Source organism: Magnolia sinica, chromosome 6, assembly GCF_029962835.1.
Source record: "Magnolia sinica isolate HGM2019 chromosome 6, MsV1, whole genome shotgun sequence".
Taxonomy (NCBI): domain Eukaryota; kingdom Viridiplantae; phylum Streptophyta; class Magnoliopsida; order Magnoliales; family Magnoliaceae; genus Magnolia; species Magnolia sinica.
This window is the reverse complement of record NC_080578.1, coordinates 15,828,390-15,900,478: the sequence shown is the minus strand read 5'-3', so window position 1 is coordinate 15,900,478 and position 72,089 is coordinate 15,828,390. Positions and strand designations below refer to the sequence as shown.

The 72,089-nt window shown below is 40.5% G+C and overlaps 5 protein-coding genes across 9 annotated transcripts; 3 read left to right on the top strand and 2 right to left on the bottom strand.

Moving 5' to 3' along the window:
- Positions 1 to 12,665: 12,665 nt before the first annotated feature.
- Positions 12,666 to 15,388, top strand: LOC131248384 (uncharacterized). The gene is made up of 2 exons (XM_058248652.1): positions 12,666 to 14,083; positions 14,179 to 15,388. The coding sequence occupies exons 1-2, from the start codon at positions 14,030 to 14,032 to the stop codon at positions 14,764 to 14,766; spliced, it is 642 nt and encodes a 213-aa protein (XP_058104635.1). The 5' UTR covers positions 12,666 to 14,029; the 3' UTR covers positions 14,767 to 15,388.
- A 2,825-nt stretch (positions 15,389 to 18,213) lies between these two features.
- On the top strand, positions 18,214 to 28,102 carry LOC131248383 (uncharacterized). Its single transcript, XM_058248651.1, has 8 exons — positions 18,214 to 18,581; positions 23,541 to 23,600; positions 24,746 to 24,828; positions 25,016 to 25,080; positions 25,166 to 25,199; positions 25,415 to 25,485; positions 27,400 to 27,497; positions 27,813 to 28,102. Exons 1-7 carry the CDS (start codon positions 18,305 to 18,307, stop codon positions 27,488 to 27,490), a joined length of 681 nt encoding a protein of 226 aa, XP_058104634.1. The 5' UTR covers positions 18,214 to 18,304; the 3' UTR covers positions 27,491 to 27,497; positions 27,813 to 28,102.
- A 1,466-nt stretch (positions 28,103 to 29,568) lies between these two features.
- Positions 29,569 to 30,210, bottom strand: LOC131249518 (uncharacterized). Its single transcript, XM_058250324.1, has one exon. The coding sequence runs from the start codon at positions 30,208 to 30,210 to the stop codon at positions 29,569 to 29,571; it is 642 nt and encodes a 213-aa protein (XP_058106307.1).
- A 23,067-nt stretch (positions 30,211 to 53,277) lies between these two features.
- On the top strand, positions 53,278 to 60,076 carry LOC131248381 (pentatricopeptide repeat-containing protein At2g45350, chloroplastic). 5 transcript variants are annotated; one of them, XR_009172212.1, is made up of 4 exons: positions 53,278 to 55,325; positions 58,383 to 58,495; positions 59,138 to 59,239; positions 59,880 to 60,076. XR_009172212.1 is itself a non-coding variant. In XM_058248650.1 (2 exons), exon 1 carries the CDS (start codon positions 53,457 to 53,459, stop codon positions 55,320 to 55,322), a length of 1,866 nt encoding a protein of 621 aa, XP_058104633.1. In that variant the 5' UTR covers positions 53,278 to 53,456; the 3' UTR covers positions 55,323 to 55,325; positions 59,138 to 59,505. The 5 variants fall into 5 exon arrangements, 1 of the variants encoding a protein (XP_058104633.1); XR_009172211.1 differs by lacking the exon at positions 59,880 to 60,076 and adding an exon at positions 59,371 to 59,505; XR_009172213.1 differs by lacking the exons at positions 58,383 to 58,495; positions 59,880 to 60,076 and adding an exon at positions 59,371 to 59,505.
- Positions 60,077 to 64,866: 4,790 nt separating this feature from the next.
- Positions 64,867 to 68,076, bottom strand: LOC131248380 (LRR receptor-like serine/threonine-protein kinase GSO1). Its single transcript, XM_058248649.1, has 4 exons — positions 67,591 to 68,076; positions 67,115 to 67,375; positions 66,058 to 66,933; positions 64,867 to 65,403 (listed from the first exon to the last, which is right to left on the bottom strand). Exons 1-4 carry the CDS (start codon positions 68,009 to 68,011, stop codon positions 64,922 to 64,924), a joined length of 2,040 nt encoding a protein of 679 aa, XP_058104632.1. The 5' UTR covers positions 68,012 to 68,076; the 3' UTR covers positions 64,867 to 64,921.
- Between the last annotated feature and the right edge of the window lie 4,013 nt (positions 68,077 to 72,089).

Sequence of the window (72,089 nt, the reverse complement as noted above, 5' to 3'; positions counted from 1 at the left end):
ATCCTTGGCATTCAATCAATTACTATGAAATAGAAAGCCTGTATTATTAGCAGGAGAAAGGTCCAACCATTAACCTAGACCATTTATCATGTGGGTCCCCCCATGGGCCCACTTGAGTCACTGGTCAATTTGACTAGAGATGATAACATTGTTTAGAATCTCAAGAAAGGCATTGTGTTAGAGGTACTCAAATTGATTCAATGGTCAAGTCGCCTACACCAAAAGGAAATTTCAAGGTATCTTTTAAATCATGTTATATCACCAACCAAACGTTCCAAACTTTGTAAACTTTTTAAAAATTAAAAACATATATAATTTTAGAAAATTATTTTAGAAAAAAATAAAAATTTATAGAAAAGTTCTACCTTGATAACCTACATTGAGTTGCAGATTAGACCAAGACGGTGCAGTCCTTTCTGCGGGTCCCACCTTGATGTATGTATTCTATATCTATACCATTTATCCGTTTTGCTAAATTATTTTAGGAAACAAGCCCAAAAATAAAGCAGATCCAAAATCTCAGGTAGACCATTCTATAGGAAATAATGGTAATTGGACCCTCTGTCATTTAAAACTTCCTAAGGCCCATGGTAATATTTCCCTAATGTTTATTTACCATCCAACCTGTTCATGAGATCACAAAAATCTGGATCCGGATAAAGGGAAAACACAAATACCAGCTTGATCCAAACCTTTTGTGCCTAATAATAAATTTTTAATGATCAATAAATATTGTTTCCTATGGTATGGCATGCCTGAGATTTCTATCTGCTTCATTTTTGGGCCTATGCATTATTTTTATCTGGAAAAATAGATAGACGGCATGATAGAAAATAAATGCATCATGGTGGGCCTCACAGTAAGGGCCACACCATCTCGACTCTTGAGTGAGGCTAGACGGTCTTTAGGACAAGAAAATAAATAAATAAAAGAAGAAAAAGAAAGAAAGAAAAAGACTAGGATTCCAGTCAAGCCGAGTCGCAGGCAATTGACTCGGGCTGACTTGCACTGACTCACCCAAGTCAGCTCCAAGTCCGAGTCAGCTCCGAGTCTACCAAACTGCAAGACTCATTGCACTGGCTCGATCCTAGTCCTAGTTGACTTGAGTCCTAAAACTACAATGGCAGACCAGTCCTGGACTGACCAAATCCGTTTGGTTCAATTCAGACCAAACTATTGAACCGGATGGATTAATCAATCTGGTTTAGTACAAAAACTCGGTTTGGTCCAATTCGGACCAAACCATTGAACCGGATGGATTAACCAATCAAGTTCAGTACAAAAAACCCAGTTTGGTCCAATATGGACCAAACCATTGAACCGGATGGATTAACCAATCCGGTACGGTACAAAAAACCTGGTTTGGTCCAACCATTGAACCGGATAGATTAACTAATCCAGTTCAGTCCAAAAAACCCGGTTTGGTCCAATTTAGACCAAACCATTGAACCAGGATGGATTAGCCAATCTGGTTCATTCTGAAAAACCGGCTCTATTGGAATTATTTATTTAATAAAATAGAAAAAAAGAAAAAAAAGAAAACCGGTTGGGACGTGTTGCTGCCCAGACGAACATGGGGCTTGTTGGGTGGGCACAAGAAAATGTCAGGATATTTTTATTCAACTGGTTAGGTCCTGTCCATGACATTACAGCTAATGCAAGAATATCTTGGGAATTGTATTATATAAATATTACTAGATTAGCGGGCACCAACTTGAAATTTAAAAAAAAATAAAATTATTATTATAATTAGAGTAAGATCTTGGAAGGTCACCTAAACGTATATATATGGCTCCCTCTGCTTAGCTCGGAGCCGTTGATTTTCTAAGCTCAGAATGGGGATGGTTCCTACAACCGTTGTAGAATAAGCCTATTCTACGTTTCTTTTTTTATTTTTGTGCGGTAGGCCTCACCCTAATGTAGGGCCCATATCCACAGTTCATAAGGTGCACTCTTTTTAAGTAGAGCTGTACTCGATTTGAGTTAGCTTGGTTAACTAGCTGGGCATGACTGGAAAAAGCATGATTTGACTCGACTGGAAACTAGGTTCGAGCTAAGCCGAGCTGAGCTTGAAATTTTTTTGAGCAAAGTCTAAACTTGAGTCAACTGAGCTCGGAACTTGACTCGAACATGACTTAGTTTGAATCGATTCCACTTGAATTGTGTTGGGGAAAAAACACCAAGTCTGAAGACCCTGTTATGGAATGGACCAACTCTATCGGCACTGCCCGAGAGTCCGAGGCAACGCAGGAAACTAAGCCTAGAGGAGAGACTTAGCTCGGATTCTTGGGAAACGAATCCCGACCGAGACCTTAAGAGTCAGGAGCCATAGGCAAAGTAAGACACATAAAGTTGGCTCGGTTAACGAGGCAGCAATGTCTAAAGGGGCCGATTGATCCCCTGAAGCTAAAAGCAACCCGACCGACCATAAAACCGACCCATACAAGGCCAGTTAAGAGTCAGTTATCGGATTGAGGAAGAACGCCGGCCGTAAGCCGATCCTCCGATAGGAGGCAAAAAGCTTTATCCTTGTAGCCAGCCGAGACTCGTCTGTTACTTGAGTCGGTCAAGGCCGAGCCGAGCGAGGAAGAGACGGTGTAAGCTTAAATACCGTTCCGAAAATCATGGGAAAGGATTCTCGATCCCGAAGATCTCGGGATCGGGAAGCGTCCGTAAGTAGATTATGGCTAAATCAAATCTCCTAGAAATCGAGGAGAGAATCCCCGTACAGCGGGATCCTCCCTCTCCTATAAATGAGAAACACTTCAAGGGTGAAAGGTACACAAAAACTCTCTCCCAAACCCCCTCAATACTATAAGACCCAGATTCCTAGTCTGACTTTGGCATCGGAGGGTCCCCTGCTCTAGCCAGGGTCTCTTTTGTCTTCTTCCTATGCAGGTACTCGAAGGTCTAAAGAGGGTAGACCAGATTTTTGCATCAACATTTTAGCGCCGTCTGAGGGAACCGATACAAAGAGTCGTGTTCCAGGCTCTATCCATAAGTGTCAAGCGAGCGCTAATGGTGAGAACTAGAAAAACTGGTCCTAACGAACCAAATGAGGTTGATGACGCTAGACCGTCAGGCCTAGATGGGGTCCAAGGAGATCAGAATCAACCTGACAATCAACAATGTTCCACGGCTCGCCCTACAGCATCTGCCGCAACTAGAAATATCCAGCGGAATACAGGAAATGGACGGTTAGATCGGGAGGTCCAGGAGCTCAGAGCCGACATAAACGTTATGAAACAAATGTTGGAGCATATGCATAGTCAACAGACTCAGCAGCCTTGGCCCCAATAAGAACATACAATGAATGTTCCACAACAAGTTGCCGACCTTCATCCCACTACTCCACGGTTACTGGCGCAGCCTAGTTAGCCTCATGGGCCGTTCAAGCCAGCGCTCACTCATTCCGTAACTGTCGTGCTACCTTCCACTGATCTCCGATACGAGATAGATTAGAGGAGGCGGGGCCGGCCTCCGGTTGAAGGGATGACAGAAAGTAACGAGCCTTGGAAGGCTGACCTTCAGGACTTTAAAAAAGAAGTGTTAGAGGAGATGGCGGATATGAAGCATAGTCGGGATGCATATTCAACCAGGACAGAAATAAAAGCGTCCCCATTTGTCGATGAATTGATGTAAGCCCGGCTATCGGAAAGATTTCGCCTCCCTCAGATTACACCTTTCACAGGCAAATCCGACCCAACGGAACACATCAAATGCTTCTGAACATACATGGAACTGCATGATGCCTCGGATGCCATTATGTGTTGTGCTTTCTCCCTCACCTTAGCCGATATAACCCGACTTTGGTTTAAGCAGCTGAAACCAAAGTCCGTCAGCACGTTCGCGGAACTCAGCGATGCCTTTCTCACCAATTTCATTGGCGGGAAGAAGAAGTTGAAGCCCCCTGCGCATCTGAACAACATAGTTCAGAAGGAGGGAGAGCTACTGAAAGACTACATCAAACGTTTCAACTTTGAATCACTCCAAGTTCGGAAACATTCAGAGGAGACGACACTCAATTCCATCATTCAGGGCGTTAGGGATAAGCCGTTTCTGGCATCCCTGGACAAGAATCCGCCTGAGACTTTGGCTGAATTCATGACTCGGTCAGATAAATACGCGGACGCCGAGGAAACAAGAAACTTGCGTGAGGCCGCCCAGAACGCGAAAACCCGAGCCAAAGAGTCAGCCAAAAAGGAAGTTGACTCGATCGGAGGAAAGAAGCGTAAGGACGACCGAACACGCGATGAACGCAAGTCGGGCAAGCGACCCGACTAAAGGTTTTCTACATACACCCCACTTAATAAACCTCAAGAACAGGTGCTGATGGAAATCAAAAGTGAAGGATTTATCAGTTGGCTGAATAAGCTTTGGAGTAATCCGAACCGGCAGAATAAGGATAAATATTGCCACTACCGTCGCGATCATGGCCACAGTACGAGTGATTGTTATCACTTGAAGAAAGAGATTAAAAGACTTATCTGAGAAGGCCGGCTCAGAGAACACGTCGAGAGAACCGAGACAGTGGAAGAATGCTCGGGGGATAACTGACCCACGGAGGAAGTCCGGACTATCGTCGGTGGTCCCCGCGGTGAAGGCGACTCAAATAATGCTCGAAAAAGTCACGCCAGGAGCATCAGTCGACCCGAGTCTGAGATTCTGATCATAGCTTGGCCTTCGAAGGAAAAGAAGAGAAAAATATTGCATCTCATTCACTAATGAAGATGCTCGAGGCATTCATCATCCTCATGATGACGTATTAGTTATCACTCTAACCATCGTAAACCGAAGGGTGTTTCACATACTCGTCGACACAGGATCATCTGCTGACGTACTGTTCACTCAGGCATTCGACAAAATGGGTATTGAATGATCGACCTTGCGGCCGGTACGTACCCCATTGATCGGATTCTCTGGAGGACAAATACTCCTAGAAGGTATCATCTCGCTGCCACTTACTACTGGAAACCCTCTGCATCAGGCAATAGTAATGGTTGACTTTTTGATAGTTGACCAGTCGTCCGTTTATAATGCAATACTTGGTTGACCCTCTCTGAGTCTCTTTCAAGCCGTGGTATCTACGTACCATCTCTCTATGAAATTTTCGACTGAGTTGGGAGTGGGAGTTGTAAAAGGAGATCAGCAAGATGCAAGACGCTGCTACGCAACAGCCATAAAAGTCCCGATCGAGGTATCAGTGATCGAGTTACTAGATCCCCAAGCCGAAACTCATAAGCGAGGGCAACCGGTGGAAGACCTTATTTCGGTACCATTAGTTGAGACCGACGGATCTAAAATGGTACAAATTGGCTCGTCTCTGCGATCGCCACTGAAAAAGAATCTGATAGCCCTGCTCCGACGATACGCTGACGTATTTACATGGAACCATAAAGACATGCTAGGAATCGACTCATCCGTTATCACACATCGACTTAACATCAATCCGACCTACCGGCCGATCTGACAGAAGCGATGTCCGCTCGGTCCTAAAAGGTACGCAATCATTGAAGAAAAGGTTAGCAAGCTCTTCAAGGCCAAATTCATAGAAGAGATATACTACCTGAAATGGGTAGCCAACGTCATACTTGTGAAAAAAGTCAATGGGAAGTGGTGCGTCTGTATTGACTATACCGACCTGAATAAAGCCTACCCAAAAGATAGTTTTCCTCTTTCGAGGATCGATCAGTTGGTGGATAGCACTGCGGGGCACGAACTTCTTAGTTTTATGGATACTTATTCAGGATACAATCAAATTGTAATGCATCAGTCTGATAAATCTAAGACCACCTTTGTCACCAACAAAGTTCTTTATTGTTACCGAGTGATGCCGTTTGGTTTGAAAAATGTTGGAGCGACTTATCAAATATTAGTGAACAAAATATTTGCTCGGTTGATCGGTCGAACCATGAAAGTGTACATTGACGACATGCTCGTCAAAAGTGTACGTGCAGCCGACCATATAGCCGACTTAGAAGAAATGTTCCTGATCTTACGCAAGTTTCAAATGAAGTTGAACCCGAGCAAGTGTGCCTTTAATGTGAGTTCTGAAAAGTTCCTCAGATTCCTAGTCAGCCAACGAGAAATCGAGGTAAATCCGGAGAAAATTAAGGCATTATTCGACATGGAGTCTCTGAAAACTATAAAAGACATACAAAGATTGACCGGACGAGTAGCGGCACTCAACCGTTTCCTCTCTCGAACCACTGATAAATGTCTCCTGTTTTTTAAATAATTTAAGGGACGATAATAGGTGGATTGGACGGAAGAGTGTGAAGCAGCGTTCCAACAATTAAAGTCTTATCTCGGGTCTCCGTCCCTCTTATCGAAACCCAAGCGAGGAGAAGCCCTACTGTCTGTTGTATTTTGCGATGTCCGAGGCAGCGGTTAGCTCAGCACTGATACGGAGCATGAAGGGAAACAACTGCTAGTTTATTACATCAACAAAGCATTATTACCGGCAGAGACGAGATACCCACTCCTAGAAAAAGTGGCCCTAGTGTTAGTTGTCTCCTCGCAACGACTTCGGCCATATTTTCAAGCTCATACAATAATCGTCATGACTGATCTCCCATTACGTCAAGTCCTACAGAAACCAGAAGCTTCAGGTCACCTCACGAAGTGGGCGATTGAACTTAGCGAATTCGATATCCAATTCAAGCCGAGAATAGCAGTTAAGGGGCAAGCAGTGGTCGACTTCATTACTGAAGTAACACCACGAGTAGATTCAATGGCTTGGAATACCGAGCCTGCTGAAGAATTGACCACCGCTTCTCCCGAGTCAATGCCCGACCCAATCCCTTGGAAGCTGTATGTCGATGGCTCCTCCAACTCTAAGGTAAGTGGGGCAGGAGTAGTGCTGGAAACTCCTGATCGAACCTACATGCAGTATGCCTTAAGATTTAGATTTCAAGCCTCGAACAACACCACAGAATATGAAGCTTTATTGCTCGGCCTTCGACTCGCGGCCAGTTTGGGTGTTACACATCTCATTGTTTTCAGCGATTCACAATTGGTCGTCAATCAAGTCGCTGGTGTGTATCAAACACGTAAAGAGCAATTGAAAACATATGTGGAGAAAGCCAAAGAGTTAATCGACGGATTCCAACAGTGCGTGGTTACTCGGATCCTTTGGACAGAGAACGCCAAAGCCGATCTGTTAGCATGACTCGCCTCAACCGACGAGGACGACATATCGAGGTCCATTCCAATTAAGCACGTCGCCGAACCAAGTATCGGTGAACTAGTTAGCTCGACCGTACATACAATCGATTTGGAGCCCACTTGGGTCGACCCGATTATCCGATATCTCGACAACGGAGAGTTGCCTGAAGATCACACCAAGGCACGACGATTGAAAATTCGAGCTTCTTGCTACACCTTACTCAACGAGGTACTGTACAAGAAAGGTTATTATGCTCCGTTACTACGATGCCTAAACCTCAGTGAAGCCAACTATGTACTACGAGAAATACATGAAAGAATATGTGGAAACCATTCAGGAGGACGATCACTCGCGTATAAGGTTCTACGTCAGGGGTACTATTGACCGACCATCGAGCACGACGCTCGTAAACTCGTTCAAAGATACGACAAATGTCAACGGTTTGCAGCTATTCCGAGGCAACTCCCGGAGGAGCTGACTCCAATGATCGGTCCTTGGCCCTTCACGCAGTGGGGAATCGATATTATCGGACCACTACCCATGGGAAAAGGACAGACCAAATTCACTATCGTAGTAGTGGACTACTTCACAAAGTAGCCCAAGGCTGAGCCACTGGTAAGAATAATCGAGCAGAAGATCACAGACTTCGTATGGAAGAACATTGTCTGTCGTTTCGGGGTACCCCGAACCATTGTTACCGACAATGGAAAGTAGTTTGACAATAAGGGCTTTCGTGAAATGTGTGATAATCTCGGAATCAGAAATATATACACATCACTCCATCATCCTCAGATGAACGGACATTGAGGCAGTTAATAAGATCATCAAACGGCATCTCCGAACTAAGCTTGACTGAGCCAAAGGAGCGTGGGCCGAAGAACTCCCGAACATACTGTGGGCATACCGAACTACGGTTCGAACCACTACAGGAGAGACCCCTTTCTCCCTCGCTTTTGGCTTGGAAGCCGTTACCCTGATCGAGATCGGGATGCCCTTAGCCCGAATTAATTCGTTTAACAAAGAGGATAATGAAGAACTCTTGGCCCTCAGACTTGATCTTGTGGACAAACAAAGAGAAAGAGCTTGGTTACAAACTATGGCTCGACAACAACAAGTAGCTCGGTTTTATAATGCCCGAGTTAAAGTCAGGCGATTTCGAGTCGGGGACATGGTTCTCTGAAAAACGTTCATCAACACTAAAGAAGTTGGTGCGGGCACACTAGGACCCTATGTCATCTTAAGCACCATCCAACCAGGAACGTATCGATTGGAAGACTTAACTGGACAGTTGCTACCCCATCCATGGAATGCCGAGCATCTAAAAATCTACTATTCCTAGGTCAGCCCAGCGAAGCGTTCAGAAAGATTCAAAACTAACAAGCATGTAAACTGAATCAAGATGAATAAAAGAAAACTGAGTATATTCATTTATCAGTATGTTTATTACATTGAGCTACATTTTGTTGCGGTATTACATTGATAAAGTAAAAGGCTTAAAAGCAAAAGAAAAGGTCGGTTGTGACACATAAGCGTCTTCCTTGGCCGTGGATACTCTCAAGCCTGCCCTGGAGCTCGGTCTGTTTGAAGAGCTAGTGTGAGTGTCAAAAATGGAGCCGATGATGGTACCAAAAGAAGTGGTTCAGACTCGGCTACCACCACTGGGAGCAACCTCAGCAACTTCAGGAGCTGCCTCGGCCTCGACCTTGACACCAGCCGCAGCATCAGCAGACTCGGTGGCCTCGGCCTCCACGCCTTCGGGACCAGAGACATCATCATCGAATCCTGATAGATCAAGGTTAGAAAAAGATTCCTTCATCACCTTGATACAAGTCGTGTATCCGCTCTGATACAAGCGATCCCTCTCCTCCTCAAATTCTTGGGATTCGAGAAAAGTCTGCATAGCTCGATCCTTTGCCTCCTTGGCCTCCGTAGCCTCGTCGATGGCCTTCTGAATGGCTGCCTCAGCCTCACCCTTGGTCCGGGCCAACTTATCCGTGCAAGAGGCGTGAGCTTGACGGATTTGCCGACTCTCTTCTTGAGCCTCCGTCAGTAGCAAAGCCAAGCAAGCGCACTCGACTTTGGCGTCGGCAGTGGCCTTCTGAGCAAGTCCCAACTCGCCCGATAGAATTCCAGCACGAGCCAAGGAAGCCTCGACTTTTGCTCCCGCCTCAGCTGCTTGCTTTTGAGCGAAAGTCAGATCCGAGCAGGCCTTAACCAAACAAGGAGCCAATTGCATAAGGAAAATGCAAGGTTAGACTGAGTCACCAACAGAAGAAATCACAAACAAGAGAAATCACCGACGTTACCTCAAGAAGTATCTTCCGCGCATGACCAAGAGTTTGCAGCAAAGAGGCGTTGTAAAGACTAGCGAAGTCTCTCTCGCTCCCATGAGCGATGACCCAAGGGATCATCCCCGATACTATCTATTGGAAAGGCGAAGGCTCCTGTTGAGTCATTCCCCCTCCTGAAGTCTCCCCTCTCTGCTCCTCTTCTAGTTCCGAGACTCTTTCTACAATGGGTCTCGGCTCAGAGGCCGCTTGAGACTCGGCAGGAGCCGCTCCTGCCTCTTCCGCCCTCTCTTCGGGGTCAGAAAGCACGACAACGGTCGGGACGACCGGAGCAGGGGCGACTGGGGCGGATGGCTCCTTAGCCTTCGGAGCCGTCTTCGCCTTCTTTGAAGGCCGAGGCTCCGACAGAAGCACCGATCTCGGAGGAGCCTTCATTTTTTATACCGGTTTAAGAAAGGGTCGAGCTTCAGCCATCTCTTTATTAGATAAGGTAAAGAGTTAGATAAAATTCAAGAGAAACGCGTCAGAATAATTCAAGGATACCTGTCACGGCAGAGTCTAGGCCCGAGAGAAGAAGACGCTCCGGTTGAAGAAGAGTCTTCCGAACTTAGTCCCCTCAGATCTTGATCAGAGCTAGAGCACTAGCTCCTAGCTTCGGCCTTCTCTTGGAGATATCTACAAAACGCGTTCAGTCAGACTCAGGAATGTTGAAACAAAAAAGATACGGTGAAAGAAAATGCCGAGTCACCTGCTTAAAAAAATGTCCAGGGAATACGAGATTCAAAGAGTCCAAGCTCGACAGTCTCCCATTGACCGCATGCTCAGAACTACCTCTCTCTCCAGTGTTTGTTAGAGGTAGGAGGGTCGATTATCAAAGGACCGCCCTTGTTCCGCCAAGCGCACAAGAAGTACTAGCCGGGTTGTTGAGGGTTTGGTCGTATTTGGTGCAGATAAAGGAACTCGTCCATAGTCAGTGGGGGTTGCTCTGTCTCGGACCACAACAGTGAACATCCGAACAAGTTCCTCCACCCGTTCAGCACCATCTGCCCAGGAGCGATTCGGAGTCGGGACAGAAAATCTCAAGCAACGGGTTGGATGGGCAGACTAAGCCACATTGCATTGCGACTTGAAAAATTGCGACCATCCCAGAAGGAGGATGGTCAGGCAATTCACTTGGAAGGGAAAGACGAATAATAACCGAGTCGGAGACATGATACCCGACTCGGATCCTGTTTAAATCCGCTTCAGTTAAAACTGATGGGATTGGACCCTTCTGGTCGTCTCCAACTTCTCCCTCGGAGCATCTCTCTCTTCGTCTGTCAACTCAACGGCTCTGGCCGACCTTCTGAAGGGAACCGACTCAGTGGTTTCTTTTAACTCCTCATCCTCTTCTTCCAAGTCATCCCCAGAAAAATGGGGGTTAGGTCTCCCAGGGGCAGTCACTAGAGACGCCCCTCCGCCGGAAGGACCCGCTGAAGCAGGACATTCCGCTGAAGTTTCAGACGTTCTTTCAGAGAACCAGAAAGCTTCATTGGCACTAATCGCCATCTCTACCAATAATGAGGGCGATTCCGAGATATTCTAGAGATGTCTCGTTTCGTCCTCATCACCAGAAATCCCTTCCCGGAGACTTGAAGAATGCGCTGCCATTAAAAAGTCGAAAAGGAAAGGGAGGGAAAGAAAACTCACCGGAGAGGCGAAAAGTGCACAGTTGGGGAAGTAAAAAGGAAAAGAAGAGCGAAAGTAATAAAGAAGGTGGCGAAACGTGAAGACAGGCAGAGAGGAGGAGAAAAGAAGAAGAGAGAACGGGAAAGGAAAGCTCATGCGAAAATGGAAAACAAATCCCGCTCTCCCCTTTTATACCCGAGCCACGTGGCAACGGCATTTAAGGAGGAGTCAAATCGACGCCTGCTTCGACTCCCCCGCCTGACACGTGGCGCACGCCGACTGACGCAGGTAACGCCCTCACCACGCGTTTGATGCTCATAAGCGGTCGAAACGTTCTGACGACTGTCCGCTCGTGCGACCTCAAGGACCGAATCGACGCCAGTTAAGAACGACATAAGAAGCATTAAATGCCCCATCATAACCTCAGTCTCCAGGGCGCACCGACTCGAAAAACTCATTACTCCTTAGTGTCGGCCTAACTAACACAAGGAGTAGGGGGCTTACTGTTGGGGAAAAAACACCAAGTCCGGAGACCCGGTTATGGAATGGACCAACTCTATCGGCACTGTCCGAGAGTCTGGGGCAACGTACGAGACAAAGCCTAGAGGAGAGACTTAGCTCGGATTCTTGGGAAGCGAATCCCGACCGAGACCTTAAGAATCAAGAGTCATAGGCAAAGTAAAACACATAAAGTTGGCTCGGTTAACAAGGCAACAATGTCTAAAGGGGCCAATTGATCCCCTGAAGTTAAAAGCAACCCGACCGACCATAAAACCGACCCATAGAAGGCCGGTTAAGAGTTAGTTATCGGATTGAGGAAGAACGTCGGCCGTAAGCCGATCCTGTTCCGTTCGATAGGAATAAAAAAGCTTTATCCTTGTAGCCAGCCGAGACTCGTCTGTTACTTGAGTCGGTCAAGGCCGAGCCGAGCGAGGAAGAGACGGTGTAAGCTTAAATATCGTTTCGAAAATCATGGGAAAGGATTCTCGATCCCGAAAATCTCGGGATCGGGAAGCGTCCGTAAGTAGATTATGGCTAAATCAAATTTCCTAGAAATCAGGGAGAGAATCCCCATACGGCGGGATTCTCCCTCTCCTATAAATGAGAAACACTTAAAGGGTGAAAGGTACGCAAAAACTCTCTCTCAAACCCCCTCAATACTAGAAGACTCAGATTCCTAATCTGACTTTGGCATCGGAGGGTCTCTTGCTCTAGCCAGGGTTTCCTTTGTCTTCTTCCTGTGCAGGTACTCGAAGGTTTAAAGAGGATGGACCAGGTTTTTGCATCAACAAATTAAATTCACTTTATATATATATAACCTAGAACCTAAATTGGAACCTAAACTCAGCTTGAGCTAGCTCTAGCTGCTGGTCAAGCTGAGCCCAAAGACTGATCCGAGTCGAGTTCGAGATAGGGTAGCTTGCTGGCCGAGCTGGGCCAAGCTTAATTCATTCCTCTCGTGTACAGCTATACTTTTAAGTTCACCCTGATTCCCAAAAATCAGGCCGATCAGAAACATAACTGCCCACCATTAAAATCTTCTAAATTGTGTGGGGCCCACCTTGTTTTGCATATGCCATCCACTCTTTTCATAAGATGTGCCCCACCAGGATGAATGGACACACTAAAAAATTAGGTTGTTCCGAAGCTCGGTTGCCTACACCACCTGATATTGGAGGTTTTAGCCGTGATTTTACATGGTGCGGTCCACCTGAGTTTTGGATTGGCCCGGTTTTTAGATTCCAGGGAGAACATAAAGAAGATCACATGATGGACGGATTGGATATCATACAAACATCACAGTGGGGGCCATACACAAAAATGTAGAATAGCCTTATTATACAGTAGTCTACAGTAGTGGTAGAGGTAAGGCCGCAGAGTGAATATGTGGATGTTAAAATATTTAAGGCGGGATCATGTTTTACTTATCTAGGCCGTTGATCTGATGGGCACGACTGTGAATGGGGCCCCCAAAATCTCTCGGGTTGGAAAATCTAACCATTTGACCATTGGATTGCAGATTGACGGTCAAGAAATACTCATGTTCAGCATTGAAAGCGCCCAATATTTGGATGGATAGGATCTTCGAATCTGGAAGATTTTTTGGGGAATTCACGAATGGTGATGTGGCCCATCGGATCAACCATCTGAACCACTAAACCAGCGACATATTCCCCATCAAGCTATCCACCTTCGAGGATCTTGCTCACGGCCTTGATTGATCATCCAAAAGTATCAGGGTATTGATCAAACAGTTGGAAACACAGGATCAGTCGACTTTCGGGCTACCAAACAATCCAGACCGTCCAGAGCAATTGGCTTGCTCACCAGTTGTGGGTGTAGATGATTGTACACCACATTTCTGTCTACAAACCAAGTCCAGCGATCTCGACTGGTGATCTGATGGGCCCCTTTTGGATGGATAATGCTATGAAAGTATCCTCGGTGTGGCCCCTTTGATTGACGGCTGGAAATAGACAGTTAATCGAGGAAATATATATAACAACGGTCCACATTCAATAGAAAAAGGCCACAAAATGGATAGCTAGAGTCTTCTGATCTGCGAGATTCATATCACACAATCCATCGTGGGGCCCATCAAACCAATGGTCTGAATTGCTGAAACAAGCATCCCTCTTGTGGAGGACAAGCCATCTACCAGGGCTAGCAACTTGAGCCGAGCTGATCCGATCCCAGCCGTCAACTTATTTTATTTATTTTTTGACATTGAAAGCTCAAAGGACAGCTCTTCTCAATAAAACCTCCCTTGGGCTGTTCTTCCCACTATAAAAAGCAAGGAGACCTTGACCTCTATTCATATGTATATATATAAAGGTTAGGAGGTCTTTGATTCACCAGATTTTGAGAGAGAGAGAGAGAGAGAGAGAGAGAGAGAGAGAGAGAGATGGCTTGGTCTGCTGAGAATGCCACCAGAGCCTACCTTCAAACCATGAAAATGGTAAGGACCCACAAAACAATGGTACTCACAAACACTTTCTACTTCATATGCATGTTTTTTACATTTCTAAACTCGGGTTCTTTTGCTTTGTGTAGGGAAAGAGACCCAAACAGCTTGACGTGTCGGAATTTGCATCCGCATTAGCTGCCGGCAACAACGCACAGCTCATGGTGGAGGCCTGCAGCGGCACTGCAGGCCCCACTACACTAGCTCTAGTCGCAGCGGCTCACCAGACAGGCGGTCGTGTAGTGTGCATTCTACGTGGTCCCGACGAGCTATGCTCGTCGAAAAAGGCACTCGGGACTGTCGCAAATCATATAGAGTTCGTTGTGGGGGACGCTCAGATACTCTTGTTGAATGACTATGCAGTTGCCGATTTCATGCTTATTGATTGTAATATGGTGGACCACGAAGCAGTCCTGCGGTCAGTGCAAGTGGGTGCAAAGGACCATGGAGCAGTGGTCATGGGCTACAACGCGTTCAATAAAGGTTCTTGTAGTGGGTCGCGGACCGTTCTGTTACCGATTGGGGGTGGATTGCAAGTTACCAGAATCCAGGCCGGCGGTCAGATCCGTGGTGGAGGTGCAAGGAAGAGCCGTTGGGTGGTTAGAGTAGATCAATGCACAGGAGAAGAACATGTGTTCAGGGTCATACCATCCCATAGGAAAGAACTTAGAGCTTGAAATTAGGCCTTTTCAATGGCCTTTTGTTTCTTTTGTAACCTGGCTAACTTCTAACTGATAAGCAATAGCAAAACTGTAATCCAGTACTAATTTTTTTCTTAAACCTTATTATGGAGAACCAACTATCGATAAAGACCGTAGGATAGGGGGCCACCATAGATCGCATGACCCAAAAATTACCATGATCAGATAATCAAAGCCATACGATTGAGGGCATTGCGAGAAGTTAAAAATGGTCTTACCATCCATTTTACGGGCCCTTATTTGAACCGGTGTGATTATCCAATCAAGGGTGATATTAGTTCCATTGGATGAACATGATCGTAAGGGGGCCCATTTGGGCCCTACCGTATAAATTCACTGTAATAAGGTATAGAGCATTGGTACTGGGTAAGAGTTTGGGATTGGGAGAAGAAACGAGAGAAAATGCTTTGCGAAATTGAGTTAATGCCACTCAAAGAGGGTATGTTTTGTAAATGACTAACGGTCGCGCATGGCCCATCCATCTCTTTTGTATTTTGATGGGAATGCGTTTTGTATTATGAGTTGAGAATGTGTTGTGATGTGTATAACAAGATTAATGCAATCTTTTCCTTTGATTTGCTAAGCTTCTTTGAGAAAATTATATTCTGCAAGGAATGTAAGATATGATTGTATGATGGGTGTGTCATGATGTGTGCCAACTAGACAAGGGTATGTTGATAGTTCGTTTGGACTGTTCATCTGGTCATCCATGCGATTTGTGGCCGGGTTCCGAATCAAATATCTGTAGCAAGAAGATATTAATTTTCATGGTGGCATGATCTAGTCTCCTTGTGAAATACCGGATCTGGTTTTGTTATTTATAAGAGTGAGCAGATATGCAATTTCTTGAAATTTCTGTACTGATTCAAATTCATGGTGTAATGTGTATATTGTTTCAGTAATGGAATAGATGGAATAACTCTAAAAATGGATTTTTATTCAGAAAAGAAAATTTATTGGAATTGTTCATATCCAGAACCATAGCACATCCCTGATCCTATCAAATAGGATGAATTGAGATGGCATTTTATAAATACGTAATTATCTTTAAAATATCAATCATTTCTTTATTTTCTAAGTGCTTATGCCGTTTGATTTTCGAATTTCCTATGAATGGAAGGTAAATGAGCAATTGTTACTATTTCTAAGTGTTTGTTTAGTAAGGAAGCATGGCTCATAAACCCAAAGTCAAATGTCTCGAGGGGGTAAAGTAAAATCTAATCATTACATTTTCACGTTACAAAGCCAAACGGTGATTTCAAGGTCAAACAATGTAAATAAAAATTACCATAATCCATTGACAACTATTTTGAGGGTTGTAATTAGAAAACCAAACAAGCCCTTGGACAAGGAAACATCTTATTGTTTTTCCAACCCGTTGGCCTGACGTCACTTTTTATATGTTTCTTTTGTAACTCATATGACAATTTAATAGCTTCCCTTTCAATCGTTGAATTGGCAAGAAGCGAGCTCTAGAGGTACTATCTATCTTGAAACAAGCCTCCTAAGGCTTGGAATATATGAATAAGAACCTTTGTGATTAAAAGAAAATTCTACTCATGGTGATTCCCATGTTCGTGTTTCCAAATTGAATACACATGATAGTAAATGAAAATCATTTCTGCCGAAATATTCTATTTTAATAAACAATACTTATTAGAATTATAAATATTACAATGAGGATGAACCCTTATTTCCTATCCCCCCTTTATTGCTTAAAGAGGAAGCTATTCTGCTAATTATATCAGTTTTCATTTTATAAGTATGATTCACAAGTGCCAACAATGAGTGTATGATGTAGAGCCTGCTGTAAACCTATTCCTGGCACAATTGGACCGAAAGAAGCCTACACGAAAGCGAACATAGTCCGTTAAATCCGGATGTAGTTATATGTAGGGCATGAGGTAAATGAGTAAATGAGTCCCATGCGCATCAAGTTTGAAGAAATTCATTCGGGATAGAGAGAAATTGACATTCGAAGTGTGAATCATGAATCAACCATAACTTTGGATTCAAGTATTGTTATGGGATGCCCAACCTATCAATCTTTACTATAACGGGCCATTTGGGGTCAACCAACACCCATATATAGTGGGTCTTGTCGATCCATTTTGTGAGAAAACGCTTCTTTCCAATTTAAAATTGTGAGTTTAGGAAAAATGTATTATTTTTAATAGTTTTTTAATTTTGACATATTTCCTTCCTTTTAAAGTTTTAGCATAGACAATCTTTTTAAGGATTGCTTGTAATCATGTTAGGAATCATCCCACACCATTAATTTAGGTCTTTCTATTTTTGATAAAATTTACTATTTCGGATAAATTCTAGTTTAGTCAAATTAAAACTCCTAATTAAATTTGTTTATAAGTAATGTAATCAGAAAATATGAAGATTATTGAAAAATCAAATTTCAAAATTTCCTTTTTATCTTGTGAATTTAAGAATAACATTATGAATTTAAGGTTTTTTCCTACTTGAGGAAGAGCCCTTCCCTGCATCACTGTAAAGTAAGTGTTCACATTTAATTGGAAATGCCATTTAGTATTGATCATCTAAACAATTTATCTTTTTAAGGAAAACCATGATACGTTGGTAGAGATTTCATGATATGCAAGCTTTATAAAATTGTACCTTAGGTAGACAATTGAGTGTTGGAACTCTTTCAATTATTTAATTGTTGAATTAGTGGACATTTAGTAGATAGTTCAAATGAAAAACATCCAGCAGTTCTATTTCAATAAAATGAGCCATGCAGTTGTCTAACTTTGCCTAAAAAACATCTAGCAAAGCCCAATTACACCCAACTATTTTTCCGATAACCTTAAAGAGATAAAACAAAAATCTAATTATTCTCGCAATTTCTTCGGCAATTTCTGATATCTAGTAGACCTCTTAGTTGTATTTGAAGCAATTCACCATCTTTAGTTCTTGTTGGCCTAGATTTAGAACTACCCTCAAAAAACGGTTTGTGTAGTCATAAATCTTATTGCATTGGTTGAGATAAATTGGCTTTGTTTATTATTTTGATATTAAAAAAATAAAAAAATTTAAAGAATTTTTTTTTAAATTTCTTATCGAAGCTCTCACACCTTCTGTGAATACATAGAGAAACTTGGGTGAAATCCAAAACGTTTGTGGGCTTAGGCTCTTATCTTGCAGTTGAGTCTGGTCTCAGACCCAAGCCTTTAACTTGTGGAGGGAGAGTGAGTCAGACATTTAAAAGGCTTAGAAGACCCACAGCCACGAGCGTAGAGGTGCATTTGGGCATAGCATCAAACATTCAAACCTCATTCTCATAGCAAAAGGAAATTTCCTGTGGCCCACAAAATTACAAATGGACCATTAAATAAGACAGAAATGACCAACATATCGGACGGTCAGGATTAACCCGTTTTTTATATCCATTTCCCTTCTCAAAACGCGTTCCTGGCTCCTCACCCCTCACCGCTGCTCCCTTTTCTAGCAAAGCCTCTCTCTCTCTCTCTGCAGAAGTGAAAATCCAAAACCTAAGAAAATGGCAGCTTTTAGAACTAACTTTCTTCTGAGAGAAATCTTCCATGCTTCCCCGTTTGTAAGATTCCGGCCGATGTTTTCAACACCGGCGCCGCTCGACGTCTTTCGATCCCTATCTTGTTCCATCAGGAGCAGCCGGATTCAGTGCATGGCGTCAGATTCCGGCGACTCCGGGAAGAAGGTGTCAGCTCGTCTTTCGCAGATGCAAGAGCTTCTGCAGAAAGCCGAAGAGAGGTCTCTTTCTGCTGGCAGCGGGCCTACCCCGAAGATCACATTGGGTACAACGATGCCCTTTTACATCTGCTATATTACGAAATTGACATCTTTCTCTTCTTCCTCTATATTATATCTATCTGAATGAGTTTTTTTTTGGATAAAAATGCTCAAACTAGTGGATTAAGTGAAGAGATTAACTCTTTAACATTAGTTAGAATCATGGGAATAAAAGTGGGCCCAATATGGTTTTGGCGATCTGGACCGTTGGTCTCCACTACGGATGGAGCATGCCCCAGAAAGATTTCCTCAATAGGACAATCCTGACCTTTTAACTTGTTGCCTGAAAATAGGTGGGCAAGGTCAAGAAGAGAAATGCAGCATGGTGCATAATCAACTGTAAAAAGACCCAAGATTGGTGGTCATGATGGATCTTCAATGGAGATATTTTTCGAGGATGGTCCATCCATGGGGGGTTGACATTAGACCAACGGTTTGGATTGCTGAGACATGGGATTACTTGGACAAATGTTACTTATCTGCTTTATTTACTCAAAAATTGATAATCTATGCTGCGCAGGTATGCGTGTTAGCATTAGATAGAGTGTAGTACCTGCATAACCCCAAAATGATTCAATAGATTCAGTAGCATATTTTAATCAAATTTAGAAATGTTGGGATTTCTATGTGAAGCTCAAAAGCTATGGTAATTGTACAATTTAGAATATTTTTTTTTAAAAAAAAAGAAGGAAAAAGAAACAGAATTGACATACCCAAATCCATTGAGTGTTGGGTTCAGATAGGTAGTTCACTCATTGAGATGAATTTGTGTGACAATTGATAACTATGTTTGAAAACTTGAAAAAAACTCAAGTTGACTCGATTGAATTTCATCGAGTCTAAAAAAAAAACTCAATTTGGCCATGAGTCATGACTCAGTTGAATCTTTCACCCCCAATTTGACTCAATTGCGGAAAACTCAAAACTCAAAATACTTGATAAAACTCTACTCGACCCGCCAAGCCTCTACGATATTTATGTATTTTGAATATTCAATATTACCAAGTCTTGGTTGTGAAGACTCTCAAAAAAAAAAAAAAAAAACACTAAAAATAAAAAAGAGTTTTAAAACTATGATCAACAATATGTTACTTAGTTTATAGAACTGGAATTTTCCATTTCTTGCTCGCCGTTCTGCCTCACCAAGCGGTGATCTAGACCCATAGATATGAATATCGGTATCGTATCGGACAATAAGGCCGTATTGGCACGAGACAATACGCGATATGGGGTCATATCGGCCGATACAAGGCCAATACTAATAGGACATCCGAGCACCATCTAGAGTATACCAGAGGAGGAGATCTTTGGCCCCAGTTCCATCATCTCTGTGTTTGGACGCTCATTATATGTGGCCCGAATCGAGTATGTAGCCGTGTTGGAAGACCCCACATGCATATTTATGCATCTTTGAAGGCCCCACATTAGGAAGATGCATGTGGGCTGCATATAGGAGCTTATTGGACACATCTAGACCGTTGCATTCATTGGATACATTTATCGGACCGTTGGATCTCACATGTGGACTGTGGATCATCTTAATTGTTGGATCATGATTGTAAGATCATCTTGATTGTGGGCCATTGGACACGATGGAGCCATTGGGATGACTTAGTTTATTTATTTTAGGTATTTTGGTTTATTTTATAATTTAGTTGAAATAAGGGTGTTTTAGTCAATTTTATGCAATAAGAGAATTTTTGTAAAAACAACCCAATTGGTCTAGTAAAGGGTGGGTATGTGAAGCCCTAGGGATTATTTTGCATTGAAATAAACTTCTCTTTTTTGCTTTGAGCAAAGAAAATCTTCTGTGATTGGAGTTGGTGTGAAACCATGGAGTGATTCCAACTTATCTCTCTTATTCTCTTCCTTCAAGGTAGTCTCTTCACTTTTCTCTTCTTCTTCTCTCTCTCTCTCTCTCTCTCTCTCTCTCTCTCTCTCTCTCTCTCTATATATATATATATATATATATATATATATATATATATATATACATATATATATCTTTCTCTATTTCTTTCTTTTCCTTTTGTTTCCACCCACATTCCATCCCCATTATCTTAAAACCATCCAAACCTAGACTGTACCCAAATTGTACAACCATACGAACCCCCACTCATGTCCGTACGACCGTACGAATGTGACCATACGGCCAGCCCATCCCCCCTTTCATTCCTCTTTTGATCCTTGATCTTTTCCCTGTATATCCCATAATCCTAAGCCTATAACCTAAAACCCTAACCTTAGAACCAAGATTCCCAAAACTCTACTTTTCTAAAACCCTAATCCCCAAATCCTAGCTTCCTGAATCATAAAACCTTAACCAAAATCTCCCAAATTTCAAAACCCTAATTCCCAAATCCTAGCTCCCCTAATCCCAAAACCCTAATCCAATTCCCAAATTTCCTAGTTCCTAAAATTAATCCTAACCTATCAAAACCCTAACAAAGTGAAGTGGTTCCCTTGAATTAAAATTAATCCCAAGGCTAGATGGAAGTTCTACCTTCCATAGATCATAATTGATTCATATCTTCGAAGATCTCATTGCGGGATTGTTGTTTGGTTCGAACTCAAGCATATTTAATACTTGAATCCTTTAAATTTGTGATAAATTAGTTTTATTTCGTGCTTTGATTTCTCTAATCAATTCATTATTTGATTTTATTGCTTCGTCTTAGGTTAGACCATCCGTCTTCCATCGGATATGCCAATAAAAGCCTGATTTTGATTTTTTTTTGTTTTTCAAAATTTCACTCATGTTTCTTCTTCTTCTTTTCATTTAAACCATGGAAGCAGCTTAAAAACTCATTTTAGGCTAGATGTAGACCTATTTTGATGTCAAAACAAATGATTTGAATGAGATTCGACAAATCAAAGCGAAGTGGACCATTATGGAAAGAATCGGAAAGAAGGGTAAAGTTTCACTTTCTTTTTGATATTTCATCTTCTTTTTGTTGTATTTCAATGTAATGGGCTCTAGTTCACCAAATCATGCTTGATTTGTGTTCAATTAGGAGCCCATTTAGTTGATCTTCAACAAGTCAAACCGACAGACAACTTCTTCATCAAAGAATGGTCTGATACACCATCATATGTATGTCCAAAATACAAAAAGAAAAAGAAAAAGAGTTTGATTCTTGAATATCTTATTATTCTCTTTTTTCCTGATTTTTCCATTTATTCTTTGGCTTAAAAAAATCTGACCGATACGCGCTGCTACAGCTCCGATACCGATACACAATGCCGTATGGTATCATTTTTCCGCTAGCCCGATATGTTGACCGATACTGACATTTAGAACCATGTCTAGACCATTCATCTAGCGTGACCAATAGTGAAAAAAGGAATCCCTTCATGATGAAATGACCTAACATCAATACTAATGTGTTGGACATCAATTAACTATCCTTTGGGCAGATGGTGGAGATATGCGATTAGCAGGAGTCTTGCCGTTTCTCTAGCGACGGGTTCATCCACTAGATGAATGGTGGCCCACTATGTGGCAAGGCACAAGAAGTGAGCAACAAGTGCAAGTAACTGTAGCAAACCTTTAGAATTGTAAACCATTAGATCGTTCGTATGCAAATTTCGAGTTAAGAGGATCGGTGAACAATCGTCTGATTACATGTGTGTGCGTGCAAAGAATTAGATGAAAATGAATGATATATTAAAGTACATTGAAAGCCCTGCTGCTGTTACCATTAAGATATTCTTATACACATCCTGTTGTTAATGATACTATTAACACATGTATCTACTTTTCAGAACCAGTGTGTAGGTTGTTTTGTTAGGCTTTTCCATTAAGTTGTGGCAGTAAATGTGACATTGGTATTATGGTAAATTAGTAATCAGAGTCATTTACTCATAGGAAGAGGGTTAGTGGTACAATGATGATTGGATTTATAGGCCTGTTTTCTGATTCAACTGTCTTGCTTGCTGTTCTGGCAAAGGAAGAAATTTATGATTTGTAGTGAAAGAACAAAAGTCATAATGTTGGGATGAGCCCCTATCTTGTATGAAAGGTGAGCTCAGGTGGTAATTCAGGGCGAGTCCATATCCCTACCTTCATCATATTGTTCTCTTTCTTTCGTGGTGCCATTACAAATTCAGGTGCCAACTCCTTAAAGCTCAGATTCACCTGCCACATTCAGTGTTGTAATGTGTGATTGCATAAGCGATTATGGGATCACACAATCGCATACATTGGTTTAGATCGCATATGCCATGGTCGCATATGTCATGCAGGTAGTCTGCCATGGTTATGCAATGGCATAATCTTATAACCATGGCATACTCTGGTATGTCATGGCATAATCAATGGTCAAATTTCTTATAGATTGTAATAAGTTGTAACTTGCATTGTATGCATCAACTTATCAAGATTCAAGTCCAATACAATTTCTATGTTTGTAATTTTTAATAATTAATTCTTTCATAGTGTAACTTGTTGATTGTTTTTTTTTTCTTTTTTTTTTGGTTATATATAATATAACTCAATGTATAAATGGTCTAATAGTCAAACTATGATGAAAGAGGTAAATAAATCCAATCCAATCACTTGTAGTAATTAGACATGGTTTTTCTTAAAATTTTTAAAAAAATTACATTTTTTTTCCATTTTTTTAATTTTCAAAAAACGAAAAGAAAAAGCCATTAGCTTGAGTGATCACTTATGTGATTATGCGATGGCACAAGCGATCAGCCCAGGCTGATGGCTTATGCAATTATATGCGGTTTGATAACATTGGCTACATTGATGATTATAAACTGTTTCTGGATATCTTCTTGTATTTGACTATTTCTATGCATTTTTAGGAGGCGCATAAAAGGCATTTGAATGTAGCATCGGAAAAATGAGTTTGGGAAATTGAGGCATACTTTCCCGATGGAAATTGCTCTTTTGCTCTTCTAGATTAGTAATGCCTTGTTGGTTTGATGCCAATCCAAATCTGTTTTCACTGCAGACCATGTTACTGTTAGTTTTGCAAGAAGTGGTGGGCCTGGAGGTCAGAATGTCAACAAAGGTTAGTTTAGTTCTTTATCTTCATCATTCATTGAATATATGCCTTTTATGTGACTGGTTTTTGCAAAATAAACTACTTCATTAAAAACCATCAAGCTAAATGGTTAAATGGTTTGCCTCATGATGCATGTGCCTCTCAGCGAACATGGACAAAAGAAATGTTTATCCCAGCCCCAGAGGCGAACGCCTGGATATCTTCCTTTTATGTAACTCCTTGTTTTATGTAATACATATATACCAATCCATCCATCAGAAGGGTCCCAATTGTAGATTCCATGTCCCAAGAATCAGGTCCATCCACTAGTCAGGTGGCCCATGTGCATTAGCTGACTTGTACACGCATGGGGACTTAGCAAAGCGCTAATATTTAAGTCTATCCTTCAAGTAAACTCAGTGGCAACAACATGTGGTTGTCATGGAACTTCTTGACCATGAAGTTTTGCTGTAGTAAAATTTCAAGAAAAACAAGCTGTTACATCCCTTGTGGAGGTCCTCAGAAATGATGTATTTGTATTCCGTGGAATAAAATGTCTTGTGCCTGGCTCCTTTGAATGATTAGACCACTGTTTTGGCAATAGAAAATGTGCACTAGGTATACATGTAAAGAAGCTGAACACTCCGTGTATGAATAAGAGATTTGCCAAGCCCACACGCGTGTTCAATAGAGCTCATGCACACGCCACACGTGCTAGCATGGAATGATAGGTCTGCAATCCAATCCATCTGTTGGAACAGAACCTCTATATTGATGCCATAGCCCAAGAATCAGGTTGATTCACTGGTCAACCTGAAAAACTTGGCCAAACAAATGCACGGTTCTGAAAAGCTTGGCTGAACTTTTCTAATTCTAACCCATCTGCCTGTTCCAATATTGGGGCCCACATGCTGAGTGGACTGGATTTATTTCTGGGGTTGGAAACGTTGGATCTTGCACCCATGTGCCATGTTGGTACATATGTGACGTGTGCATGAGCATTATTGCACATGCACATGCACTTAGCAAAACTCCTATGAAAACTAAAGATTCAAAGATCTTCTTCCCCCCTTTTGGTCATATGCCTATTTCTGGCATCCTTTTTCATCGTCATCTTCTAGTGGCTGCTAATTACTGAATTTCATTTCTGAAAAATACGTTTGTTGTCACAGTGAACACTAAGGTGGACATGCGTTTCAATGTTAAGGATGCATATTGGCTGAGCGACTGGGTTAGGGAAAGAATTATGCAAATGGTCCGTCCAGATGCAAACAATCCTTTATCAAGTGTTTATTTTATGACTAGGCATCTTTCGACATATGCAATCTCGTATGCCTAGAAGACAGACCCATCTTTCTATTTTTTGCATGCTCGCATTTTCATTTTCTAGAATCTTCTTCTCATTACGTTGATTACGTGGAACTGGTTCTCATTGCTAACAGGAAAAGAATCGCATTAACAAAGATGGGGAGATTGTGATTTCTTCTACAAAGACCAGAACACAGAAGTGAACTCTTGCCCTATACCCTTTTATGTCATTTTTGTTACATGTTGCCAAAGGCAATTGGTTTCACTTCATCGTTCTTCTTCAGGGGTAACATTGAAGATGCTCTGGAGAAACTTCAGGTACAATGGCCATTTTTCAAATGTAACAACACCCCTTGCAAAACGATGATATTCTTACTTTTGGTGGGCCATATTTTTCACAATTTGAAATCCATGTTGTTCGATTTCATCCACTCATGATTTTTCGGATATGTACTGTTATTAATTGTTTCCCTTCTCATATTGATATTCCAATTCAAAATGCATGCAATGATGTCTTGCTTTCTGTCGCACAGGCAATTATTGATGCTGCTTCATATGTCCCACCACCTCCTTCAGAAGAGCAAAAGAAAAAGATTGCCAAGTTGTATGTACTTTATCATCCATGGTCTTGATTCCAGAAGCAAGGATGAATGTTGAAGGAATTATTTTTTTCTTGAACATTGATAATTTTATCGAGAAAGGATGCAGCCAAAAAATACAGAACCCATGAGCCCAAAAAGAAAAATTACAACTCAAGCCAGCTATCTGGAAAATGAGCAATTGCCTTTGAAGCTATCACCCACTCCATAACGTGAATTTTAACCCTCCTAAATACCTCCATTTCTTTCCCCCTCAGGTTTATTAAGCAACGACCATTCCTTTCTAACCAAAGAAACCAAATACCCACTAGTAGACATATTTGCCATACTATTTTCTGGATATTCCCTTTGCTGGCACCATGCCACGTAAAAAAGAGACGATCAATAGAGATTGGCATCACCCATGCTACTTCAAATAATTTGAAGAAACAATCCCACAACCTTTTAGCAAATGTACAATGGATGAAAAGATGATCTACCGATTCCTCATCTTGAAAGCACATAAGACAAACATTTGGGAGAATCATCTTCCTCTTGTGGAGATTATCAACTGTTAGCACCTTCTTTTTGCCCACTAGCCAAGCAAACATCTCTACTTTTGCAGGAACACCGTATCGCCATACAAAGTTTGTCGGGCTGACTCCTTCATTGCTTTCTACCCCACTTAACAGCTTGTAAAAGGATTTCACAGAAAATACACTGGATTTTTCTTTTCTCCAGATCAAAGAATCCGACTCAGACATTACTGGATCCACCTTAGAAAGCAGCCCCATCAGATTTAAGAATTCTTCAATATCTCATCATCCTCGAGATTTCTTCTATACAACGTGGACCAAAGTGACTTCAAAACATTGAATCGAGTAGCATCTATCCACTCTCAAATCTGCCTCTAAAGCGATACTCACTAACTGTGGGAATACCTCATTCAATTTTTGATCCCCCACCCATATATCCTCCCAAAATCTAATGTACTTCCCATTTCGCAAAGAAAACCCTATTCCTTCCCAAGCTTTGTCTTTCTAGCGACACCACTGACTTTCATATATACGATGCCCTATATAATGATGACGACCTAGTCCATCTACCCCTTTCATCCATCCCATATTTTCTACACACCACCTCTCTCCATAACAAACCCTCTTTCCCTCCAAACCTCCATACCCACTTCCCTGATGAAGCTAAATTCACAACCTCCAAACTTCTTAACCCTGCCCCCCTTAATCCCAAAGCTTACACACTTCCTCCTACTTTATGAGATGAAACTTATGTGTTTTTTCTGCTCTCTTTCATAAAAAAATCCCATCTTATTTTCTCCAACTCAAGCAACACCAACTTCGGACATTTGAAAATTGATATATAGTAAACTGGGAGATTGGACATCACCGCCTTAATCAAAGTTAACCTTCCACCCAAATATAAGTGTCTTCCTCTCCATTGCGACAACTTTATTTCAAATCTCTCTATCACGTTGTCCCACATGTTTCGACGGTCTTCCTATACACAATGGGAAACCAAGATAGGTTGTAGGAAAAAAACCTTCCTTACATACCAAAGATTCCATGCCAAATTCACTGGCTCCTCCTTAGAGATACCCACCCTCAATAACTCGCTTTTACTGATATTCACCCTTGAACCCAATACCGCCTCAAAACAAACTATAATTGTTCAAAGGTTATCCACTTTTTTTTTCATCTGCCTCACATAATGATAAAGTATCATGTATATATTTTGAATGAGTCACCAGAAATTCTGAACTATCCACCCCAAAACCTTTCACCAGCCCAAACACAGCTCTTCTATCAATCATCGCGCTAAGAGCCTCCATAACCACCACAAACAGAAGGAGGTTTGTGTTGGCCTGTCGGCAAAAGAATATGGGAAGTAATTGCTGTTGTTGTTTTTTTGTTCTCTAATTAAAGGGCTGCTATTGGGGAGCAAAAGCGGTTGCAGAACAAGAAAGCTCTGTCACAAAAGAAAGCAATTAGGAGAAGCAAAGATAGCTGGGATTGATCGTAAGGTAAACTGTTTGAGGCCTTTGGATCATGTTTTAATTCTCATCCGAGTTGGGTGCAACTCCAACGAGTCGACTCAGATGCAGTGGGACCTGATCCAGTTTGACACCACGTGTCACCCTGGACTCAGGCTAGTCGTGACTCAACTTGACTCAGGGCTGAACAAGTCAGATCCGAGTCGCCAAGTCTTTCAACCATGCTTTGAATAGGATATTAGAAGAAAACTCAATTAGTATTTCACAATGGTTTCTATATTGTAGGATTATGTTGCATGACATTGGCAGTGAGATCATCATTCTTTTATATTTTTCTCTGATTAGGTGAAAATGCAAGGATTTAAGCCTCGAACCATTTACATGAATACTACTATTCTTGCACGGGATTGGATCCAACTGGTCCTGCAACCCCAGAAGATGAGGATGGAACCGCACTACCAGATGAAAGAAATCTAGACATGTCCCAAGAAGGATTAAACAACAATCTTTGTACTCTGTATATAATGGCACCCTTCTTTCTATAGAATTCCTTGATTTTCAAATTTTCATTGTAAAATGTAATTGACCAGGATGGTCATGCTACATATCCATTAATGGCTATTTTTATTTCTCCAGATTTTTGTTAATGGTGACTTTGATGATTTGGGTTTCAAAAGCAATCAAGGGTCAAAGCTTTTGTTGTAGTAAACTTGTTTGGAGTCGGTTAAAACACACAAGATTTACATGTTGTTGCTGGTTTTTGCTTGTTGGCAGCAGAAAGAGAATGCCATGGCATGGACCTTCCAGGGACAATTGGTTTTTAGCCAGGGGGAATGATCAACATCCTCATTACCGTATCTTTGGAGCTTGTGGAGCCCACCTTGATGTGTAAGTGCCATCCAACTTGTTCATTAGGTGCACTGCTCCATTTATGCCTTGAGCCCCAAATCTAGCCCAATCCATAATAACTCAGGTGGGCCACACCAAAGGGAGCAATGGGAGAGATTGGTAAGGGTTGCACCCACCATAGAAACTTCCAGAGAATGTGAGGTCCACCATGTTGTGTGTATGTCATCCAGGCCGACACACCATAACTGAAGGCAAATAAAAAATTCAGGTGTATATGGTTTCTGGGGGTGATTGTACATTGCTCCCTGTGGTATCTCACTTGTGCCCCACCTGATTTTTGTATCAGGATGATTCTTGGGATGCACAATTTGAATTCTACATACACATCATGGGTGGGCCCTACCTTTAAAAAAAATAAAAAATCATGGGTGGCCCCCACACAGCTCGAACATATGGTAATTAACATTCGTTCCAACAATTGTGATAATGGTTTAGCAAACAGCTATGATCGAATTGGACGGAATAGATATGAATTTGATATACCAAGGTCAAACATGGAGGAACTACGGTTTTCAGTTCTGACGAGTGGGCCCCCTGGTTCCCTTATCCAAACCATTAATCTCTTGCATCATACTGTCTGGAGTGGTTTTCCTCTGGATACCTCTTTTTTTTTTTTGGCCCACCTTAGCCAAATCTTTTTGGCTTCGCATTAAAAGTAAAAGATATAAAGGACGGTCTACATTCAACTGAAAAAATATCCGATTGGTCTGCTTTTTCAAATGTGGGCTGTCCACAGTAGAGTTCGTTACCGACTATCCAAATTCATTGGATAGAGGGGCTATGATCCACAGTAATCTTCAACAGCATGATACAATTCAATACATTGGAAATGCAAAAGGAAGCGAACATCTACACAACAATGTGGCCCACATCAAATGGGCGGTTGTCCATTTTTCATATGGTGTGGCCCACATCAAATGGGCGGTTGTCCATTTTTCATATGGTGTGGCCCACCTAATGATAGGATAAGCCTGATTTTTGGGGCACTCAATTATCATGGTGGGGTTCACGAGATGCATGGGTTGGATGGCATACACACAGCACTGGGCCCACACAGAGGCAATACTTATAAGCAGGTGAATAACTTTTTACATTCAGGTGAAGAACCTTGTAATACAAGCTTAGTCGAGGAACCGACCTCTTTCTATTTTACTATTATTTTTATATATATTAAAAAAAAATCACTGAAAAATCATCTCAGGAAAACGTGCACCTCTCCGGTGTTTCGATCTATATGATTGATCCAACGGCTCTTATTACCCAAACCCCCTCCTGTTCCCAACTGCGCGATCTCCATCCCATTCCCCACCGGTAGAAAGGTGGATCGTACGGCACGTGTGCCGCTTCCAAGCATGCCACGCCATCTAAACCCGGGAACGGCTTTCGGGCTCGCGTTCTTGCAGACCAGAACCGCTCCCTTGCTGCTCATCTTAGCAAACCTCAGTACTCTCGCCAAGTCCCTGCGCCGGCAATCAATCACCACGAAATCCACGCCCGGAAGCCCCTCCATCGCCTCTTCCGCCTCCCCAACGACGAATTCTGGCGACACGCCCGCCTGGGACGTCGCGTCCTCGTACTCTAATCTGGACTGTTCGTCCGGGACCACGCACACGTGTCTCCCTCCCGTGTGCCTGCTCGCGATGGCCAGTCCGATGCTGGTCGCCACGTCACTGCCAAGCGTCCACGCCTCGACGATGAGCCGGGCGTTGGAGCCGCCGGCCATGGCGGAAACCAGCTCTGCCCCTTCGGAATCCTGAAACCCGCCCGTTTTTACCGTTCGAACGGTGTCGATGTAGGCCTTGGAAGCGATTTCAGCACACCAAACCGTCTTCATGTCTGTTATCTGTCTTCTGATTGAGGAGTTTTTGAGGTGGGTTTTGTAAGAAAGGGGATTTTAGTTTTTATAAGCGAGAAAGCTTCTAGAAACCGGTTTTTGGTGACTGACTGCTGAATAAATCCAAAAACGTTGATTTCGAATGGAAAATAAGTGGATTCGTTACCTAAGCAATGACATAGTATAACCTAGACCCCACCTGTTATATTATTACTTAGAAGAGCTGATACCACACGCGATCACACGTGCGAATATCAAACGAGTGTGTGAGATCCGAGATTTCCATGAGGTTGATTTTACTGATCAGCTACGTATTGTTGTAGTAATAAGGTAATTTAAGAAATGGAAGGCTATTCTTTCAAAATGATTTCTTTACCTTGAGCTAAGTAATTTTCTTTAGGTGGTGATAGTGTATTAGGTTTATCAGGGAATTTATAATTAGTGAGCAGATTAAAATTAAAATTAGATTGCCAATTTTATTGATTTGAAGGTAAGAATGATATAATCAATAAGAATAAAAATAAACTAAGTAAAGAAGAAACAAGTACTTGTGGCTGGTTGTGCCAACAAAATGGCCTTAAGAAATAAGTCGGCAGAATGTAATTGGTGATCTACTGAGGATTTGGTGATGGAGGTTTGATGTGGGTGGTAGTAAGTAAATTTACTCATAAGGTGTATTGCAGCAATGATGCTGGACAACAGTGAATGTAAACTAAGAATTCTAAATTTGTTGTAATGGGAATAGACAGAAGTGAAATATCTGAACTAAAGGATAAATAGCATTGCGTTGTAGAGAGTCCAAAGCTTTTGGTTAAATGTTGTTTTTATAGATTTAGAGAGATAGTGGCAGTGTTGCAGTTGTCTTTATGAATCTTTGATTGCACATTGGCTTCTATTATCAGATGGACTCTTGTTAATCTCTCATATTTTCTTATTGCTTTTGAAAAATATCGGACGTCCTAGAGAAATTTATCTTTTTGTGGATTTTTTTTTATTTGGGATGACCATGTCATGCATGACCTGAATTGTAAGGAATTTGCAATCGACAATTACACATGTTGTACATGTGTCAGTCACATGCCTTCAAATGATATCTGCGATTTGCAAACATGTGTACAACTCTTAAGGAGTTTGCTTTTTGCATATTCCGTGTCGCTAGTCAATTTATACGTAAGTGACGGCGACGCATGGTAGTGATAGTTTTCCACTGGACACGTGACAAGTCAGGTATAAACAAATATCTTGGGGCACATTTGAAGTATTAAGTTGCTTGATTTATCTTTAGGTCATTAATCATGCCTCATTTGTAAACTCACAAAAGTTTTAACCCAAGGTCATGGGTTCAAGTATCCATTAGTGTGAGTTCGTGCTTGTGTATATGTATGCGTGGGATGTGACTGTGTATATTACCAAAAAAAAAAAAAAAAACTGATTTTTGAGATAGAAGATAAAACCGTGTCCAAGTAGACTTGAACGAGTGTTTGGGACAAGACAAGTTCACCGTGGGCCCCATTGGAAGAACGGTCTGAACTTTAAGAAACAAAAGGTGGCCCACAAACCCCACATACCGTTTAATGGGAACCGAATATGGACGGCATGGTGGGATGGTGTGGGGGCCAACTTCGTTATTAACTCTTAAAGAGGAGGGCATTGTGGTAATTTTCTTCCTGATTTTAATGAGGAGTACTCTGGCAGATTACAACAGTTCATACACATGCATTCATAAATAGTACTTGTACACTACTAACCCAAACTAAACCCGTCCAAATCACATCACTCACTGTAGATAGGCTATAACCCTAACATCATTTTGATTGGATGATCCTAATCTCTTATCAATGGACATTTGTTAAATGCTTGGACCATTCATGATTTTTTATTTCAACCCTACCTTAGGTCTCCACAATTCATCCAATTAGTGCATTAGATTAGCGCAAGTGTTGTACTTCAAGCCATCTAAAATGGGTTCCATTATTTTGACAATTCAATTTTGGTTACGATTTCAAAAGTGTAAGCTAAATCGTCCATATTAACCTCTAGTTAATCACGCCAAGGTTTGGCTGATGCAAAGCACGTGCCGCAAGGAACGAGGTGACCCATTTTTGTTCGAGTATGGTGGCTCACTCGAGTTTTAATCTATCTTCTTTTTGGGTTGACGTATTAAAATGAACCACCGCTATAAATATATATAAAATATCAAATAATTATCATAGTGGCTCATATGAAATTTGTTTTACCATTTTCTTGGGAAGTGGATTGCATCCTACCCCATCTGTCTCTTGCCCCAAATGGGTGGGTCCATTGTAATGTATCGCCGTCCATCCCTTCTCTCTGGACATTTTAAGATACGTGCCCACAAAATTAGGCAAATCTAACACTCAAGTGGACCACATTAAATAATAAGCTTGGGTTAGTCATGCTCCCCTGGCTCTTTTTTTGTTCTTTTTTTTTTCACACACGGCCCCAGACACTCACGCCAATGGAATTTCACCACCTATGAGTACTCGAACCCTTGAGAGTCTACCGCCAGAGCAAGAGCAAGTACTCCACATACTTAGCTTTCTTTTAAATTAATAGTTGATGCCCCTCTTTGCAACTAATTGTAGGGTTAAATGGACCAAACGTTGCTTATGTTACATGTAGTAGAAATTCATTCATTTGTTGAATTTGTTACATTGGAATAATAATAACTACAAATCTCGCTCTAAGGAATTTCTCAACAAATCTAAGGCTTCTCTCGGGATATTATTAGGAAAATACCATTAAGACCAAAATTTAAAATATTGTTATAAATGCATGTTAATTTTAATTTTTAAACATGTAATTTTATAATAAATTAGTTAAAATATCTACTAGTGCAGATTTGGCCAAAATAGTAAGTGTCTATTGCTTCACCAAACCATTCTCCTAATTATTCTAAGCTCTTTTCACATGGGACACAGCCCGACGGATGAAGAGTTATAATCAAACTAAAACTTACTATTTATACTAAAAATGAAATTAAAACAGAGAAACGACCGTCGATCCAGGGGTTTTCGCAATTTCAGGTTGCGCAACCCAATGTAGCTAGGTTGGTTGGCTAAAGTAGCTCGTTTTACCCCAAAATCATATATTTTACGTCCAAGAGCAAGTACTCCACATACTTAGCTTTCTTTTAAATTAATAGTTGATGCCCCTCTTTGCAACTAATTGTAGGGTTAAATGGACCAAACGTTGCTTATGTTACATGTAGTAGAAATTCATTCATTTGTTGAATTTGTTACATTGGAATAATAATAACTACAAATCTCGCTCTAAGGAATTTCTCAACAAATCTAAGGCTTCTCTCGGGATATTATTAGGAAAATACCATTAAGACCAAAATTTAAAATATTGTTATAAATGCATGTTAATTTTAATTTTTAAACATGTAATTTTATAATAAATTAGTTAAAATATTAAATAATTCCCAATTTACATAAAATAATTTCATGATAAATTTGCAAAAATTAAAATCTACTAATATTATAACTCGTGATATTATCTTAACAATGCAATTTAAATTTATCAAGAAACAAGGAAGAGAAATTCAAAATCTCGACAACATTTGTCACAATGTTAACCATCCATTAAATGTCCACCAATACACTAATTAAAGATGGTAATTCAGTGTACATTGCGATGGAATTGGGACCATTAAGAAGATGATAGTGATAATAAGAGCAACTTCACCTAGTAGAGAGAAGATAGTTGAGATTTTGTGATCCGTCGCAGACAACTCCCTAATAGAGGAAGATCGACACTATAATACTTTGGTATTAACAGATACTAGGTATATTTATATCAATTAGATCTAAGTTCTATAATTAAATTGCTTATCAATGAGCATTTTCGACTCGAAGCCTCTACTCATCTTAATCTCGATGTTTTTGAATCTTGTCTAATATTTCACTGTCATGGCATCTTGAAAGCAAATCCTATTCTATATGATATCTGTAGCATAAGTTCAAAGCACTAGCTAATCCTTACCTTACTTTAGTGTAAGATATGAGTTCGTGGGAAAATAATAGCAGTCAAAAATGATTATTTTAAGATGGATGATTGAGGGATCTTATCCACCCATCATTGTCATCACCGTTGGACAACAATGTAATGTGGGGCCCACCACTTGGGAAACGGATTGGCTACTCCCCCTGACACCAGCCCCGAGGCTGGTGGTAGGTGCTCTGTGGGCCCCACAATGATGTATGTGTTTCATCCATTCTGAATGAGATGTATATAAATCTTAGGTGGACCACACCACATGAAAACAATAGTGATAGGATATCCACCTTTAAAATCCTTCTAAGGCCCAATGTACTGTTTATTTGACATCCAATCTGTTGATTAGGTCATACAGGCCCAGATGAAGGGAAAAAACAAAAATCAGCTTGATCCAAAACTTTTATGGCCCCTAAAATGTTTTTAATGGTCGACGCTCATTCAACACTGTTTCCTATAATGTGGTCCAGTTGAGATTGTGATATAACTCATTTTTTGTCTCATACTTTTAAATGACCTCTAAAAATAGATGGACGGCATGGATGAAACACATACATCATAATGGGCCCTACAGAGCACCTACCACCAGCCACAGGGCTAGTGTCAGGGGGAGTAGCCAATCCGTTTCCCACCACTTGGGAGGACAGTGGTGATGGGCAACACATGGCTTTTATGTGTCACTTTCAAGATGGTTGGTTATGTCAGGCCTAAGGGTGGTGTGGGGCCATGTATGCCGTTTAACCTACGCTAATGCTTACTATTAATAAAAAAGATACTATGGATTTGGATGATGTCTTCAATCAATTCCCTATCACGTGTAAAGCTTATACTTGTGGTGTGCACGGTTGGGTAATCCAGACCGTTGAGCTTGTGGATCCCATCATTGATGGACCATGCTCCAAAGATCCCTTCAATTGGACAACTATAACTTTTTTATTGCTAGCTAATAATAATTATATCAGCAATCTGCTTGCAAAAAGGGCCAAGATGGATCAGTAGAGTCGTCCAATTAGGGGGATTTCTGGGCATGGTCCATCAATGAAACGGCAATGAGATCAACGGCTTGGATGACCTAACCATGGCTTCCAACACAATGGGAAAGTTACATATTATTCATATATAGAATTCAGCCTCATTAGTTGGATATTGTTATACCGTGATACCAACTGTCTTCCATGCTGCTCACGTGTTACTGATATTTGAGTGCTAGTATGATGCTGAGCTCATGGATATGAGTAGAATTATTAAATAATAATAATAATAATAAGGATTTTATAATTATGGGCACACTTTAAATAAAATAATAATACAAAAAAAAAAAAATATGACCTACAAGGTGTTAGCAAATAATTTATTGGATACACCGAAAATAAAAAATAAAATAAAATATGAAATTCATTTCTTGAAGCTAAATCATACAACCCGAGCATTTCCATCTCCAAAACATCCAAGTAAGAATACTACCCACAAATTCACATATAAACTCCAAAAACTTTTCTACCATTTTCGATGTGGGACTAAAAAGTATACATTGCACTTTTGAATTTTTAAAATTTCTAAAAACTATTTTGGTAACAAATCTCAAAATTTTGAAATTTTGAATATTTTTCAAAAAACCACAAATTTCAACACAAGGGTGCTAAAAAATAATCCCACCTATATGTACATGGGTGGACATCTACTCACCCTCACATTTATACAAGACCCAAGTCGTTCATCAGGTGGGTCCCATTATATATGCTCCCTAGCCCAAAAATAGGTCCTGTCCACAATCACATAAGCTATTGGTTACGTCATTATTAGCGCACACACACACACACACATATATATATATATATATATATATATATATATTCTTTAAAAAAAGGTTCCATTTGGAGTATAATTCAAAAGTTACGATTTAATTCTGATATCATATATGTTTTATATTTATTCATGTATGTTATGTGTATTTATGATGTAACTTTTTTCTTTGTTAAGTAACCTCTTCACTTACTTGACTTGGGGTGTGGGCTCTCGTATTCTTTTTGGCCCTAGGGAAATTTGGGATAATAGAACTTCCTACAACTTGAGGATGGGTGGGGCCATCATAATGTTTGCAAGGACTCTATACTATTCATGTGTTTTTCTAGATCATCTTAGCATGTGGGTCCAAAAATGATTCAGATCCAAAACTTAATGGGTAGACGGTAAGAAAAAGTTGGTAGGGAAATGCCTAGCATTGAAACCTTTGTGGGGTTCGCCATGAGGTTTATACACCATCATATCATTCATAAGGTCATTCTTGTTGAGATGAATGGAAAATACAAAAATATTAGCCGGATCCAAAACTTTTGCAATCACGTGAATGCTTCAATGGTGAATGTTATACCTTCATCATTTCTTTCGTGTAGCCCACTTAAGTTTTGGATCTATCTTATTTGTTCACGTCCTAAGATGATTTGGAAAAATGAATGGACATGATGGATTTCTTACAAAAATAATAATAGGCCCCAACTAACTTCCCTTCCCATGAAGTCTTTGGGATTGATAAATTTTCAAATCAGATCCTCTACTTGCATGAGCAGGGAAATCTTACTTGTTGTAATATGATTGGGCCACATCATCATACATTGCATTTAATACAGCAGTGTTGACAATGCCAATGATGATGTAAACAAAATAAAAATAAAAAAACACCTTTCAACTTCCACATTGAACTATTAAACCCTCCATTTTAAAATTGCATTGACTGCACTTTTCTTGAGAGTTTAAACTATTTCTTTTAAGTCACATGTAAAACCTTTGGTAGTATCCATTTATCCCTAATCCTAAATAAGAAAACACTAAGACATCCTATGCTTAGCTGATTTTTTCAAATAAAATTGTATTACACCAAACATATCTTTCATTTTGCAATATTTCCATTTTTATTTCTAAATTTTTAACAGCAATTTCACCATCCATTAGCTCACATAAAAGATGGACAGCTGAAATGATTTCCCCCTTACAAGATAAGACAACCAAGAATCATTCACACACACTACAGTATCTCTATCATTTCCACTAACAAGCTGGAGACAACTGCTTAAATGAATTTGGTAGGCCTTTTGTAAGCTGTCGTCTCTCTGTAACTGTCACCCACATGATCAATGGACCAGCCCCACTTTTCGGCAGGGCCGATGTTTAATGTATCATCCGAAATAGGTACATGTTGCCCGACACATACTGGTATCATTAATGAATGATACAGCTGTGTATATTGGTACAAGGGTTTTGAACCTCGATCGGGTAGGACCATATGGACCATTTGGACCCATCTAATGGAAAACTTGGATCTTGCTTGTTTACCACATTGGTTCATATGGTGGGGGCCTTTACCAAACGTATGGGCTTAGTAGATGACTTATATTAGACAGAGACTTCCAATTTAATAAGTGAGCTTTCACCTAAGTTGTAAAACACTCATGAGTTCGACCAATAGGATAATCATCTTGTATACATATGTGGTTTGGCTGGTGACCCCAATACTAGCTAGCTGATGTCAAAGTTCTGTGGGGCTTACCATGATGTATGAGTTTTATCCATGCCGTTCATTTATTTTTCTAGCTCATTTTAGGGTATGAACTCAAAAATGAGGTAGATTGAAAGCTTAAGTGGACCACACCACAAGATACAGTGGGGATTGAATGCTTGTTGTTAAAGGTTCATGCTTATTGACATCCAAATTTTTCATAAAGTCATGTTACCCTGGATGAAGGGAAAACACAAATATCAGTTTGATGTAAAACTTTCGTGGCTCAAAGAAATTTTCAAGAGTAAGTGTTTAATCTGCATTGTTTCTTGTGGTGTGGTCCACTTGAGATTTGGATCTGCGTTATTTTTGTTCTCATGCCTTAAAATAATCTAGCAAAATGAATGGACAGCATGGATAAAACACATACATCATGGTGCAGCCCACAGAACTTTAAAGCCAGCTAGCTAGATGCTGTTGGGGTCACCAGCTGAACTATGTCATTTGTATATATTGGATAATCTGTGTACTGTCTAATAATCGCCTTAGATCATTAATGGTGAAGAAAAAGATGGACCGCTGATGACCATCGTATCATATCATGATCTAACCATGATTATTATGCCATGGTCAAAGGATGATCTCTCTCTCTCTCTATATATATATATATATATATATATATATATATATATATATATATATATATATATATATATATATATGTATGTATGTATGTATGTATGTATGTATGTATGTATGTATGTATGTATGTAGATATATGTGTGTGTGTGTGTATGTATGTGTGTGTGTGTGTGTGTGTGTGTACACACACATAAGAGTTTCAGGAGGTGCCGCATCATGTAGACCATTCAGATTTTGTGCCCACGACACATGTGCAAAGGTGTGCACGGGTGTTCACGGAAGAAGGTGCACAAGTGAGCATATGCTTTGCTGCTTTGACAGGATAACTGAAAGATAGATTTCGTTTAGTTGGTATGAGATGATATTTCTTTCTACTTTACTATTTATATCTTTGATCCAACCATGTAGGTTCATCTCATGTTTCGAAAGTTTTCATAACCGCTCTTTACTATTGCTCTCTATATGCTTCTCCTCTTGCCACCTGTCCTATACCCATTCACGGACGATTGCTCCTTCATCAACCGCTTGAGAAATACACAGCATCATTTGATACACTCCAGCTATACTTATCAAGAAATCTCTTCTGTATATATTTGCAGATCTTCAAATACACCGTGTGTTAGAGCTGGGCATGTCGGACTCGATCTGACTAGATCCGACCCAATCCAAACCGAACCGATGGCTCGGATCGGTGCGGATCGAGTAGGGTCATTCAGATCCAACAATTTTTTGGATCGAGTTCGGATCGTGGTCAATCCAGACCGATCCGAAACCCGATCTGATCCGACCCAATCCGGAGCCGGCAGTATAAGCTTTCATATAAAAATGTATTCCTAAGCTGCACAGAGCATGAAACACTAACAACGTCAATAGCAGAAAGAAAATGAGAGAGAATTTGGGTTTAGAAGAAAGTATCTATTTCTTCAGTGGCAAAAGGAAAATGGGAGAGGATTTGGGGAGAAGTTCGAAGCAATAAGGAAACACATCAGTAGCTAAATCGCTATTGAAGTTACGTTACCAAGCCATGTAGACCCCACCATGATGCATGTGTTGTATCCATACCGTCCAACCATTTGTGGAGATCGTTTTATGGCATGAGAGAAAAATGAGATAGATCTAAAGTTCAAGTGGACCCACCAAGGAAAACAGTGGGATCAGTCACACCCACCATTAAAACATTTATAGGGCCACCATCATGTATTTTTTAGATCTAGTGTATTCATAAGTTAACATAGAGATAGATGAAGTGAAAACAAAAATATAAGCTTGATAGGAAATTTCTGTGGCCCCTAAGAAATTTTGAACGATGGATGTCATTGTCCCCACTGTTTTCTTTGGTGGGGTCCACTTGAACTTTAGATCTATCTCATTCTTTTTTCTCATGCCATAAAACGATCTCTGTAAATGGATAGACGTTATGGATAGCACTCAATGATAGTTTATACAAGAGTGTACCAGTAAAGAACCGCACTAGTCCGATTAATCAGCCGTAGAAAGCCAATGAATCCGCCCAATCACTTGAACATCAGGTGTAGTGTAACGTCCCACCCAACCAGAACAGTGTCCTGGGGCGTCCACGTAAGATTTGCCACAGGACTGTTCATTTAAGCCACTCATAGTGAGGTATCACAAATAAATTAGACCAAGATTAGCCCAATTGAATAGACCAGACGAGCATTGATAGAACCTGGTGCGGGCCTCCAAGCCAGATAGCCGTTTACACTTAACGACAGCCCGTGCGGGCTATACCGCGACACGGAAAGGTCAGAAAATTATAAAAATTCAAGGGAGCATAGATCTCACTGGGCTTGGGGACCATCGCGGACCACGGACCCAGTGGACACCCAGAAGTGGAATCTGGCACTTGCCAGATGCGCCCCACCAATGCCAAAATTGGAATCTGACACGTGTAAATAAAATTGAAATGTAAGACATTTCAGCCGTCGAATTTCTTCATAATTTACGATGAGGGTCTAATGTATTTTTCTACGCCCGTCCACAAAATCTGGGTCCCGATCGTGGCACGGTGACCGTTGATCGCGAATCAGACCCGTGCGACCAAACCCCATATCTGAACATTTCCAAATTTAGCATGGCCCTTCATCGGGCCAAGGAATACCTATCCTATAAGTTTCATGGTCAGAGGGCCACCAGAACTGCCCCGGTTATCTAAACAAGCTCTAGACCGCTCGTTGGTGGACCACTAGTTCCAAAACTATAGAATAATGTCCGTCTCATTGGGCTTGACGTCCATCGCGGGAATCGGACCTGGGTACGGTCCAGAACCGCTCAACTTGAGCTAAAGGATGAGTGCATGAGAAGCGCAAATACCTTAAAGAAATGAGTTGGAACTTAAGTGAATTAAGTCATCCACTCTTATGCAAAGTTGAGGATTTCGGACCGTCGGTTTGCGACCAAACTTTACCCATGGAGTAAGGATATTTCCCTGCTCATATCCGTATAGCCGCGGCCCTGATCGACTATCGGTGACCATTGAATAGACTTCTAATCACATCTGTCAATCGACACATCTAAATGGCGGGCTGATCATATACATACATAGATCATCATTAGGGCTAGCTATCCTACGGTGTATATTGACTTGTACACCTCATAGTGGGCCCTAGAGGCTAGAAAGACCCTCTCATAGGTCTAGTATAGTAAAAACCCAACACTTGGGGCCATTGTCATCAAATCTGGGACTATATAAAGGCCTCATTTGGGGCACCCCTCTCCTCATACGAATTTGCCCTAAGGAACAAAGGGAGAGAGGAGAGAAAAAGGAGAAGGAAGAGAGGAAGAAGAGAGTGAAGGTGAGAGTGAAGGTGGACCGTATGCAAGGTGGGACCCAAGGGAGTTCAATCTTACACCTTCCTACCTCTTCTTCAAGGAAGAACTCTCCACCACAACCACACATTTGCTCCGTTGATCGTCTAGGTAAAAGCCCTCTTCCCTTTTCTTGAAAACCTTGAGTTGAGGAAGGATTTGCTTGAAACTCTAACATGCGAATGGTTGCTTTAGGGATTCCGGCCGTCCGACCCCAAAAGCCCTCATTCCTAGGTCGTTTTCCAAGTCTTCAACGATCCATAGGTGCGGACTATTACTCCTAGGTGGTCTAGCACCAATTTCAATATGAGATTAATGATTTTGATTGCTTGGTTGATGTATTTAGAGAACATAAAGAAAAAAACTTAAGAAATTATGCTTATTGGAGTGGTGTGAAATTGTATGTTTTATTTGATTTCCTCACATGATGTTTGTTCTCGCTTCTTACATGACTTGGTGCAAATTTGATGATTACTTGTTGATGTCTTGTTGGATTGCTCATATGATGATGCCCTATAGCATGCATGCCTTAATTATTTCCTGTGAAATTTATTTTTCCATGAGTTGTGGGAAGTGAGCAACTTCCTCACTAACACACACGATATACATGCACTCTTACTCATAAATCGTGATAGCTTGCTTATTAGATGAATTTGAATTGTATGTTGAGCAACATGAGAACATGGTGTTGAATATGTTTGATGTTATATTGGTAGTTGGCATGCTATGAGTCACTATTCCTACCCTTGGGTTGGTCAGGAACATGAGAAGAGCGAAGGTGGTTTCGTTGGTAGGACCACCTTGAGGCTAAACCCATGAGTTTGGGCGAGTACGTGTGGGCGGCAGTAGTTAGACTACATGGGGTCGCTTGTACCCGATGTCGTTCCGCCACATACTTGCCTGGGCTTGTGCGGTTTAGTCCACTGGCTGACCCACCTAGTTTGTTAACCATGTTTGCTCACATATGTATGGAACTTGTGACACCCTACAACCGTAGTAGCCCATTAATAACCCACTTAAAACTGGTCCACACCTCGTGAGCCGGCATGGTGGAATGGGACACCGTGTTCGAGCCGCCGGCCTACGCTGGGGTGACGCGCCTCCCCGTAGTGACAGCGAGCGACCCCACATTCAGCACCCCCATGTGCTTGAAGTCGGGGATGGGGGAAACCCGACGGGGTCAAGGATCGCGGGGTCTCGGCCTCACGCATTGGGGGGCCTTGGCCTCGCAACTAGTTCAGGGCATATGATATGTGGGGTGTATCAGATTCCCAAACCTGCTGGATGAATGGACTTAACTAATAACTCGGCTAACACGATCGCATCGCATCGCACTAGTTAGGGTAGCGACTCGGCAGTCGAGGTCGCACAGAGGGAGTGTTGGCATTGGCGATCGTTAGATGTTGTCGCACGAGGGAGCGTTGTGGTGAGGGCATGCATCATGTCATGCTGCATACATGCGCATTAATAAGATTACTTAGATGTATGTGATTGGCTGCTTTTCATTAAGACCATATTAAAATTGATGCATATGATAACTTGAGAATAATAGCCCCCACTGAGTTGATCACTCACTCCCACTCTGGGACGGTGTTTTAAAACACTAACCAGACCCGTTCATAGATGTAGGTGATACAGATTTCGTGGTGCCTGACGATGCGAGTCTCGAGGAGGAGGACGAGATCTCTTACTTCCAGCTGATGAACGGGCCCTCATCGGACCTGTAGATGGCACGTTGGATCGCTGCGCAGAAGGCTCAGCTCTATTCCCTCTGGACATATTATTCTTTTGTGATTTTGTTGGGTGACACCATGTGTGACCCTTTATTATTATTTTTTTGGTCATGTATATGTGTGTGTATATATATATATATATATATGCTAGTTCTCTTTCATTTCAGTCGACAGGTGCATTTGTGCTTCATGTTCCAGGAACTCTAGGCTGCGCATTTAAACCTGATTAAATGCATATTAAGAAAAATAATCACACGGTTTTCTAAGATGGGGTCCACTTGCACTTTAGATCTATCTCATTCTTTTTATAATGCCATAAAACGATCTCTCCTAATGGATAGACTGTATGGATACAACACATGCATCATCGTTGGGTCCACAAGCTTGGTGACGTAACTTCAGTGTACCTAATCTGCGCTGGAGTAACACGCAGTCTGATGTCGTGTTTCACACGACCCCAACTGGTGCAGATATGTGTCGTGCGAAGACGAGTGCAAATGCGCCTCGAGCTCCGAGTTGTATGAATGGCTCAAATGAGATCAAAGTTGCATGGGCCCCACAATGATGTATTTATTATATCTATACTGTTTATCCATTTTTCGTGATCATTTTAGAGCATTAGAAAAAAAAAAAACTGAATAATATTAAAGCTCAAGTGGACCACATCGAAAATAGCAGCGAGGATAATGATTTTCATCGTTAACCTGATCTGAACCATACCCAACCCAATCTAACTTGGTTTCCCTAACCGAGTCGAACTCGGTTCGGGTCAGGCTAGCCGTGCATCGGATCGGATCCGGATCGGATCGAGTTCAGCTCAGCACCAAATTGAATCAATTTGAGTTGGACCTAATTCATCCAACTCGACTCTGCCCACCTCTACTATGCATATCTCAGACAGATCACACATAACTCTCCCCGATTAGTTATTGCAGGGGATCCAACTTGTAACGCCCGAAATTCGGGGTCGAGCATAACTCGGCTCCCAGTTCCAAAACATCACTTATGCAACATATTTAATGATGGATGTATGTTGATGTATTAGTGCATAAAACATGGAATAGATTAAGCCAAAACACAGATATAATTCAGGGATAAGTGAATAAAGCAAGCGGAAGACTTATAAAAATATATGTGTACAAGTGTAAATCCCTGAAGTACATTCACCAACCAGGTTGTATGAAAGTGTTATTTAACAAAATTACAAATATCAAGTTACATCATTTAAATTCCCAAAAATAATCTCGGCATCCCGCATCCGAACAAGGCTCGCTAGAACCCGTCTCAAAACTCTGCATATAAGAGAAAGCGGCCTCATCATCATCCATCTCCCACTCGGCCCGAAGTCGCATCCACATCTGCAACATCGGAGCCTAAGATAGAGTCCGGTGGGTGTTTAACACCGCCCTAGAACGTAGGAGTGAGTGATCAATTCGGTGGAACAATAAGGCACGGTTAACATGTTATCAGTTCAATCAAACAGTAATGATAAAACAGAACAATTAAATAAATCCTAAGTACTCTTGTTAATGCAAGGATGTATGTAAAATGATACGTGCCCTCACGTGTACACCCTCAGTGTCTTCATCTTACGTTACGCATGACACCACCTCAAAGTGCGCCACATCTACAAAGCACATGCAAATGCGGTGCATGGATATGATTGCCAAGTTGTTATTAGTCCATTTCATACAGCAGGATTGAGAAGCTAAGATACCTTCCTCATGTCACCATCCAAACAGTGATTCATTCTAGGGTCGTCAATCCTAGTCGTCTCATACAATCATATATTTGAGGTCATAGCAAAGGGCTCGTCACCAATTAATGCATGCCTTTCATACCTTCGTTACTACACTAAGGCTCGTCACCTCAATGCGGTATCCAGGTATGCTCGAGGTCACTACAAAGGGCTCGTCACCAATCAATGTAGGCCGACAACACGAATATAGTATCCCATACCACCATAATCGGCTCACGAGTTTAGTTGCTCACTGGTCACTACGGGGAGGTTTGTCACCCCAGCGTAGGCCGACAGCTCGACCACGGTGTCCCATACCACCATGTCCGGCTCATGAGTCTTAGCGGATCAAGGTACCATGGTTATTAGGATTTCACTGGTAAGTTCGGTACCCTAAAACAATAGCGTCCATATATGGTGAACATACATCGAACAATCGGGTTACTTGACGAACTCAACTAGCACGAGCGCACGTTGGGTTGAACGACATAGAGTGCGCAAACACTTCGCGTGGCCAAACCACCGCCGCCAACTCTAATACGGCTCGGTTCGTCTAATTACGTCCTTTGTGGCGAAAGCAATCTCACCACAACCTTAAGGCAAATTACCGATTTCCTGGACTAATGCATAGTCCCACACACATTACACTACAACAGATATTCATATTGAATGTAAAACAGTAATGGAACAACAACTTAAATCAAGTGGTACTTAAGCATCTGAAGAATATCAACTTAACAGAAATGTAAGTATAAATAATGCTTGAATTTAAATAACATGGAATGTAACTAGCAAGAAGGAAATCATGCACATCAATAGGAGTGTTGAGAATCACTTCTCAACGCCCGCAATTAGTGTAATAAGTTACACTTTAGATCATTCATGCATTTCCACAAACACTTAGAATACATGGTACAACATACATGACATATGTTGAAATACATGCATTTGGACAATTCCTTTTACCAAGGAGTTGTCATACACACATCTAGCATACATGCATGACAAATAATCATGGCAAACACAAGTGCATATTTTATACGTATACGGTACTTTATACATACACATAGAATACACAAATCTTAATACACCACATGCACATCAGGAACGCAAAGAAAACACAACATTTGGCATGTGAAATCTCGTCCATAACAAGAATAAATCATTCACTGGCATTGAAAGCCTTGAAAACCATAACCTATACACTTAAAGTCCGCACCTTAAGCCAGAAAAGAAACACCGAACTGATTTAGACAAGTTGTCTTCGTCAACGGCGATAGAATACCCTAAAACAAGGATAGAAATGAGATACAACAATACCAAGACTAATCTAAGCTCTAACACAGATTAGGGTTAGGTTAACTTACCCCAAGATGAACTCAGAACCGTCAGAATAACGATTCAAAGTGAAGGTTCAAAGATGTAGAAGAATAGAAAAGAATCTAAGATGATTCACCAACTTCTCTCTCACTATCTCTCTCTTTTCCACTCTCTTTCCAAGCTAGGGTTAGAGAAAATTCGTATGGAAAAGAGGGTTGGGGTTTAAGGACTATAAATAGGCCTCAAATTGATGAAAATAACCCCAGGGCCAAGGTATACTTAGGGTATAACCAAAACCTGCCTCTTACGATCCAACGAAGCACTTCTGGTGGGCCTATAACCACGAAAGGTCGGACTTAAGCTCATTGACCATGGATCTAGGTCAGTGTAACGCCCTGGGCTCTTCAGATCAGTAGTGGCGGACCACACTCAATTCAACTGTCACCGAAACTCGATCAAGTCTACAAGCACAAGGATATGCATGGGCCACCTTCCCGATCAAAGGGTGAAATTGGGTTAGAATCCAACGGTCGAGATAGCTTAAAATCATCGCGCAAGTGACACGACTCAGATTTCTTAAAAACTTATTAAATATCCAACCGTTCTCACACTCTTCTCTCTGAACTAAATCAAATCGACCAACATCACATGGACTTGATTTTCGAGGTGATGGTCAAGCCCAACATGGTGACCGCAATGACTAAGATCATCACTATCGGACTTTCGACGCGCGGTTCAGTTCTGATACAGAGTTTCAAAAAATTTCCCAGAACACCTGGATTTAGCGATGGATCCCGATTTCGGAGTAACATAGCGCTAACTAATCTACAAGTTTTAAGCCATACAGATACAATTTAAAGTGATTGATGCAAATTTCACAAGCAATCGAGTATAGCGCTAATTACCCCAAAACAACTACTTAAGGAAAGATTAGCACAAAATTTTATTGCAGGACATGGCGATAATGGGAGTGAACAATCATTATCTCGAAAATTAAATTTTATGAAACAAATAGAAAGCTATGGTTTTTCCCTCACAAAACATAAAATATAGCAAACTATTTTGGATTTAAGAAAGAATTAAAAGAAAATTCCTTCATATTATTTTTAATCTATCACATGATTGAAAGACCTAAAAACTATCTTAATGAATGGCCTATTTCAACCAAAGCATCTAAGAATCCAAGGCTAGGCTTTTTCACCTTTTGGATGAGTCTAACTGCCTACAACCAATAGAAGTTGATAAACTGTAAAGGTCGTGAAAATTTACTAATAATAATAATAATATATTTTTTATCTTATCTTTATTTTATATTTATTTTAAATCTATCTTATCTCTTATCCTATTTATATAATTGACTCATGTATTTTAAATATACCTCTAACCCTCCCTGCATCTCTCGAGATTAAAATACCCAAATGGAATAAGAATTCTAATCGAAATTGGATATTAACAAAAAGTCTACCTGCGACAACAAAGAAATAAAGAAAGAGAGTTTTGGATTGCTTACATTAGGTATGTGTATCGTCCTCATTTTAGTATTTTTTAATATTTAATGTAATTTGATTCGATGTATGCAATGAACGGTGTGGATCGGTCACACGTTCACTATATTAAATTATGGGTAGATACAATGTAAAGGTAAGGAGAGTCTAGAATTATGTAATTGTAATTAGTGTGCATCTGATCAAATTAGATTAAATCTGTACAGATCATATGATCCCTAAGGCCAAAATATACAAGGGCATTAAATTTCAGATCAATCTGACCATGAGAAGGGCCACATTAGTTAGATATAAAAGTATTTAATAAGAGAATCTTAGATTTTTGCGCAAGTGTGATATCACTTGGCGTAGAAGATCGAGATGGGCCGTTAGTGTATTTGTGGTTGGATCCACACACATTCATCCAATGTGTATAGGCAAAATATAAAAAGACCTCAAAAATCTGAATGATCTGATCATCTGATAGGCTACCTCGATCAAATAATTTTTAATCAATTTTATGATCCTAAAAAGGAAATAAAAGATAGAAATAAAAAATAAAAATTTTATATTTTATTTGATTATTTTAGATCGTTGATATAACTGATAGGATTTCTGAATTCAAACCAACATAATTACCCTGTGGATTCTACACTACCAGACTTAGGTGAGTAACCCAACTTGTCTCATAATTCATTAAAATTAAAATAAATCATTGTGATTATTTGATTGATTTATTGATTTGAGTATTTTGATATGATAATTGTACGCTAAATTCATATGTGAATATTTTGATCGAGACAACTATGCTAAATATAAAAATATGCATTTACATATTGTTCATCATTCAAGACATTTGCATAATACATGATCGATCCTAAGGGCCCTCCCTGTAAGAAATGTCGATCCTGGTAGAGCGTTATCGATGCGGGCTATGCCCAAGCCTACGGAAAGGTAGAAGCCTACCCAACGGGTGGATGCGAGTTAACGACCTCCAACCCAAGCAAATGGATCAATCATCCCATTTGATGCATTCATACACCATTTTACATCCATATCATTGTATATACATTTTTGTATTATTTTAATTGCTATGGTTATGAACCATTCGGGTTATTTCACTAAGCCTGCTCAACTTACATTTTTATTGATAGAAAACCATAATTAGCAGATGATGTGGTACAAGAACCGAAAGGATCTACCGTAAACACCATTCACGTGAAATATGGTCATACTTATCTGAAGATGAAGTGGTGACATTAGATATTTTTTATTATGTGATTTATTTGTTAACATAATTTGATTAACGTATAATGCATATTAGTATTGATTTTAAGATTTTAAGAGATTATTTAGATTTATTTCATTGAAACAATGTTAGCATGAAATAAATATAATCATAGTATGATGGTATAATAAATGAATGATTTTTAAGGTTTATTTTATTTTAAGGGCGTCAAGATGATTGATGCATGGTTGATTGATGTAAAGTGTTATGTATGTGTGATTGGGATTATAGTGGAACTTATACTGAATGTAATAATCACATCTGATTAAATTGATTAAGGAATTAAATTAGTATACTTTGTGTACGAGTTACTTAATCGAAACTTGGATCGGAGGGTGCACACTCTGCCGGATTTTGGGCGTGATATGAACAATGTACAATCTTAAACGCATATTGATCTAACATATCAGTACATGTATAGGAAATTCTACAAGAATATTTTTGATTTAGCATATAAATTCTACACAAGCCCTACACATTGGCACGTACGGTGGATAGATATTGCCGAAAGAGCAAAAAAACGACAGTCGAAAACCGTCTTAAATCATGATTCCAGATAATTATTTCTTTGTATTAAAGACGATTAACCCCCACCGAAAAATTTATAAACGATTTACAACCGTCTTTTAAACCAAAGGATTTTCAAGACAATTCATCATTAATATATTTATATATAATATGGTTTGGGTGGGGTTCACGTATGGGTCGAAGTATGCCCTCACCCAGCCCATCTATTAGTCAGGCTAAAAATATACCTATACCCACACACCGGTTTTGCTACGTGCACTTATGCCTAGCCATGTCAAACAAGGTCCGGGTAATCATCGGGTGCACCCATGACACTCTTATGTAAGTTTTGAAGAGGCCCTCCACAACATGGATTGCCTGGAAAGCCTTTCGGAGGAAGTTCCTGTGCGGCAAGTTATGTAGGACCCACCGTGATGTTTGTGAGGAATCCACCCCATCCATTCATTCGGCTAGATCATTCTAAGACACATGACCAAAAATGAGGTAGATCAAAAACTCAACTGGGCTGCACAAGAGAAAAAATGGGTGGGGAAATGCCTACCGTAGAAACCTCTCTGGGTCCACCGTGATGTTTACATGCCATCCATACCATTTATAAAGTCATTCCTACTGGGATGAACTGAAAATATAAAAATATTCGCCTGATCCAAAAATTTTGTGGCCTTATGAATATTTCAACTATGTTCAATCTTCATTGTTTCCTATTGTGCGGCTACTTGAGTTTTGTATCTGCTCATTTTGGGTTATATTCTAAAATGATGCGAAAAAATGGATAGATGAGGTGAATTTCTTACAAACATCACGGTCAGCCCCACCTATCTTCCACTGAGGAGTTCGTGCAAAGGCTTTAGCAGGAAACCCGCATCCCACCACAGCAGTCATGTGACATCCCTCCCGTCCATTAGTTTCATCAGTCGGTCCAAAAGCTCAACCAATTTTTAAACAAGGGCGATGGCATTTTGGTAATTTCAGTAAGAATCACGTTATAAAAAGTTTTATTTTTCCCAATATAACGATGTATGCAATAAAAATTCCAGCTTTCCTAGTGGAATAGCCGCATAAGTGTAACTTTCATTAGATCCACACTGTCCATTAGGTGCGTTGTCTCATCTCTACCCTGGAACCCAAAAATCATGACCATCCATGTGGGCCACACCCTAAGAAACAGTTGAGATGGGATGCCCACCTTTAAAATCATGCGGCCCGCTGTGGTGTTTATATGTCATCCAATCCATTCATCTGAGGTGCCTCATCAAGAGAAAGTATTACCCAAAAATCCCAGTATTCTTTGGATACACCAAACACCGGTAAAGTTTTTTTTTAAGAGTTGACTTTTTTAAATCATATTTATCTAAGCAATAAAAAGTGAAAATTAAATTTCCCTAATTAATATTTTAACAAAAACACTACCAAAAGCTTATTTTTAAATCTTTTAATATTCGTTTTTCCTTTTAATCATTTTCACATCTCTTTTCTTCACCAATGAATATACAAATAGGGTAGAAATGGGTAGTGTATGGATCAACCATACCTAACTTGGCAGTTTAGACCCTATGCACCAACTTAACTCAAGCTTTAAAATTAAAAATAAAAAGGTTTAACACAGCTATACATTCAAAAATTAATAAAATTCTTATTTTTCACTTGAATGTTTTTGGTTCACCCTCTTTAGACCTTCATGTACTTGCATAAGAGAATAAAGGAGACCACGACTAGTATAGGGGACCCTCTGATGCCTAAGTCATGTAGTTGAACTCAAAATTGTGATGAGTTTTGGGTTAGAAATTGTGTGTACCTTTCACCATTGAAGATGCTCTTATATATATAGATGAGGAGAGGCGGTGACGTAGGAGCAATCTCCTTATTTAGTAGGGATGTGTTGTAGTAGGATTCGGATCCTACCCGTGTTGTAGTCGTCTCCCTATATTCTCGGCTAGGATCTCGGGCAGATCCGTATTGCGGTCGACTTCCTAGATCTTTGACTGAAATCTTGGATAGGTGCGGTTGGGATCAAGTCGGAACTAACAAAAGATAGGTTGTACCGACCGAAATGATGTCGACTTGGGGATATGCCAACCGACTCCTTCGGTAGAGTGGTGGAGCTTCTTCCAATGTCGGACGGATTCGAATCTTCCGACATGTTAATGAGAGGCGAGCGACCTCATTTCTTGATCGGTCTAGGTCGAGGTTGATTTTTAGTTGTATCTATTGTCGCTTTATCCGACGAAATGCACAAAATCCTAACCCGACCTTTTCTTATTGGTCGATCCTTTTTCCAATAACACCACCCAAATATTAATAATCTTTCCGCTGATTAAATAGATGCATAGGTTGTCTAAATTAAGGATTAAAATGGCATTAATAGAATATAAGATTGACATATGAAGTTGGGTCAATCTAAGTTAAGGTGGGTTGGTTTGGGTTGGATTGGGTTGGGTCAATATGAACTCAAGCTCAATTGGAAAATTGATTGAGCCATGCATATTAGGCCCAAGCTAGGAACATGAGCCAAACTAATAGGTCTAAGCCTAATTCAAAGTTGAGTTGGGCTCATCAAGTGCCCCACAATGACAGGTGTGAAATGTGTACACTTAAAATTAAATTATTGCCTGACTTTAAGATGGATCATAAACCAAATGCATGAGAAATTTGTATCTCATATTAAACCATCCAAATAGTGGGCTCCACTTTAAATAATCATAAAGAAACATAAAATAGTGAAAAGATATTTTAGTTTTCATATTTATGTATGTGTAATGAGTGGCACCTTGTATTTTATTTTAATTTTAGAAACTAAATTATTTTTTAATAAAATTTAAAATTATATTATAGTACCATATATCTTTATCAACCAAGGTTTCAAATCTTGAATTGAAGCAAACTATCTTTTTATTTGTCCGGTTTCAACCGTGACACAAAAGAATTCTTGCATCCGTAAAAGCCCTACAGTCTTAAAAATAGGGACGCGGTTTGGCTGGTGACCCCAACAAAGTCAGCTAGCTGATGTCAGAAGGTGGGGTTCACCATGATATGTGCATTTCATCCATGCGTCCATCCATTTTTTGTCAACTCATTTTAGGCCATGAACCCAAAAATAAAGCAGATCCAAAGCTCAAGTGAATAACACCACAGAAACAGAGAGATTTTGAAAACTTTTTGTAACCACCGCAATGTTTATTTGCCATTCTGCTGTTCACGTCATTAACTTGATTGGAATTAGGGGTGCACATTTAACCGGTAGAACCGTAGAACCGGACCGGAACCGACCAAACCGTCCGGTTTGGTCCGGTTCTAGAGTGCACTGGTTCCGGTTCCGGTTCCAAAAATCAAAGAACCGGTGACATCGGTTCGGTTCTCGGTTTGGGGGTATGTAGAACCGAACCGAACCGTGAACCGATCCGTAGAACCAAACCGTGGATCCGATCCGTATAACCAAACTGTGGAACCGAACCTTGAACCGAACCGATGTATTTTTGTATATCTTATAATTATTTTCTCTAGAATAATTATTTTCATAAATGTATTTTTGAATACCTTATACAACATCTAAACCATTCATCAAATGGACCACAACATGGATGGACATGGGCTTGCAATTGGGTTGGATTATAAAAAGCCAAGAACCGTGGAACCGATCTGGAACCGAACCGGTTTTAACGGTTCGGTTCCGGTTCGGTTCTAGGGTGCCAACGGTTCGGTTCCGGTTCCAAATTTCCTAGAACCGTTTGGAACGGTTCGGTTCCGGTTTCACCCCAAAACCGGACCAAACCGAACCGTGTGCACCCCTAGATGAAACAGATATTTCATGATGGGGCCCACAAAGCACTGACCACCAGAGTATTTTTAAATATATTTAATGTAATTTGATTCGTTGTATGTAATGAACGGATGGACGGTTGAATTTCTAACAAACATCACAATGGGCCCCATCCAAAATCCTTGCGCAGGACTTCCTGCGAAAGCCTTTCGCAGGAAATCCGCGTCCGTTTTTTAGGTATAAGTTTAGCGCGTGGCCCACCTGGATGTTGAATCAGCCTGATTTCGAATCAAGACTAACCTATGGACGGTCTGGATTCCATGAAATTAAGTCGTTTTCTACGCAAGCGTTATCTGAAAAAATTCCAGTGATCTCCCGCCAAGAAAAGGAAGACGCTGGCACGCTGCTGCTGCCGCTATGTTGGCATATGGAAATGTGAAACAGCCATGGAACTCCATCCATCCCACTCTCATTCTCCTCCCCAAATGCAAAACCCTCAAAGACGTGAATCAAATCCACGCTCGTCTCATTACAACCGGACTCGTCAAAAACCGCTCTCTCACCACTAAAATCCTCATCTCTCTCGCTTCTTCTCCCCATCAAACGCTTGTCGAGTTCGCTCGCTACATCTTCTTCTCTCAATCCAAACACTGTACCGCTCCCTTCCTTTGGAATGCCATTATCAAATCCTTCTCTCACGGCTCCGACCCTGAACGGGCTATCCTCCTCTTCTCAATCATGCTTGAGAATGGAGTTGCTGCCGATCGGTTCTCTTTTTCTCTCGTTCTCAAAGCGTGCTCTCGGCTCGGTTTCGTTAGGGAAGGATTGCAGATTCAGTGTCTGTTGTGGAAGAGCGCGTTCTGGTCGGATGTTTTCTTGCTGAATTGTTTGGTTTCTTTCTATGTGAGATGCGGGTTTGTTGAGCTTGCGCGGCGGGTTTTCGATAGAATGCCTGAGAGAGATTCGATCTCTTGGAATTCGATGATTGATGGGTACTTGAAGAATGGGATGGTAGGTGTGGCGCGTGAGCTTTTTGATATGATGGGTGATGGGGAGAAGAATTTGGTGTCTTGGAATTCGATGATAAGTGGGTATGCGAGATTGGAGGAGGGGGTGGAGGTAGCTCGGGAGATGTTCGATCAGATGCCTGAAAGAGATTTGGTTTCTTGGAACTCCATGATTGATGGTTATGTGAAGTGTGGACTGTTGGAAGATGCACATGAGTTGTTTGATTTGATGCCAGAAAGGGATGTGGTCACTTGGGCTAGCATGATACATGGGTATGCGAAATCTGGAAGTGTTGAGGCAGCTCGGCATTTGTTTGATGAAATGCCTGAAAGAGATGTGGTTGCTTGGAATGTCATGGTGGCAGGTTATGTACAGAATGGGCATTGTGTGGATGCCTTAAAACTCTTCCAAAAGATGCGGTTTGGCAGCAATTTATCTCCTGATCACACCACTCTGGTGACCGCTCTTTCTGCAGCTGCTGAATTGGGGCGCATTGATGAGGGGATAACAATACATGATTATATCGAGAGAAACAAGTTTCCTTTGGATGGAAAGCTTGGTGTAGCTCTCATAGACATGTACTCTAAGTGTGGGAGAATCGAGAATGCTGCACGGGTATTTGAGAATTTGGAACATAAAAGTGTTGACCATTGGAATGCAATGATTGGTGGGTTGGCTATTCATGGATTAGGTGAGTTAGCTCTTCATCTATTCATGGAAATGGAGAAAAGTTCCATCAAACCGGATGATATTACATTCATTGGAATTCTAAGTGCTTGCAGTCACGCTGGTTTGGTGAAGGAAGGTTTGATGTGTTTTGAGCTTATGCGTAGATTGTACAACGTAGAGCCCAAAGTTCAACACTACGGGTGCATTGTCGACATCCTTGGCCGAGCAGGGCACTTGGAAGAGGCGAAAAAACTAATAGAGGAAATGCCCATTAAGCCAAATGATGTGGTTTGGAGGGCTTTGCTCAGTGCTTGCAGGAATCATGGAAATTTCAGCATTGGCCAACAGGCTGCTAAGCAATTGATTGAGTTGGATTCTTGCAATTCTAGTTCATATGTGCTTCTATCAAATCTTTATGCCGGTGTTGGCATGTGGAGTGATGCTAGCAAGGTAAGGATGATGATGAAAGAAAGAGAGATGAGAAAAATACCTGGTTGCAGTTGGATTGAACTCAATGGCACTGTTCACGAGTTTGTTGTGGGAGATAAATCCCATCCTCAGGCCAAAGAGATCTATGTCATGTTGGACAAGATATGTGCTTTCTAAATGGTAAATATATGATTATTGTTTGTAAAAAGAAGGCTACACCTTTTGTTCTCATTGTTTCTTTGGATGAAGAAAAGAGAAGATCACAAAAGAAAAAAAAGGATTTGGCTAGCCCCAAGCAGTCCTTAAGAATCATCTATTTTGCAACCCCTGAGATTGGTAGTGTTCCATGCATTCCTTTGTCTGCTTTTCTTTCTAGTTTAGTCATTGCCTTGTCTGGCAGCTAAAGTGAAAGTTAATGTTAACTTTGAAGAAAGGTAGAGGCTTCCAGTGATATGTGGGATCATGTTGGTGGATTAGTTGCAGAATGAGATGATCTTTGATGGGGATGGTTTGAGTACTCCCTTGGACGAAGGGAGCTTTTCAATCCAAAGCAACCCATACAACTTCAGTTACTGATGCTTATTTTAAGTTGTTTGGCATAACTGCGTGGAATATCGATAGGAAAAAATATTAGTCTAAGCAAGAAGGTTGTACGAAATTTTAAAGTAAGTTGGACATTAGTAAGTGGTGATTTAGGTTTGGTGATGAACCGAATTCTTTGTAGAGAAAGGTCACTGGAAATGAGTATAGGGTTAGGAATAGGGGAGGGGAGCTGGGTATAGTTGATAGGGGAGATGTTCACAATGTTGCAGAGTTATTTCTTGTGTGGAAGATGAGAGTGTGAGAGTGGACAATCAATTGGTTTGGTATATGAAGATCCATCATGATCAGTTGGTGTCAGGTGTGGTATCTGTGTCCGAGTCTAGGAAAGATTATAAGTAGGGAAAATGAAATCTAATGGTGTTTTTCTTCTCCATTTTTTTTTTTTCTTTCAGTTCTTAAAAAGAGCGCAGTGGTGATTCAAGAGGGGATGTTTTTTTTGTTGAAGAATGGCAACTAATAAATCCTTACAATTGATGATGAGGATTTGGTACCACTTCATTCTGCTCTTTGGCCTCAATTTTTAGTAAAATTTAATAGCTAAAATGTTTGGCATTGTGGGCTGTTCATCAAATGAGGTAGAATGATTTGGAAGTTGTTCCGTTTTCTGATGCTCTGGGATGCATGGAAAGAAAGAGGTGGTAAATTTTCAACAATGTCAAGGCTCCACCAAAAAAGCCCATGTACTCATTAGTTTGGCAATTTCGGGTACCACCTAGCATCAAGACATGTTGGTAGTTATCTGTGGGTAACAAAATCTTGATGCTAGATAATTTTCCAAGTAGGAATTTTGTTCTTCCCAACATTTGCTTCATGTTTTGGGTTGACGAAGAAAACATAAATAATTTATTTCTTAATTGTGAGTTCAAAAAAGGAGCGTGGGCCTTTTATCCTCACAAACCTATGGGTTATCTTGGGTGATGCCATCATCAGTGATGGAGCTATTCAAAAGACGGACAGTGCATCCTTTTACTGAAGTTGCGGTGTACTTCTGATGGCCACATTGTGGAAAACACAATAGAAGGATTTTGAAGATAAGAAACTTGATCCTGAAAAGATTGTCAAATTCATCCATTGCTTCTTAATTGAATGGACTGAAAGAGAGAAAATTTGGAGGCTACAGGGTCATTGGTTGCAGAATTTTAGGATATCTCGTAGGAGGTTGTGCTGGGCCATGCTTTACATCAATTGCATGTTTCTCCTTTAATTTATTCATAGCCTTTATGTACTGATCATGTCTGCTTTTCTCCCATGGAACTTACTGTTGACAATAAAAAGAATTCTATAATGTCCAGGTATGCCTCCCAAAGCAATGATCAATAGATTTTTCGTTCCAATGGGCCATCATTAGTACGTAGTTCCATGGTATTTCAGCCATTGACTTGCAGAGGAAATAATTAAGCTGTTTATAGGAAGAAAGTGTCAAAATGGGATCCATCTCACCTAGGTGTTGGAAGCTCAACATCCATGGCTCCTCCTGGCATCAGGGATCTTGTAGCCTAGGGACGTGATTAGAGATGACAATGGAGCCATTTGGAAGTCCTTTTTGTCCCAGCCGCTTGGGGTGACTTTAATAAGGTGTTGTAAAGGTGCTTAAAGAGGGTATTGGAATTATCTCTTGCACATTCGATGGAAGCGCCATTGTTGAAATGGACTCAAGGAACCTAAGCATTTCAATGAGGCTTGAAAGTTGTCTTACAATTTCACTGAATTCTGAGAACTCTGTTACATTTCTCTGTGTCTGTTTGTTAACATGCATTTGATATTGTGGAATGGCTTGCTGAGGAGGGATTCTAAGACTATCTTTCTAGTGGGAACTCTTGGCCCTTGTTGATTTTATTTTATTTTTTGGCCAATAACCACCTCATTTCATTGTTCTTTTGAGGTTTTCTAGAATACATCCCGATGTATTGCTATAGGATATATCAGATCTTTATCTGTTGGATCTTGAATCTTGTTTGGTGATCCAAGCTATTTACAAGATGGCTTCGTTGTGGATGGGAATGCCCAATAATGAAACTCTCGTAACTCTTTTCCTTTAATATAGACCACCCCTTAATGACTGTTTTCTAGGCCATTGATCAAATGTTTAGGATCTTCTGATCTTCAAGATTCTCTAGTTGTTCGCCTTCATGTGTATCTCATCAAATCAAACAGTTATTGGTCACCTAACACAACCTCAATTCCAACTGCTATATTCGTGCATATTCTATAGTAATGAGGATCCCTCATGTGAGGGAGTGGAACACTCGCAGATGGTGCATGTGTTAGAGATCTGGGCCATTCATCAGGTAAGGTATAATGTGAACATGCCATGGACCAAAAATAATATTGGTTGGCTAATCAAGCAAATCAAACTTATATGAGAAAAGCGGGCTGTTGGGTAAAAAAAAAAGTCCAACAACCCAAATTCAACATGGATATGTGCCTCACTTGATGATTGAACTACCTTGATTTTGGTATATGGTGTGTTCCCAGTGCTCATTACCTGATGAATAGCCCAGATTTTTAACATGTGTGCCATCCGCCTGGATCTCTAACAGATGCTCCTCCCCTCATTGAATCACGATTCATGACCCTTTCTTTTTTAATAAAACTTTACCGGCATCCATAAAAAGAGAAAACGCATGCTTGCAGGGCGTGGATCTTGACCACCAATTGGTTGCATCTTGCATGATAAAGATTTTTTTTGCCTACCTTTGACAGAGCTTTACCTTCTATTGCAGAGAGTCCAGGCGAGATTCCGAAAGGTTTGTTTTCCTTTCCTTCTTAATGAGCCCATTTTCACTTTCTATAGATCATTTTATGCTTGTTGTTACCATATTACTTCAAAGACTGCCCATAAAAATTACTTCTCTGACACTTCTATTAGTTTCCTTGTTATTAGTTAATGCCAACAGATTGATGACCACTTTCTTCTCGAAAGAGTAAATATGAAAGATCGCTCCCAATTTATTTAAATTCATTTCCTACGAAAAAATTTGTTGATTTTGCATCAGTAGGGTGTCATATTCAAGGTTTACAGCATCACCCAAAACTGGTACGTATGCTCGATACCTACTGGTTTAATCCGTAAATGATACGGCTGTATCAGCCTGATGGAGGCAATATGACCCAATTTCAGTAGTGACTGATACAGTACACTCCAAAACCAATTTCCAATCCTTTGTCATGTATTGTTGTCCACACACGCACATTGCTTGTTTTCAAGTTCCTTCAGCACATGACACTAGTTCGATACTCTCTCTGCCCCCTGAATTTGGAAAATTAATTGTCTCCTTCTCAGCATGGTGAATGGTGATGATATTGATCAAATGGGCCTTTTTATCTATCTGATCTCTTTTCAACTGTTTATGGAGTTTTGCTAATTATGCCGGCACATTCACTCACAGGTACATGTGCCAACACATTCCTCATTGTGCAAGATCCAAGCCTCTTCAACATGAGCCACAAAATGATGTCCCAGCCCAAAATCAAGTCAGTCCACTTATCAGGTGAATCACTTGAACATTGAATGTGGACGGTTAGCTTTCTTTTTTAAACATCCATTATTTGCTTGTGCACGTGGCCCACCTGATCCTGTTTTGTTGGATTTTTTATGATGAATCTCTCATCCTTGCTCAAGGGGTCTGAATTCGATCAGCTTCAATAAGGGGTGACTTGAGCATGGAAGGACATTGGAAGGCTAAGATGATTTGATGTGAATGGGAGCCCATGGGCTGTAGTTTATAGAACTCAACCACATGCCCCGGTTTATTCATGACTGGTTCATTGGTTTTCTTTAGTGGTCCATTTCTGTTGAACGGTCATATGGATAACAATTCTAGAATATGTGGAGAAATCATGTCTATTAACAGTTAGTTCATGCGTCCGTCAACCTATACCATTCATCAATGGGCCAGGGTGCAGATCACAGTGACCGACCATACAACTTCGGAGACTGGATCATTACTTGAGAATAATCCTATCAAGTTGGTCAGGCTACTATCACCACCATACATGTGGCCATGTGTTTGGACTATGTTTGGTGGGCCAGTGTCAATGGGCTGTAATCTAATAATCACATCGATTAACCTACCGCAGCAGGCCTATCAATGTACTTTTAACTATGCTTGTTCTCTTGACCATCCCAAGTTGAGGATTGGACGGCTGGGTGATGTAGAGCGGGTTACGGACACTTTCATCTCCAAGATGGCTCAGAAAAGGCCCGATCAGAGGCAGAAGTCATCAAGACTGTCAGAACCTTAAAACAGGCATATCTTGTAAACCGAAATGAGTTACTCAACATACCATATGTGATTTTGAGGTAGGACGAGCTACTTTAGCCAACCAACCCGGCATATTTGCGAGATTCCATCAGATCGACGGTTGAATTTCTTGTTTATTTCCATTTTTACTATTTTTAGTAAGTTTTGGTTTGATTGTAACTTTTCATCTGTTTGGTTAAGCCACGTAGGACACATATTATAAATAGTAAATTTACTATTTATAGTAAGTTATGAATTTTAGGAAGATTAGTTGTAGTTTAATTCCTAAACTTCTTCCCAAGTCATGGTATCCCTTTTTTAAAGGGTTTATATACTCGTTTATTTTATGTGTCCATCATCAACAAATTTATTTCAAATATTTTAGAATTATTTCTATTTTTTTTCCCGTGGGATTTGAGAAGTCTTTGTGAGGAGTATAGAGAAGCTCCGTGGATTTGAAGTACTTATCCTTGAAGAAGATGGTGATAGACCTCATCTCATTCATCCCTGCATCACTGGGATTGCTAGGTCAATATAACTTCTGTGCCACAATCTGTCGATAAGGGGGCCCACCAAATAGACAGTCCAGATGACCCAATTTAGCAGCCATGTATGGAAAGATGTGATGGTCACGGGTGATGTTCTTGAAAGATCTTGTGCCAAACACAAATAACAGGGACCATGCAGATGGATGTGATGCACCAAATCCCAATCTAGAGTCCAAACAAACAGACCCCATTTTTCACACCAGCGGTTTTCTCATTTTATCGTTTGGCAGTTTCTCTACCAAACATAAAACTGCAGGGTCCAGTGGTATCACATGCTGCACAGCATTTTGGTGTTTCCCAAACACATGGATGGGGGAGTGGATTGCCTGTGACCCCAGTGCCTGGAGCTCTGTGGGGCCCATAGAGATATCCATGATAAATCCAATCCGTCCATCTGTTTTGAAAGACCACAATAGGACAGGATTCTAAAAATCAGGTAGATCCAAAAACAAGGTGGGCCATACCGCCCGAAACAGTGGGGATTGAATGCCTGACGGTGACAGAAGTTTTGTATCAGGATGATGTTTGTTATTACAGTTTATCTGAGTGGTAATAATTCTATGAACGGTTTGGATGGCATGTAAACATCATGGTCAGCTTGAAAGTTTCAACGGTGGACATTGTTGTTCCCACTGTTTTGTTGGTGTGGCCCGCCTGAGTTTTGGATCTGCCTGATTTTTATAATTCTGTCCTATTGTGGTCTTTCAAAACAGATGGACCGAGTGGATTCATCACGAACATCTCTGTGGACCCCACACGGCCCAGGGCACAGTCACAGGCAATCCGCTCCCATGGATGGGTCGCTCCACAGAAAATAACATAACGAGGCCGGATCCATTACAAATGTTTCTACATCAAGGTTAAGGTACAAGTCCACGTGTGCGGCCTACGGTGATGTTTCAATGACATCCAATCCGTCCATCATTGGCAACTCCTATTTTTCTCCTTGGAGTTCAAAAATCAGGCCTATCCAAAACCTAGGTGGGTCACACAACAGGGAACAGGTGGGATAGGTATATCCAACGTTGAAAACCTTCCAGATTGTATGTGGGACTCGGTGTGTTTTTCATGTTGCATCTAATCCACTCCGAAGGTGCATCTGACCAGAATGAATGTACGGTCCAGAATTCAGCTCATCCAAAACTCAGCTGGGCCATGACATTTGAAATCATGCCTAGAACTTCTAAATCATGTGTGATGCTTGATGCCCTCTGTTTTGTTACTTTTGTATAAAACCAAAGTTTTGGGATCCAATGAGAAGAGAAGGGAACACACGTGGACGGACTAGATGTCATTAAAACACCCCAGTGGGCCCCACAAGTGGATTTTTAAGTGAAGCGTTTGTATAGGATCCGGCCTCATAACATGTCCCATATATATCGGCCCCACAAAAGTGATTGAGACTCTTTGGTAATGGATCCGGACCGTCCAATCACTGCCCGAAAGTTGTGCCAGCTGCAAGTTGATGAGAAAAGTGAAAAAGAAAAAGAAGCGGTTGCTGCAATATGTATAGACGACTTGTATGGGATACATGGAGAGTATGGTCATGTTGTGTGATCCAAACCGTTGATCTGACGAGATACACAATGGGTTTTCTATTCTAACAGGTAGGGACCCATTATCGTATCACACCGTTGAGAGGCTATGATTCAAAAGCCTCCTTGGGCGCCACTTATCAAAAACCGTGTATATGTTCAAAGATGCAGACGGATAGAGTGGATGAGGACGAGAGAGACGAAGGGCACATTGGTAATTTAAGAGGTCTACTCACTATTCTGATGAGATGAGTACAGACAGAGGGGTGTCTACCGAATCACGGGATTTGGTCAGGTCGGCGTAACACTGAAAGTACGCGGATTGCGGGGCGTGCCTAACTCCACCTGCCCTAGGGGCCGTTTGTCACCATTGTTTTGGAGGGATTTGAGGGGATTTCAAATCCACTACTTGTCTGGGTTTCAAATCCTGAGGGTTTTAAGTCATCTCAAAGATGGGGTTTCAAATCTAATAAGAGCTTGTATTACATCTAAAATCATTCCGAGAGTTGCATGTGTAACATGTATGTCACCATACTATTATTCTATTGGGCACGTGGCCTACTAATTATGTCCCAAAACAATTAGATTATCAATTGCATCACTATAATTACTTTAATATTATGATCAGCACCGTCCAAACATTGTTCATGTAAATCAACTGTTAAAATAGTTAGTCACTCGAACATGATTTTGTGTTTGTGGCCTACTCGAGACTTGGAATTTCATCATTTTTGGCAAAGCATATATTTCAGCGGGCTTATTACAACCATTGTGTCAAATATTACATACATTCACTAATTAGAGATATTAAAGTTGATTCAGTAATTAAATATAAGCTCCTTAAATATATCATACATAGCTACTTTGGGATTAAAGTTGATTCCCAATCCAGGCCTCCAAACACAATAAGAGGATTTTGAATCCATGGGGTTTCAAATACAGGGGTTCCAAATCCACCCTCCCAAACAGGCCCTTAGTGGCAAAGTTTTGTAGGCCCTACTATTAAGTATGTGTTATGTTCACATTGTCCATCCATTTTGTGAGATCATGTTAGGGTATGAGCTGAGATCGACACATATCAAAATCTCAAGTGAACTACACCACATAAAGTAGTGGGGATTGAATGCCTGCCATTGAAAACTTCTCGAAAGTCACGGAAGTTTTGGATCTGAGCTGATATTTGCGTTTTCATTTTATCAAGGTTGACAGGCAAATAAACATCATGGTGCTGTAGGAAGATTTCAATGGTGGGCATCGTTGTCGCCACTGCTTTCTGTGGTATAGTCCATTTAGCTTTGGATCTGTCTCATTTTTTAGGCTAATATCTTAAAATGACATCTCATAATGAACTAACGGTATAGATATAACACATACATGAACTATACAATTTTGCTACGTAAACACACGAGGGAGGTCAACACCGAGTTTAGAAAGGCCTTGGCGCAATTTCAATACCCCACAACCTTTTGAAAGACAGTGGCCCATTTTCTGACAAGCATCTGCCAATGAAATTACACTACGTCGATATTACCCCTGCCTGACGGAATCTGCTCCTGCAATCACATGGGCTGCCGATCACAGCGCCTGCTATGTCGGACGGGGCTTCTTCAAATGTGGATCATTAACAGTGGGGCCAAGCCACTATAAGGTAATGTTCCTTTCATCCTGCCATTCATCCTTTTTGAAATCTCATTTTAGGGTATGATCCAAAAAATAAGCTGATTCAAATCCAGGCAGACCACACTAAAGAAAACAGTGGTGATTGACCATTAAAAACTTCTTGTTGGTCACAAGTTTTGGATCAAGTTGATATTTGTGTGGTCCCTTCTCTTTGTAACATTATCAACAGGTTGGATGGAAAATAAACATTCTGGTGGCCACCAAGTAGTTTTTAATGGTGGACATTCAATCACCATTGTTGTTCCTGTGGTGTGATTCACCTAAGATTTAGATCTGCTTCATTTTTTATATAATGCCCTGCAGTGAGCTTTTCAAAATGGATGTAAAGAACATACATCAAGATGGGCCCCACAGTCAGGGATCCAGCTAAGCTGCGCCATGCTATGTCCTTTAAGCCATTCTACCGTGTGGGGGGTGACCCATACTACTCACGTGGTATTCCCGTATGGCTGTCCATACATTTGTAGATGGATCATATCTCTACAACAATCAAGAAATCCCAACCGTCTAATTGATTGGCTGGAAAATGAATAGTTGCTGCAATCTTCTCCACCGGTTTAGAGGTTTGGCCGTGCAACTATGCCATGTTGAAGAGTCACCACCATTCTTTAGCCGACACTAAACTATCACTAGTCTAGTCCTCTGGCAAGATAGAAATATTTTGAGTAATTTCAAGCTAATGGGATTTAACAAAATAAATACATGAAACAAAAAGCTCAAAAGAGAAAAGATGTAATCCATACAAATATGAAAATTACAAACCAGCAAACCTTCAGAATCAGTAGTTAGTTTTTGTCCCATTTCTCTCCTCTTTTGTCTATTCTCCTTCAACAACCACATACATGGAGGCAGGGTTCTGCCGTGAATCCCATTAGCAAGAGTCCTGCTAATGGGACAGTGAGCAGGTCCGATTCTAGGCATGCATGCCAATGTGTCAAACATGTGTGAAATCTAAGCCACTCATCACACAGGCCCCACTGTCTATAAACCGATCCGTGCATAAGGCAGGCCACACATGTATCAAAGAGTCCAAATTCAATGTAAGTGTGTGGCCCACCACATGAGTAGACGGCCTTTCAAACTAGGGCACCTAAGCGGCTTTCATATCGCATCTGTGTGTTATGCTAGCACGCTGAGCTGCAGATCGCAGTCGCCATGGTAGGCCATTAGCAATTGCTACTGCACTTGCGGAGTTCTTGAATCACAATCGTCATGGTAGGCCTCCGCTCAGGAGCTTCGTTGGTGCAAACCAACATGATCCTAGCCAGATTTGCTGCTTCAATTTTGGAATACTTCCCATGAAGTTTCTCATCGATAAGGTCATCAAATTTGCCAGATTCAGCCCCGAGTCGCATCAAGTGGGTAATCTTCTGTTTCCCGCTAAGGATCTGGAAAACAATCACCCCAAAGGCATATACGTCGCTCTTCTCTGTGAATCGACCAACGGTAGTGTATTCGGGGGCCAGGTATCCCATGGCAGCGGTGGCCTTGAGGGTTGAGAAGACGACGTCATCAACTAGGAGTTTGTGGAGACCGGAATCAGAGAGCAAGGGATTGAAGTGTTGGTCGATGAGGACCTTCTCAGCTGATATGTTTTGATGGACCATAGCAGGTTTGTTTGGACCGTCACTATGCAAGTATTCAATGCCTGGATGAAAACACGAGCATTTCCCATGAGTGAAACCATAAAGACTATCTGGTTTTTCATCTCTAAATACACAAGATGAAGAACAAGTACAACAAAACAAATGGACCAGATGGGTTTTCTCTAATGAAGTCTAAATGGGCATCTAAGTATCTAAATGAAAGGAAGGAAAATGAAATTTTATTTGGGTTCTATTTTCTAAGTATTATATGACACTCAATCAAAAGGAACAGCATTTTTATGTTCCACCAATCAGCAGTACAAGTGGGGCCCACTTTCAGTAACCTAATCCATTGATCCAGTGCATTCCATGATGGGATGGGGCCTACCCTCAGTATCTCCTCTATCAGATGGTGGTAGGCATCTGAAGAAAATAGAGAATTACAAGAAAATGTCCACATTTAATGAGGACCCAATCAGATGAGGATGATCCCATACACTACAGGGTAAATCATATGAATGACTTGAATTACCTAAAGGCAGCCCCCACATTAGTGTTTTGCCTGAGTAAATGCTTGATCCAAAATTGAAATTACCTCTTGTCTAGAAACCAGGTTAGAGAAAATTGGAAGGCAATGAAACCATGAAGAGGAGGCTAAATAGAACTCTTTTTAAGGCAAAGCAGTAGACAAGTAAAAGTGATGAAGAAAAGCTGACCTTTGGCAATGCCATTGATGATCGAAACTCTCGTGGACCAATCAAGAACCTTCTCGTCGTCCTTCAAATCAAGATACTGCGACAATCTTCCATTAGCAACAAATTCATAGATGAGAAAACATTCCCCTCTTCCACTCGAACAACAAAACCCCCTCAACCACACAAGATTTTCATGCCGCAGAGAAGTCAGCATCTTCAACCCCCTCAAGAACTCCGCCTCTTCCAATTTACAGCTCGTCTTATTGATACTCTTCACAGCAACAACAGACCCATCTCTCAGAATCCCCCTGTAGGTAGCAGCGAAACTGCTCTTCCCCAACAAATTCACCTCAGAGAAGTACTGTGTCGCGGACTCCACCTCCTCTAAATTGAACTGAAGCCCTTGTAGAATCTCATGTGACTGTGAGAACCCTCCCCCACTCCTCCCATTGGTCAACGGATCCCATCCGTTCGAGTACTCGAGGCTGATGAGCGGAGAGATGCTCTTTCTGCTGATATCCTTGGCCTGGTCAGTGCTAACCCGACTGTCCGAAACATCGGATGTGCTTCCAATCTTCTGCTTCCTCCGACGGTAGAGCATAAAACCCAAAAGCCCTGCAACTGTTCCTACAACCACAACTGCAATAACCCCAATGACAACAGCAATTGCAGGGCTCTTTGATGAATGCCGACAATGGGTTTTGTTGCAAGGCATATGAACACTCGCAGACTGTGGAATGTGATGCGTATCAATAGTGCTCGAATCCGATCCAAAGGCTTCGGGTCTGTTAGGATCTGCATTAAATGAAGAACCGCAAGCTCCCAGAGAAGAAAACCCAATACCACAAAGACCATTGTTGTTTCCATACTGAAATCCTTCATTCAGTCGCTTCAATGCTTCACCATACAAGCAAAACACAAAATGAATTCTTCAATTACATCTCAGGAAAACAAAAGAAGAATGAAAACTCGAATTGGGTTCTTTCATTCAATGTTGGAAACTCAAAATAACAGCAGAAATCAAAATGGGCTTCTGAAATTCATCTAAAACAAACAACGGAATATCAATAAATCATACCTAAAGGAACATTGCCTGAAAGGCTGTTGTTTCTGACATCCAAATCCACCAGCTGAGGAGCTACAGCTAGCTTCCCAGGAATGGATCCGAAGAGCTGATTAAAACTCAAATTCAACCTACTCAGCGAACTCAAATCACCCAAGCTTGCAGGAATCGCACCCGTCAATTGATTCCATTGTAATGCAACAAAGCTCAGCTTCTTCAGAGACCCCAACTGTGTAGGAATCGTCCCACTCAAATGATTATTACAAAGCTGCAAAACTAAGAGAAAAGGAGCGAGATAGAGAGAGATTAGCCTAAAAGCCACCAAAAATCATCAAAAAAGAAAGAAAGAAAGAAAGAAAAATCCCTCTCAAAGGTCTATACAAAGCTGAAAAGCTACTTAAACCCAGAAAAGAAATTATATATATATATATATATATATATATAACCCAAAATCTCCAAAAAAGATACCAGATTACCGGTTTTTTCCTCACCTTGGAGACTAACCATGTGGCCGATTTCTGCAGGAATGCTTCCAGAGAGATTGTTAACGTTGAGATAGAGGTCAGAAAGCTCGGTGAGATTCGAGATTTCTTTGGGTATTTCTCCCTTGAGGGAGTTGTAATGAAGGTAGAGACCCGACAAGCACTTGAGGCCGGAAACAGCGGGAGGAATGGAACCTGAAAGCTCTTTACCTTGAAGAGAGATGTTAGCTACCTTTCCATGCTCGTTGCAGGCGACTCCTTCGAAAGTGCCACTGCAGGGATCTCCTTCTTCCGTCCATGAAGAGAGGAAGCGATTTTCCGGGTCCAAAGAGGCTTTCATTTCCATGAGCACTTTCAGCTCGGCATTTCCACAGACACTAGTTAGGAATGCAGATAAGAGGAAGAAGGAGAGAAGAGCGATGGAAGCCATGTTTACAAAAGAGAAATACGCAAGACTCGATGCATAGATATATCTCTCTCTCTCTCTCTCTCTATGATAGAAGGACTAGTGTGAAAAGGAAAAGGAAGATAGAGAATCCAAAGGGGCACTTTGGGAAAATAAAATATAGGTGGTCCTCTTTTTTTAAGCGCCGGGGATCGTGCCGAAAGAGGAGGAAGAAGAGGGAACGGAAGCGGATTGCGTTGCGACACGTGGCAAACTGCCGTGAGCACACCATGATGTATGTGTTATATCCATACCGTCCATCCATTTTTGTTAAATCATTTTAGTGCATGAAATCAAAATAAGAAAAAAAAAATGACGAAGATCCATATCTCAAGTGGACCACACCACAAAAGGCACCGGGACAATGAGGAACACCGTTAAAAACTTCATTGTACCCACAGAGCTTTAAATCTGCTTATTTTTTGGGTTTATACGTAAAATGGTCTCGTAGGATGGATGGATGCTATGGATGTAACAGATACATCATGTTGGGGCCACAGCAGTTTGCCACGTCAACACACTACGAAAAATCGGTGGTGCGTGTCACATTACGCAACCCGCTTCAAGAGGAAACCTGATCCCTCTTACGGTAAAACTGTAAAAAAGTAACGGTACCGTACACCGCAGGACGACGTAATGTGCGTATCGTGCCGGACGCGAGTTGCCTGTGACCCTGGCCGCGGGAAGTTGCTGTGGTCGGAAGCTATGTGGAGCCCACAGAGATAATCGTTACAGCTCCACTCCGTCCATCAGTTTCTTAAAACCACAAGAGGACCACACGAGAAAAATAAGGCAGATCCAAAACTTAGGTAGGCCATATCAGATATCACAAGAAACGGAGAGAAGAGAAAGTTCCACCGTTGAAACCTTCTTGGAGCCGACCATGATGTTTATATACCATCCAAACCATTCATAGGGTTTTTATCACTCAGATAAAGTGCATACAGAAATATCATAATGATGCAAAATTTCACGAAGTTTCCAATGGTGAGAGGCACCGAATTAGGTGTTACCCGGTACCAGCTTACTGGGTGCTACCCCTACCGTAGGGCCAACCTTGACGATGTGTTGTATATCATTGCCGTTCATCCATTTTCCATCCTATTTTAGGATGTGGCAACAAAAATTATGTAGATACAAATTTCAAGTGGGCCACACCACAATAAACAGTGGTGATTGAGTGGCTCACCATTAAAAAATCCAAAGAGGCCATCGTAAGGTTTTTACAATATTTATTTGCAATCTAACCCGTTGATAATGTCAACAAGATTGGGATAAATGAAAATAGAAATATAAGGCTGATCCAAAATCTTTTGTTGCCTATAAAAAGTTTTTAATAGTTATTCATCACTATTTCTATTGGTATGGTCCACTTTAGATTTGGATTTTCTTATGATATGAAAAAACGTTTTGACGGCGTGGATATATAAAAAATACATCAATATACAAAAAAATATATCAACGTGGGCCCTGATTGCTTGCCTCCAAGTGCAGAGGTTCATAAGTAATATCCCGTGGATACAAGGTCAATTCCATGGGGAGATGAATTGCGAGAAAGAAAAAAATCAAATGCAAAACAAACTAAGTAATAAAAACTAAACTGATGATTTGATTTTGAGATTTTTGAATGGATGTAATTCAACTGAATAAAAAACACCCAAGCTTCAAAGTTCCACACATAGGTTAATATTCCAAAATCATGATGACTCGAATAACACAACTAGGATCTGGGCACTATAGTCAGCCCAATCGGAAAATAAAACACTTAAAATATTTTAATAAATGATATAAAAGATTAGAAAATAATGGATTTGCACCATTGACATATATTTTCAAGCGTCAATGATTTTAAGTATTCAATATCTATAGGATAATGAATATCAAAGAAATATAACAGGTTGAGAACATCTCTTATCTAGGAAATCTGATTAATCTAGGGTAAGCCTATCCATCAATGTGGATCTCATATGATGGAAACATATGGATCTTACAAAAGGATAAAAAACAAAACCTAAATAATAGATAACATGCATACACTATTCTTCTCATCATTAAAACAATCAATCATCATAACTTAAAGAAATATTAAACCCATGTGCTTCCCTTCTAGCTTGGGCTAGAAGGAACTTAGAAAAACATAATTAAATTGCAGAAATAAAAAGCAACAAGAAAGAAAGAAGAAAAATTGCAAATAGAAAAGATCTAAAAGGAAATAAACAACTTATAAAGCTTTAATAAAACTAAAAACTCTTTTAAAAAACTCTAAATATTGCTCTTGAATGCTTCTAATGATATTTAAGAATACCATAGGAGGCCCTATTTATAAGTAGGGAACTCCAATTTTCATACAAAATTGAAAACTCTAGAAAACGCCTTAAATATACGTATTTTTTAAAAATAGACTTCTCGCTGCATAGTTCGTTTAAAATAGACTTACTGCTGCGCAGTTTTTCAAAATAAACTTCACAGCGTCAGAATACAGTTTTTTAGGACGATTTCAGGATTCTTCACTTCAAATCTTCGATTCTCTTCATTTCTCGCTTGGTTTTCTTGGATCTTTGGCATGTGAATTCTTCAATCTTGATCTCCTAAGATCCATCCATTGCCTTGGTGATTTTTGAGCATCAAATTCTTACTTTTTAACACCCTTTTTTCAATCCAAGATCTTAAATTCACCTTGCAACACATACATGAGTAAAATAGAATATTAAGATGATTTATGTTCATAAAATCAAGATATAAATGAGGAAAATTATGCAATATTTGAGTCTCAACACACCCCCCAACCAGCATTTTACTAGTCTCGAGCAAAATAAGCGAAGAAAAATAAAAATAAGAATAAAAAATAATTATAGAAACAAAATTAAAACGAAAACAAAATTCTAACTACACCACTTTTGCAAGTAATCTCGATTGCATTTAGCATATGCAACAAGCCTTTAAACCCCTAGGTTTCCCCTAGTGGACGAGTTATAGTCTCGTGAGGGTTTCCAGAAATGTTACCCACAAACATTGAAAACATGAAAAATATTTCAATACTCAGAAATTTATACAATTATGCCTCCATTCATCATATGAATTCCAAAACAAAACAATACTCACCCTAGATATGAAGTTAGCTAGAATCTTAATTTTTTAATCCATTACATCCTTGAGTTTAGAAACCTAATTAAAATTTAGAATAGTTATGATCCAATATACTTAGGTGCTCCATGACACTAGTCTAACTTTGAAAAATATGCATGTTCCCTATCCTAACTCCTTTCAATCATCCCAAGAATATGAAATCTCTAGTTATCTCATTTTTTTCATGATATTTCTTCTTTTATCATTATATCCTCATTATTATAGACCACCCTTAGATGAAGATTTCCATCGGGTTTGCTTCATAATCTAAGGTATCGTACTTGTAATGGTAACAGTAATGGATACTTAGGTATTCTTACTCCGGATTACTGACACGATTATTATGGTCATTGCATTTATGCTCTATAATAAAATTTTCTTTTTTCCATCACTCTTTTTTTCCTTTAATATTCTCTCTTTTAAACATATATCAATGGTACTAGTTCATTCAACCTTGTTTGAATCAAAAGTTGTTATTCTAGTTCACATATCATATTCCTCACTTAGTTAGATAAGGTGTATTGTGAATTCAGTATATCAAATTACAACTCACTTTAAACTAGTGATTAGATAATTGAACTCAAGTTTATAATTTTCAGTTGTCAGATTTCTGACTACTATCAACCTAGACTAAGTATTAAATTTTCCTTTGAAATTCGCAAAATATCATGTTCACATTCTTTTATATAAAAATATTATTTTGAAAATGTTGAAATGTTTTTTATTTTTTTTCATAAACTTAAAAAAAAATAAACTTAAACCTAACTGAAACCCAAAAATAATAAAAATAATAATAAAATAAACTGAACCCCGCCCCCCCCCCCTCAAAAAAAAAAAAAAAACTTTCACATGGATGACTATCCAGACCCCCCAACTTGAAATCTACATTGTCCCCAATGTAATGCAGAGAACAATAAAAATAAAAGAAAGGGTGGAT

What these genes read in the sequence shown, in the direction of transcription:
- LOC131248384 (XM_058248652.1), top strand. Translation starts at nt 14,030, where the DNA reads ATGGCTTGGTCTGCTGAGAATGCCACCAGAGCCTACCTTCAAACCATG. An exon ending in ACCTTCAAACCATGAAAATG is followed by an intron (nt 14,084 to 14,178) that starts GTAAGGACCCAC and finishes TGCTTTGTGTAG; the next exon opens with GGAAAGAGACCCAAACAGCT.
- LOC131248383 (XM_058248651.1), top strand. Translation starts at nt 18,305, where the DNA reads ATGGCAGCTTTTAGAACTAACTTTCTTCTGAGAGAAATCTTCCATGCT. An exon ending in ACAAAGACCAGAACACAGAA is followed by an intron (nt 25,081 to 25,165) that starts GTGAACTCTTGC and finishes GTTCTTCTTCAG; the next exon opens with GGGTAACATTGAAGATGCTC. An exon ending in ATGCTCTGGAGAAACTTCAG is followed by an intron (nt 25,200 to 25,414) that starts GTACAATGGCCA and finishes TCTGTCGCACAG; the next exon opens with GCAATTATTGATGCTGCTTC.
- LOC131249518 (XM_058250324.1), bottom strand. Translation starts at nt 30,210, where the DNA reads ATGAAGACGGTTTGGTGTGCTGAAATCGCTTCCAAGGCCTACATCGAC.
- LOC131248381 (XM_058248650.1), top strand. Translation starts at nt 53,457, where the DNA reads ATGTTGGCATATGGAAATGTGAAACAGCCATGGAACTCCATCCATCCC.
- LOC131248380 (XM_058248649.1), bottom strand. Translation starts at nt 68,011, where the DNA reads ATGGCTTCCATCGCTCTTCTCTCCTTCTTCCTCTTATCTGCATTCCTA. An exon ending in CCACATGGTTAGTCTCCAAG is followed by an intron (nt 67,376 to 67,590) that starts GTGAGGAAAAAA and finishes CTTTTCTCTTAG; the next exon opens with TTTTGCAGCTTTGTAATAAT. An exon ending in CATCAATGGCATTGCCAAAG is followed by an intron (nt 65,404 to 66,057) that starts GTCAGCTTTTCT and finishes GTTTTCATCCAG; the next exon opens with GCATTGAATACTTGCATAGT.